Source organism: Mirounga leonina, unplaced genomic scaffold (assembly GCF_011800145.1).
Source record: "Mirounga leonina isolate KUSES-001 unplaced genomic scaffold, KU_Mleo_1.0 Mir_174, whole genome shotgun sequence".
Classification (NCBI taxonomy): Eukaryota; Metazoa; Chordata; class Mammalia; order Carnivora; family Phocidae; genus Mirounga; species Mirounga leonina.
The window spans coordinates 3,512,629-3,584,413 of NW_023270451.1; the positions used below are offsets into that span (position 1 = coordinate 3,512,629).

Below are 71,785 nucleotides of genomic sequence, written 5' to 3' on the forward strand. Positions count from 1 at the left end.
TCTCTCTCTCCTTCTCCCTCTGCCCCTCCCCCTCTAAAATAAATAAATAAATCTTTTTTAAAAAAAAAGTGAAATGACTGCCTTTGAGGAGGGGAAAATTGGTAAGACAGGGTTGGGGGTGCAGTCTTTGCTCTTTCATTGCAACTTATAAGATTTCTATCGAATTATTTGACTCTAAATCACAGACATGCATAACTCTGATAAAAATAAAAACATTAAAGGAAAAAAAAAGATTGCTCTAAACCCAAATTTTTGCTTCTGAAGAATTCACTTTCTGGTAAGGGAAATAGAAATGAAAATAAAAAATTTAAGATTGAAAGCAGTAGGTTCAACAACAGAAATGTTTGCAATGACTGAGGGAGCACAGAAAACAATTGACTACCATCTGGGGAGTGGAGAGAGGCAGTCTAAGATGGACAGAATACGAGGCAATAATAAGGATGAAACGAGATACATTATGTATGTTAGGCACTTAGCAATGCATAGTGCTGGTGTGGGTTAAAAGCAGGATCCCGAATATTATACCTAACATACATGTTAGGATGTAATTTGAAAGTCAAGGAGAGGGGCGCCTGGGTGGCTCAGTCATTAAGCTTCTGCCTTCGGCTCAGGTCATGATCCCAGGGTCCTGGGATCGAGCCCCGCATCAGGCTCCCTGCTCTGCAGGAAACCTGCTTCTCCCTCTCCCACTCCCCCTGCTTGTGTTCCCTCTCTCGCTGTCTCTCTCTCTGTCAAAAAATAAATAAAATCTTGGGGCGCCTGGGTGGCTCAGTCGTTAAGCGTCTGCCTTCGGCTCAGGTCATGGTCCCAGGGTCCTGGGATCGAGCCCCGCATCGGGCTCCCTGCTCCGCGGGAAGCCTGCTTCTCCCTCTCCCACTCCCCCTGCTTGTATCTCCTCTCTCGCTGTGTCTCTCTCTGTCAAATAAATAAATAAAATCTTAAAAAATAAATAAATAAATAAATAACATCTTAAAAAAAAAAAATTGAAAGCAAGGTCTCCAATAGCTATTGGAACACCCATGTTCATAGCAGCATTATTCACAATAACCAGAAGGTGGAAGCAATGCAAGTGATGAGAGGTGACAAAATGTGGTTATATAAATATGTAATGGGATATTATTCAGCCTTAAAAAGGAAGGAAATTCTGACACATGTTACAACATGGATGAACAGTAAGGAAATAAGGCAATCACAAAGGAACATATACTGTACGATTCCACTTACGTGAGTTACCTACATTGTAGAATTCACCCAGACAAAAAGTAGAATGGTGCTTGCCAGGGGTAGGAGGACGGGAGACTGGGGAGTTTGTTATTTACTGCGTAGAGAGTTTCAGCTTTGCAAGATGAAAGGAGATCTGGAGATGGATGGAGGTGATGGTTACACAACAGTGTGAATGTACTTAATGCCGCTGAACTTAAACTGAACATTGAATTGTAAACTTTTACCATGGTTAAAATGGTAAATTTTATGTTGTATTTTACCACAGTTAAAAAAAAAACCCCAGAAATCTAACAGAAATAGGACTTGAAATAACACAGCTTTTTCACTAAGGATTGAAATTTGGCAAAATATTAAATGCGCAAAAGCTATTAGAGGCCTGGATTTGGTTGCAAAACGTGTGCTACTTGAAGAGCGTGGAAGGAGTAATGGGTTTGATTTTGATTCACACAGAAGCACAAACTTGCTAATGATCAGTTTTCCTGAAGCAGATCCTATTGGGGAGCCGTCAAGCAGGAGGGGTAAATCGAAGAAGTGGGAAAATGGTTCTCTTGGATTCTCTGCACTTTGAAGGAATTGTATATAGAACAATATAGTCCCTAAAGTTATTCTTTTTTTTTTTTTTAAGATTTTATTTATTTGAGAGAGAGAGAATGAGAGAGAGCACATGAGAGGGAGGAGGGTCAGAGGGAGAAGCAGACTCCCTGCCGAGCAGGGAGCCCGATGCGGGACTCGATCCAGGGACTCCAGGATCATGACCTGAGCCGAAGGCAGTCGCTTAACCAACTGAGCCACCCAGGCGCCCTAAAGTTATTCTTTTAAGTTAGCTGCGTGTGGAGAGCAACACAAAAGGGCCTTACTATGTAGAAGAAACCTTTATTAAAATACAGCAAACATTTGTACGGCCATCGCCACTTTCGAAGTCCTAAAGATTGTCTAAAGGACTCTCTGATGCACGATGAAATCACTGTTTGCCCGGGTGAAGGCCCAGGCGAATGAGCCGCAGGGGTCTCCCCAACCCGCAGCGGACCACGCCGCAGGTTACCAGCGAAATTCCTCTCGGCGAGGCCGCTGGGACCCTGGGCGGCGGAGAGGGGCGGGGCCTCGCCGCTCGGGGCTGGCGCGGGGGCGGGGCCGTCGGCGGAGGCCGGGCTCCGCCCCGGGGGTGGGGCGGATCAGCGGCGGCGCGTCGCTGCGCGGCACGTGTGAGAGCTCGGCCGCCGGGAGTCCACCCGCGCGCCCCGTACCCCGGGGGCTGAAGGTGCTGACCGCGCTGCCTATGCCTGGGCGCCCTCGCAGCTGGCTCTTCCGAGTGGCCTTCGCCGCCGCCGCCCTCCTGCGCCCGGAGCAGCGCGTCCGCGCCCTCGCTGCCCGGCCCGTGCCGCGCCCGCGCTCTCAGGCCCCGGGTAAGTGCGCGGCCTCGCCGCACCCCGCGGGCTCCGCGGCCAGCCGGCGGCCCGGCCCCAGGGCCCCACCCCGAAGGGCAGTGCGGACGGGGAAGGCGTCCGGGCCGCGGCCTGAACCCGTGGCGCGCCCGCGGCGCCTCCATTACGGACCGTGCCCGCGGGAGCGCGGCTGGAGCCCGGCGGTCCTGCTCCCGCGGTGCCAGCCCCGCCCCCCCATCCGGGGCCTGTCGGCAGGGGGCGCCGCGCCCTCCCGCCTCCCCGCCTCCCCGCCTCCCCGCCTCCCCGCTCCCCGCGCCGCTGGCTGCCCGCCGATCCAGGCCCCCCTCCTCCCTTTCTTCGTCCCGGCGCTCCCTAAATTCTCGCTGGGGAGAAAACCGGCCTCTGTCCCGGACCCCTTATAGCTCCGGTGTTTCGCCGGGCTGGTCTTCTGCCCGGTAAAGCCCACGTGCTTTCTTCCTCGTTTTCATCCATCACTACTTAACTGCGAGCCTACTGCACGCCTGGGAGGCACTCCGCTGACTGCTTGTTTTGTACACTTTTCCCAGAGTAGGAGCGAACAGGTTGGGGCCGAGGAGTGTTTTTCTCTAGCCCTCCGCCGGGTCCGTGTTTAATGAGTGGATGTTGGAGGTGCTGCTGTCCTTTGAAAACTCATCCGCACTGAGTCCTTACCGCCAGCCCTGCACTGAGAGGTCTAGAAGGACATCCTTGTTGCCTGGGTTATTAGCGCCTGCCAGGAAGTAGGGTTTGGGGAATTTCGTTTGTCAAATATTTGATCGCGCTGTCAGACCACTTTTTTTTTTTCATTCCGACAATACAGAATTACGAAGGGCTTTTGTTTCAAGTCTCCAATCTGATCTGTGAAAACAGGCATGCCCCATTGGTTTGGGGATGCCTTGACAATTGAGGGATCTGTCAAAAAGCAACCAGTACACTCACACTGAAAGGGGACGGATAGGCAGTGATTTTGTTCAGTCATTAGGCAAGTAGCCAACAGTCTGTATATATTAATTTAACAACTTTTGTTTTTTGTGTGTTTTGTTCTTTAAATATTTTATTAATTTGACAGAGAGAGAGCACAAGCAGGGGGAGCAGCAGGCTGAGGGAGAAGAAGCAGGCTCCCCGCTGAGCAGGGAGCCCAATGCAGGGCTCCATCCCAGGACTCTGGGATCATGACCTGAGCGGAAGGCAGACGCTTAACTGACGGAGCCACCCAGGCACCCCTAACAACTCCTTTTGCACATAACTTTTGGTAGAAGCTGGGGTGATACAGGCATTAATAAAACATAGCTTTTGCCCCCAAGTAGGAGACAAATTACAGTCCAGCTGATCTGTTGACTAAGTTTGCTCCTGACTCGGGTCCTTTACCTGTGCTGGTCCCACTGCCTGGACTCTCCCCACACACATCTTTTCATGTCTAGTTCTTCCTTCAAGTCGTGGTTCACAGGACACCTCCTTAGAGATGCTTCACTAAAGAGCACCCCTCTTCCTCTTCTTCCCTTTACTCTGCTTTATTTGTAGCTCTTATGCATGCATGTTTCTGAGATTATTATTTTATTCACTGATATATCTTTAAATATATGTAAACTTAATGAGGGCAAGAAATTGTCCCTTTTTCCCCAGTGCCTAGAATAGTGCCAGACTCATAAGGGGTGCACAGATATTTGTGGAATTAATGAATCTAATGGACTTAATGATTTTGCATATTAGAGTGTAGTGTGTGCTCTGCCCTAAGGAAAGGGCTGTTTATTGTGAGCCAAAGGGATTATTGACAATTTGCAGAGGATGGATGCATTTAAAAAGTGGATGTTGTATTCTGAACATAGATAGGATTAAGACTGATAATGGCCTTTTTAAGATGTTCATTTTGCAAGAAATATGTTAAGGGACTATCAGTGTTGTATTACAGTTTTGAGAATGCTAAACATTTTTGTTGTGGGTATAAAGGGAAGCTTATTGGTGAATCTAATCTTAATGAAAAAGACTTTAAAATATTGTTAAAATTGTAATATTCCTTATCTCATTTGGGTCATTTGGAGTATAAAAGACACAAAACCCCATTTTTTAGTACTCCCTTCAAAAAATTGTGTAGGACTTTGAAGTTCATCGGAAAGTAGCAGTAGATTCTTTCTCTTCTTGGTTCCAGAATCAAGCTTTTGGTCTAGATTACTTGACTGTGATTACTATTCTGGATCGCGTATTTGTGCAGCATAACAGTTCTTTAAAAACATTTTTTTTTAAATACCATTTAAAAAACTCATGAAGCTGTACCGTCCACCCTTCCTCCCCTTTTTAAAAAGCCATTCATTTTTTACAGCTGTGAGGTACAGTGCTTGAATATGTATATTTGGATTTTCCTGAATGCAAAACTGATTTCCTTAGGAAAATCATACTTGGGCAGTCAGGGTGGTTTTATCTTTCTGATTGAATTCTTCCCAGCCTCTTCCGTGTTCACAAGATCTGCTCCCTCCCTCCCCCCATTTTAAAAATTATAGTGCATTTTATTCTTTTTTAACTTTTTTTTTTTTTAATTTTATTATGTTAGTCACCATACAATACATCATTGGTTTTTGATGTGGTGATGCACGACCCGTTGTTTTCATATAACACCCAGTGCTCCATGCAGTACGAGAGATGAACCATGAGAGACTATGGACTCCGAGAAATAAACAGGGTTTTAGGGGGGGGGGGGAGGGGGGATGGGTTAGCCCGGTGATGGGTATATTGCATTTTAGTCTTCCCTTCTATATAGTTCTTGTTCATGAAAACGATACTAATTTGAGTTCTCTCTCTCCTAGTCCAGAAGTTTGCACAGCTGTTCTAGTTAAATATGTTTTCGTCTTTGAGGCCCACTGAAAGAACTTGGCAAAATATATACTACCAGATTTATAGTCATTGGTGCTATGTATACTTTAATAATTAATGTCTGTGATAGGGCCATTGGCTAAACCAAATGAAAACTATAATTTAATTTGAAACACAAAAGTGAGATTAGTTAATGAGCTCATCTTTACAGTTAAATATAACAAGAAAAAGAGATTAGGCAAGTGTCCACAAGTATCAAGAAAAAGACTGCCAAAAAATATTAAAGGCCTGTTTATTTGGTGTGTTGGCAGTGCTGTGAGGGTCTCTTAAAATTAAATGGTATTTGAATGAGGAAACCATGCTTAATCATTAGCCCAGAGAACAAAAGAAGCATAAGAAGCTTTGTTTTTTCCCCAGACTCAGCAATACAGTTCTGCTGTGAAAACCATCCATAATAAATATTAATGACCAACAGTTGAATAGGAACAGCTATTACAGACCTCTGAGCAAGTCATCATTTTTCAGCTTTACAGAGAAAGAAACCTCAGCCTAGAGAGGGCAAGTAACCCACGGAGTGAACAGCAGAACCTAGATTGGGTTGAAACCAGTGGGTGTTACTATATATGCATGATCTGCCTATATTCTCATTCCAGGGATGGTAGGCATGACAGTGCTGTTCTAAACCTTCTAGAATTGTATTCATGAAATCACTGATGTGGGCAGAGGGGAGAGCAAGGAGTTGAGGTGATGACCATATTCTGACTTCAGTTAAGAAGTGTAATGTGAACACGCACAAAAGATGTGTGTTGATGGTGGGAAATGAGGAGATCAGTTTAGGACATGTTGAATTTGAGCATTTGCTTTAGCTCTTTGGAGCTGTGTAAGCTGGAGCCAGATGCGGAATCTCTGGGGATGCTCATGTCCCTCTCTGAGCCATAGGGCGGAGGAGAGGCTTGAATGAGCTCCCTGTGCACTTCTGCCGCTGCTTAGCTGCCATCGCTGGTTGCAGGACGTTGGAGATGGGTCTTGGCTGGGAAAATTGGATAGTGAGCAGGGAACAAGACTGGGGTAGGAAGCTAGAGATCCCTACATTTAAGTGGCCCCAGAGAAGGAAGGGAAGAGAGCAGCTTGAGAGGCAGGAGAAAGGCAAGGAGGAGAAGCAGAGTTTCAAGGAAGCGAAGCGATGAGCCATGTCTCGGGTAAAGGTGTCGGTTAAAGCCAGGATGGAGGGGCTGTGGTTTTGGCACAAGGAAGCCATCGCTGAACTTTAAAGAAACAATTTGAGGCAGAAGCCAGATCTTCCCCCGAATGTTAGCTCCATACCAGCGGGGCATGTGTTTGATTTGCCACAATGTCTTTTCGCAGTGCCTGGAAGAATGCCGGGTGCTGGGTGCACGGTGAATGTTTGTTGAGGGGGTCAAGTGCGGTGCTGAGGAGTGAGTGAGTTAAAGTGACTATGGATTCTTTTAAGAGGGCTGCCATATTTAGGGAAATGGTTATAGTAAGTGGTCTTGTGAAGATGCCGGAAAGAGGTGTGTCTGTCAGAGGATCCCCATTTTCTTTGTGGATGGCCAGCAGGACTGGGAGAAGCCTGCCCTGACCCGGGATGGCTGTTGTAAGAGAGGAATCTCCTGACCGGGTGTGATTTTCTCCAGCAGCAACCAGGAGCACAGACACAGACAGCAGGGTTGGTACTTGGTTGGAGGCTAGCAAGGATCATGGAGCCACACCAGTGAGCCAGAGTGTTGAGCGGTGGTGCACAGATGCTGAGGTTTGGGGCACTTGAAGAAGCAAGGGTGGGAGAGATGGTTTTTTGGGACATGTTTGAAGAACAGGTGACGGCAGAGGGAGGAACAGAAGAATGGAAAAAATCAGTGGTTTGATTGGAACAGAATAGTTTGCGTATCTCTTTATACTTTATAGGTTTGAAACTTTTTTTTTTTTAATATTTTATTTATTTGACAGAGAGAGACACAGCGAGAGAGGGAACACAAGCAGGGGGAGTGGGAGAGGGAGAAGCAGGCTTCCTGACGAGCAGGGAGCCCGATGTGGGGCTCGATCCCAGGACCCTGAGATCATGACCTGAGCCGAAGGCAGACGCTTAACGACTGAGCCACCCAGGCGCCCCTGAAATTTTTTATAATAAAAATAAAAGCTCAAAGAAGAAGGTGTGATGTTCCCATCACTCAGTTTCAGTAATTACCTACTTGGTTTTAAATCTATACCTGCTCCACTTCCATTCACCACTGGTAAATTATTCTGAAGCAAATTCCAGACTTCATAATTTTTCAACCATAAATATTTTAGTTTGTATCTCTAAAACATAAGGAGTCTATTTTTAACTGTAACCACAGTAACATAATCACACCTTCAAAAGTTGACAATACTGGGGCGCCTGGGTGGCTCAGTCGAAGTGTCCAACTCTTGTCCGACTCTTGATTTCGGCTCAGTCATGATTTTAGGGTCGTGGGTTAGAGCCCTATGTCGGGCTCCACTTGGGCGAGGAGCCTGCTTGAGAATCTCCCTCTCCCTCTGCACACTCTCGCACGCTCATGCTCTCACTCTTAAAAAAAAAAAAAATTGACAGTACTACCTTAATGTCATCAAATATCCCCAGTATTTCTGCATCCCTGATTGTCCCAGTTTTTTAAACAGTTGACTTGTTTAAAGAAAGATCCACTCATTACATTTCTTTATAAGTTTGTCTGTAAGCTCCCCTCCCTCTTTTTCCCCTTCTTGTTTATTAGTGAAGGAACTGTCTTTGTCCTTGTAGAGTTTCCCACATTCAGAATTTTGCTGGTTCCTTCCCTGTGGTGGTGTTTAAAACCTTCTGTCCCTGTATGGCATCTAACCTACCAATTAGACATCGAGTTCCAGTCAGTAAGAATACTTCACAGAGGGGCATCTGGGTGGTTCAGTCATTAAGCATCTGCCTTTGGCCCGGGGTCCTGGGATCGAGCCCCACGGTCTGGCTCCCTGCTCAGTGGGAAGCCTGCTTCTCCCTCTCCCACTCTCCCTGCTTGTGTTCCCTCTCTAGCTGTCTCTCTCTCTGTCAAATAAATAAGAATAAAAAAAAAAATACTTCACAGATAATAGCATGTGCTTTCAGGGGCATGCAGTGTGTCTGGTTGTCTGTTTGTTGTGATGTTAGTGGCCATTCATGGTGGTTGGTTGTCCAGGTCCACTGTTTCCTTAGTAGTTTGCTTTTTGGTGTGACTTTGATCTCTGTAGGTGGGGAACAGTTTCAGCACCTGTTCCAAGAAGTCTACAAAGTAGCTGGAGAGAGCTCATGAGCAGTCAGGCAGAAAACAGGCACCCATGGGGGCAGGGCCTGAGTTCTCCGAGGCCTGTGGGAGATCATGGTACCGATTGGATCTCTAGATGGTGGGCAGTGCCAACGCAGGATGGCGCAGACATTTCTGCAGAGGAAATCATTGGTGTTCCCACCAAGGCTTATGACTGTCAGTTGTGGAGAAGGAGCTCGATGAATCCTCTGCATTCTGGGAAGGAGGGAGACATCCTGCTGACTTAAAGTCCCTGAGCCAGGCTGCTGAAGTGGCTGTTACTGGTTGTGCTTCCTCCCTGCTGAGAGCTCAGGCCTGGGAAGGTATGGGGATCTCCTGGTGGAGCCTGGCATGCCAGCTAGAATAGAAGTATCGTCACTGGGAAGCCGTTGCAGGTTGGGGGTAGGAATATGGGTCCCACAGGGTAGTGCCTGGCTTCCGGATGTTCCGAGGTGCCTTCGACACCACAGTACCATGAGTACCATGACAGTACCATTGTCTTCTCCCACCACCTGCTTCTCTGCCCAGGGTTTCCGTGCCAGGAGGGGCTCCCCCTGTCCCCTCAGGTCCCCAAGGCAGCAAACCTGAGTCATCCTCGAGTGTTTCCTCTTGCTGCCCACATTTGTCATTCAGTCCTGTTCCCACCACCTCCTAAATGCCCCTGAATCCAAACTTCCTTTCTGTCGCCCTTGCCTCAGCTTTAGATCATGTTGTGCTCATTTCTTGGCTCAATTTCGGCCCTACCCTCTTTTTTTTTTTTTACGTTTATTTTTTTAGTAATGTCTACACCCAACGTGGGGCTCAAACGCACAAACCGGAGATCAAGAGTTGCACGCTTTTCTGACTGAGCCAGTCAGGTGTCCCTTGGCTGTAGCCTCCACCTAGTCTTCCAGCTAACCCCAGTTTCTCTTTAAAGAGGTGCCATGAAATCTTTCGAACTCACAGGTCCAGCGGTGGTTTGGTTTTCAAGATGGAATTCCCTGCATTCTGCCTGCTGTAGTATCTGCTCACCCCCTAGCTTTAGCTTCAGACTCTCATTGTGTGTTTCCCCCTCCATGGTGTGTGATGAGCTCCTTGGGCCTCTTCCAGTGCTCCTTGCTCTCCCATGCCTCCGTGCCTCTGCCCCTGCTACCACCCCTACCCCCCACCCCCGCAAACAGCCTCCTCCCCACTTTCTGTGACCTTACCTGGTCCTCAAGACTTGGCTCAGGTGTTCATTTCTGGTCTTCCATTAGGAAAGGGGTCTTCTCGGGCGCCTGGGTGGCTCAGTTGGTTGGGCGACTGCCTTCGGCTCAGGTCATGATCCTGGAGTCCCGGGATCGAGTCCCACATCGGGCTCCCTGCTCGGCAGGGAGTCTGCTTCTCCCTCTGACCCTCCTCCCTCTCATGCTCTCTGTCTCTCATTCTCTCTCTCGCAAATAAATAAAAAATAAATAAATAAAATCTTTAAAAAAAAAAAAAAAGGAAAAGGGTCTTCTCTGACAGCCTCACCACCAGCGCCCTCTGAAATCTTGTGTGTTCCCGTAGTCCCCAAGTGACCCCCTGTGCCCTTGGTGTCTCCCTCACTGGCCTGTAGGCCCTGTGAGGGCAGCTTTGGTGACAGAACTTGAGCATGAAATAGCATCAGCATTTCATGAGCCAATACTCTTTTTTTATTATACTTTGCTTAGAACAAATAAGGAGTAAATGCTTTCTTATTTGAAATAGAGGTAATTTTGTATAACTAGCTATGGTCAACGTCTGTTCCAGTTTCTTAGTTTCTTCCATTTTCTTTATTTAAATTTTTGTCTTTGAAAGGAAATTTATTTTATTGGCATCTTTCTGTACCTCTTCTCCCATTTTTTTTTTTGTAGTCACCATCATCCTTTTTTCTTTCATTTTGTGCATGTATTTGTCTTTTTCTTTACTTTTCTTTCCATTCTAGATTTTTGACAATGAGGCAAGATCAAATTTTTTAAAAAATATTTATTTATTTACATAATCTCTACACCCAACTTGGGGCTCAAACTCATGACTGTCAAGATCAAGAGTCGCACGCTCCTCCGAGTCAGCCAGGCGCCCCGCAAATGTGGATTCTTAAACTTTAGTTCATTGTTATTATTATTCTGCTGTAGATGCTTCTATAGTTAGGTTTCTTGTTAACTAGGCCTTGGAGAACCTTAGAATATTAATTTTCTGCTCATTTATGTTCTTTATGAGTTTGCTTACTAAGTTCATAGCATGTTAATTATATCATCTCCCTATAGAATTAGCATAGGAAAACTTTTATCCTTATTTCACCAAGAGCATCAAGTAAGATCAAATTAGATAAATGTATTTATTTTGATTGCCACATGTTACCCCTCCGGCAAGCTGCTCAGTACTGGGAAGTATGTATGGCTTCTTAGACTTGCCCTCATTACATTGTGTGTGGGCTGGTTAAATGATAATCTGTGTTGTTTAAACTGTGGCAAAATACACAGAACATGTAACATTATTCTTTTTTTTTGGTAAGACTTTTATTTTATTGAGAGAGAGCATGAGCGGGGGGAGGGGCAGAGGGAGAAGCAGACTCCGCCCTGAGCAGGGAGCCCTGAGCAGGGCTTGATCCCAGGATGTTGGGATCATGACCTGAGCCGAAGGCAGACGCTTAACCCAGGTGCCCCCATCTTACCCATTTTTAAGCATATAGTTCAGTAGTGTTGCGTGCATTTGCACTCTTGTGCAACCAGTATGCAGAACTCTTTCTAATCTTGCAAAACTGAAACTCTATACCCAATAAACAACGCTGCATCCCCCTTGCTTTTTTTTAATATGGTATGAGTATGCGTTCATGTAAGTGTATTTATGCACTCTTTTTTTTTTTTTAAGATTTTATTTATTTATCAGAGAGACAGAGGCAGGCAGAGGGAGAAGCAGGCCCCCTGCTGAGCAAGGAGCCCGATGCGGGACTCGATCCCAGGACCCTGGGATCATGACCCGAGCTGAAGGCAGACGCTCAACTGACTGAGCCACCCAGCACCCTGCACTATTTTTATTTAATCAGTTTTTCGAAAGGATAATAATCTTCGTGAAACAAAGTTCAAGTGACCTGTCTGCAGTATTCAGTAAAAATAGCAGGTCTCCCTGTTGTACCCAGCCACCCATACCCTGTCCTAGAAGTAACCACCTTGCCCAGTTTTCTGTCCACATGGTTTCTACGTATTGTTCAGTTTACGTACCCAGGCATCATTGTTCTTAGTTTTTTGCTAATATAAAAGCACTGAGATGAGTATCCTTACAGCTAGAACTTTAAGCACTTAACAAAAGTGCTTTAATTATTTTAATTATTTTAGGATACTCCCTGAAAGCAGTATTTCTGGATCAAAGGACATACATTTTGTTTAAGGTTTTTGATGCATACTCTCAAATTCTCTGCAGAAGTGTTGTGCCATTTTTCTGTGCCAGCATTAGGAAGAACTATTTTAATAAATGAGTTTTAGGACCCTAGGAACAAAGTTAATTGTGCCTCTGTTTGCTGAAACCCACCTCTTAACTGAAGTGATGGTTACTTCCTGCCCTCTCTTCCTTCCTAAAAGGTTCTCTTAAATGTTTTCTTGGAGCTTTAAAAATGGAGCTGACAGAAGTGACTGGTGTGTCGCTGAAACGTGGGTCTCATGCTGTCGAAGATAATGACAGTGTGGCCCCAGCTGAGGAGGCAAAAAGACAGAAGGTCTTGGACGGCTGTCTGACCACAGGTCAGGATGGGCTGGAGCATGTCTCTCCGCCCGGCAGTGTGCATGTGCCTGGGCCACCCGCAGCTGTAAGTGCCAGAGAGGGTAGAAAGAATTCTGATGTGCAGTTGGAAGAAGAGGAAGAGGAGGAAGAAGATGGCCTTTCGGAGGAGGGTGAGGAGGAGGAGGAAGCTGAGAGTTTTGCAGACATGATGAAGCACGGCCTCACTGAACTTGACGTTGGCATCACCAAGTTTGTAAGTTCTCATCAGGGATTCTCAGGCATCTTGAAAGAAAGGTATGTTTCATTTACATGTCAAGTTATTTTCATTCTATTTGTTCTTGAGAAAGAAATCAGCAATAGGTTCTTCTATTTAGCTTTCTATCCCCACACATTGTTTACTGATGGTCACAAAGGAATAGGATGGAGGAGAGCCGCCTAAATAGTCAGATGAAGCCATTTAAAGATGAAATGAGTAACTAAAAATGTTTGTGGCATGCCTTGCTCATATGTGAATGAGTGCTGTTCACTTCTTTATTTTTATTTTTATTTATTTTTAATTTTTTTTTTTTAAGATTTTATTTATTTGACAGACAGCGAGAGAGGGAATACAAGCAGGGGGAGTGGGAGAGGGAGAAGCGGGCTTCCTGCGGAGCAGGGAGCCCGATGCGGGGCTCGATCCCAGGACCCTGGGATCATGACCTGAGCCGAAGGAAGATGCTTAACGACTGAGCCACCCAGGTGCCCCTGTTCACTTCTTTAAAATACCTTATTTTAAATGGTTTTTGAGTTTTCTCTTGAATTGGTCTTTAAATCTTAAACTCAACTCTCTCACCTGAATGTGCCACATCTATGGTAGAAAGCAGGTAGTCTTTAGACCCAGATGGATCTGGGTGTGAATCTAGTCCAGTTACTGCATTTACTTAACTCAGAGCCTTGGTAGCTTGTCCAAAAAATGGGTCCCAATACCACCTTGGGGTTTTTGAGAGGATTTTAAATAATGTGTGTATTTAGCTGTAGCTTGGAATTCATTAAGAAACCAGAAGAAATAACTCCATATGAACTTTGTACTGAAGATTTTTTTTTTAAATCCCTGTTTTGTACAGCAGCAAAGCTTGATGTTGATAAACTTTCTCCTCAATTTAATAGGAAGTAAAATGTTAATGCTTTGAAAGTTTGTGTTCCCTTTTCATCAGATACTCCGACTTCGTTGTTCACGAAATAGGAAAAGATGGACAGATCAGCCATTTGGATGACTTGTCTGTCCCGGTGGATGAAGAGGTAAGAGCAGCTGTCCAGCAAAAGTCACTTTCTGTATAAAATAGCATTTCCTGGAGATCCTAGAAATATAGATCTCTAACAGCTTCGAATTCTGTGTGTGACTCACTGGGAGTTTCATCATTATTTTCAAGGATCCTTCAGAAGATATATTTACGGTTTTGACAGCTGAAGAAAAGCAGCGTTTAGAAGAGCTCCAGCTTTTTAAGAATAAGGAAACCAGTGTTGCCATCGAGGTAAATAGCACAAAAATGTATGGAAAAGTTTTTTTTAGGGTTTTGGTTGCTGCTTTTTTGGGTGAACATATCTAAGTGTCTGTTAGAAAAATTACAATAGTTAGCAAAAGGATGACCTTGCTCTGTTTGATCTAAAAGACCATTACACTAAAAATATTTTTATCGGGGCACCTGGGTGGCTCAGTCAGTTAAGCATCTGCCTTCGGCTCAGGTCATGATCCCGGGATCCTGGGATCGATCCCCAGGTCGGGCTCCCTGCTCAGTGGGGAGTCTGCTTCTCCCTCCGCTGTTCCCCTCCTTGTGCTCTTTGGCTCTGTCTCTCTGTTGAATTAATAAATAAAACCTTAAAAAAAAAAAAAATGTTTTTATCAGTGGCAGATAACCAGTATCCAGATAAACTGCAGCAAAAAAGTTACGTTTTTGTTTTAAGAAAATTTTATACATGACCACAAATCAAAGAAATGTGTTGTTTGGAACCAAGAGTAACCTTTCTGTCACATGGTGTCTGTAGCCAAAGTAGGACAGCCTGACAATCAGATGTGTGGCCTGATAGGGCGGTCGTGGCTCTCACTCTGCCTCCTGCAGCCTCTGGGTCTCAAGTGGGTCTTTGGAGGGAGAGGAGTTGGGGAAAGAGAAGGGAAATTTCTTTGCTCAACTTGAGTCTGCTTCTGCTGTTGAGGAAAAGGAGAGCTCAGCTACTAAATGGAATAGTGGATGCCTTTTCAGAACCTTTTGTTATGAAAATTTTATTTTCAATTAGTACTATCCAGTGGACTTCTAATGTGAGCCATGTTTTTAATTTTAAATCTCCTAAAAGCTTAAAAAGAGACAGGTGAAATTAATTTTAACAATATATTTTATTTACCCTAGTACATTTAAAATATCATTTTTGGGCACCTAGATGGCTTAGTCAGTTAAGCATCCGACTCATGATTTCCCCTCAGGTCATGGTCTCAGGGTCGTGAGATCCAGCCCCATGTTGGGCTCTGCACTCAGCTGGGAGTCTGCTTGACATTCTCCCTCTCCTGCCCTTCCCAACCCTTGCTGTCGCTCCCTCTCACATTTTTTCTCTCTAGAGTAAATAAATAAATCTTAAAAAAATAATATAAAATATCATTTCAATACGTAATCAATATATTTTTTTAATTACAAATGAGATGTTTTACATTCTTTTTTTTTTTTTTTCCTACTTAGTCGTCAGGATCCGGCGTTCTTTTATGCTGGTAACATAGCTCAGTTCAGACTAGCCACATGCTCAGTTACCATCTGTGTGGCTCGGGGCTGCCGTATGGGACAGAGCAGCTCTAGGTGATAAGATTTTTAGAATTTTAAGTTTATGTTAAATTGCTTTTGTACCATAGTTTAATGACCTTCTTGATTTGGGGTTGTCTAAAATTCCCCCTTCCGGGGTGCCTGGGTGGCTCAGTCGTTAAGCGCCTGCCTTCGGCTCAGGTCATGATCCCAGGGTCCTGGGATCGAGCCCCACATCGGGCTCCCTGCTCAGTGGGAAGCCTGCTTCTCCCTCTCCCACTCTCCCTGCTTGTGTTCCCTCTCTCACTGTGTCTCTCTCTGCCAAATAAATAAATAAAATCTTTAAAAAAAATAAAAATAAAAAATAAAATTCCCCCTTCCATCGCTCCCAGTTAACAAGAGCTTACCATAACTTTTCAGACTTCATTATTTGCCCCCAACCCATATCTCCTCTTCCCCTCCACCTAAATGTCCCAAAGGTATGTAACATTATAATTTTAGGGTTCATCAATTACTGAATTTACCTATGGACAAAATCTTCAGCAATGCCAAAGAGAAAACAAAGAATTATTTTTGAGAGCAGTCTAGAAGGATGGTCCAGGTTTCTCTTGGTTATGCAGCACCATGGCGGATCTCAGCCCCATAACGTGCATTTTCCTGCGTAGATGGCAAAATTTGCTGTCATCTGAAAAACTATAGTTATGCCATCTACTCAAAGTTTGTACCTTTAAAAATAAACCCTGGGCAAGTTTCCTTGTTTGTAAAATGAGGACAGACTTGCCGAATTTTTGAAGTCTAACTGTGTATTCAGTCATATGCACAAAGTTTGATTCCAACTCAGTGTTCTCAGTAAATACCAGATCTAGACTCATTTTTTTTTTTTAAGATTTTATTTATTTGACAGGGAGAGACACAGCGAGAGAGGGAACACAAGCAGGGGAAGTGGGAGAGGGAGAAGCAGGCTGCCCGCGGAGCAGGGAGCCTGATGTGGGGTTCGATCCCAGGACCCTGGGATCATGACCTGAGCCGAAGGCAGACGCTTAACGACTGAGCCACCCAGGCGCCCCTAGACTCATTTTTGTTATGAAAATGTCACATGTCTGTAATTATAATGTAGTTTGTTTTGTTTTACATTTTTAATTTTACTAAAATATTAAGTTTAACAAGTAGTTTAGTGTATCCTGGTGTTTTTCAACTTGCAGGTTGCAATCCTCAGTGGATCGTGGAATCAGTTTAGTAGATCTTAACCAACATTTGTGTAAATGCAATACGATAAAATAGGAAATAACAGTGCATTGTACACATTAAGGATAAATACTGTTTTCGTAATTTTTTTTAGGTCTTTAGTAAGGCATATATACATGCATATTTCTGGCTGTTGAATCCAGATGTGAAATGTATTTCTTAGTGTGAGACACATTCAGAAATTGAACAACAGTTTTGTTGTTGTTGTTGTTGTTTTAAGAGAGAGAGAGAACATGTGTGCAGCACTGGGTGGAGGGGAGGGGCAGAAGGAGAGAATCTTACGTAGACTCCATACCCAGTGCAGAGCTGGAGCCCGACGTGGGGCTCGGTCCCATGACCCTGAGATCATGATCTGAGCCGAAATCAAGAGTCAGACGCTTAACAGACTGAGCCACCCAGGCACCCTGAACAATAGTTCTATAGCTAATAAGTATCAGTTTTCTTGATGTTGATTTTATTTTTTATTGTGAACGAATGTGCTTAGAATGTCATTATAAAATAATTCAGTATAGGGGCGCCTGGGTGGCTCAGTCGTTGAGCGTCTGCCTTCGGCTCAGGTTATGATACCAGGGTCCTGGGTCGAGCCCTGCATCGGGCTCCCTGCTCAGCGGGGGGTCTGCTTCTCCCTCTCCCACTCCCCCTGCTTGTGTTCCCTCTCTCGCTCTGTCTCTCTCTGTCAAATAAATGAAATCTTTAAAAAAAAAAATTAAAATAAAAAAAAATAATTCAGTATAAAATAGGATTCCTTGTGGGGCAGTTGTAGATTGGACTGTTCAAGGGAGTTGAGTTTCTGACCTCCCAAATGGCCTAGCTTGCCGACATTGCCGTCTGTGAGCCCTGAGCGGGAGTGTCGGTGATGGGAGCCTCCCGAGTCACACAGCCGGATTTCACATCTGGCGCCACTGTCCTCCAGCTGTGTGACCCGGGACACATTCTTTCACTTCTCTCAAGCTTGTTTTCCTTCTCTCCAGGTAGGTGTAGGGGTGGCATGGTAAGGAGATGATGAGGATTAAATAAGCTGATGACTACAAAGTTCTTGGTACAGTGCCTGGCAGATGGTCATGCTCAGTAAACGGGCTCTTAAGACGTGCAGCATCACGAAGCTCTGAAAGATCCTGAAATCCTACCCATGGACTTCTGTTACTTTGCACAGTTGATAACATGACTCATGTTTTTACTGACTCATTAGTATTATCTCCCTATTTGATGTTTGTTAAATCAGTAGTTGCATTATGTCTGTCTTTAATAGGTTATTGAGGACACCAAAGAGAAAAGAACCGTCATCCATCAAGCGATTAAATCTCTGTTTCCAGGATTAGAGACAAAAACAGAGGACAGAGAGGGGAAGAAATATATTGTAGCCTACCATGCAGCTGGGAAAAAGGCTCTGGCAAGTAAGTGTGCGAGTGACCTGGCATTTCTTCTGTCCCGTGGCCACGGATGGCATCCCACTTCTGCTCTGGGCCTGTTCATGTTTCAGGGCTACTTGGCTGTTAGGCCCGAGAGGATAGTGATAGTGTCACTCCTTCAGAGAAGGTGGATAATAGCTTTCACATTCACATCAGTCCTGCAGACTGTGTGGTAGGAGCACTAGGGCTCCTGTGGGAGTCAAGATTTGCCCTAGTTACAGTGGTGCCTAAGAGACAGTCCTAGGAATTTGATATGTTCCCTGAGGAGCAGAATGGGCTCAGTGGTAATTCAAGAAGAAAATGGAAGGCTATTGCTCATTCTGTGTCTTAATGGAGGAAAGAACGCTTTCAGATGATCCCAAAATCCCGGTGGCATATTTTCTGCAAAGTCCCTATATTGGATGAGCTGCTGCTTTCCAACTGTGAGTTTTTCCACCACATGTAAAAAAAAAATATGGAATATACGGGAAAGCGCCCCTTCGCCCATGCTCCTGTTTCGTTGTAAATCATTCATCTGAAACAAGTGTGTTGTCAGTGAATCTCTTTGATATTTATGCTCTAATATGTTTTCTACAGCCATGAAAATTTCTACTTGCATATGACCTTAAGAAAAATTAGGTCATTTTTCTTCTTTTACCTGCCAAATCAGCAGACAAAACCGTAATGAAAATGACAGTGGGAAAAAGATATTTCCTCACCCTCGTTCCCTACCCTTGATGGCTTCTATTAGGGAACAGTTATTTCTAGATACATTTGTCAGAGCAAAACTCCAAGACTGTGTAACAAAAGACTATTCATGCTATTAGTACTTGAGTTAGTATTCTTGTAGGTTATCGCTGTGAATGGATGAAACCTTAATTGTAACTATGATTCTAGTGAAATGAGGGCAGTATAAGAAAATTGGGAGCAGAAATAAGGTTTAGCGGTGCCTGAAAAAAATAACGTCGTCCATTCAGTAAGTCTGGATAGTGACACAGAAATCCGAAATCTTGAGCAGGTAGGGAGAAGAAGGTGGACATTGGAGGCCACTTCTCAGTGGATACCACAAAGAAAAAGAGATGATGTGTTCTGGAACGGCTGAGGGCATGGGTTGTTAATCACTCCTCAAACCACACACTAATGGCTTGGTTGCTGTACATTTCTTTGATGTCTGAGTCACAGTATAAAATAGTACTCCAGCCAGGGCTGTTCATGAGCATTAATCCCAGTGGAAAGTGATTTGAGTGACTTTTTTTTTGCCTTCTCCCAAGATTGGCAGATGGCTGATAACTATCCTAGATGTAGAGAGGGTGCCGTGGTGCATTCAGTCTCAATTCTCTCAAGGAGCCCAGGCTGAGGATGGCTGCTAATGAGCTGTTCCTTGTAGAGAGGCAATCCACGTTGGTCAGCCGCCCTCCTTCCAAGGCAAGGTCTTAATTCTGCTGAGTGTGGTGATGAGGAAGCAGAGTGGCAAAACCTGTATTGTTTTTACTGACTGCTTCTTGGAAATGATCTTTCTTTCTTAGAGGATGCCTGCTTTTGTGATTGCAGGGAGGGGTGTTAGGGCATTCATTTGCACGCCACGGTGGCCCTTACAGTTCCCCCTTCCCCCTCAAGTGAGTGGTACCAGCTCTCTTACATTCTGTCTTTATCCACATTTTCTACGCTTAAGCCGTACCCACCTTCCTTTTTTTCCAAATAAAAAATTTCCTTACAATTTCTCAGGTGAGATGCTGAGCTCTGTAGGACATGAACCACCCTCTGTATTTCCTTTGCACATCTTCAGTAAAATAGGAATTCTCACTTTAGGAGGAAGCATGAAGGCAGGTCACATTGGATTATCACTTGCATAGAGTTCTAAACCTCTTGGGCTTGAGGTGTTTTGGCATTTGATCAAAGTGGACTAGAGGTCTGAGCTGTTCTCTCCCACCTCCTCATAGACCCAGACAGACACTGGAGGGCCTGTGTTCATCACTTGCAGATCCACCTACCCAGCACTGAGAGTGCCTTAGTTAAACACCATTGGAAAAGTTGGGAGAGCTGGGATCCAGAGACTACACTTCATGACCCGGCAAATAGAATCCAGTACCAACTATAGCTTATCCTTTTGGGCTACCTTGACTAGCATATGAATAAATTAGCTTCTAAAGCTTTATTGCAAAACTAAGTTTATAGTGTTTTTAGATCTCCTTTCCTACCATACCCTGGTACAGATTGTTACATGCATTATCTAGCAGATTGCAATATTCTCACCTAAACTTTTCTCAACTAGAGCCATGCATCCTAAAACATAGGCATGGTGGATTCTAAATCATGGTGCCCAAACACCACAAATTACCAGCTGTTTTGACGCCAATACTATGTTGTTTGTTAATCCTGTCTGATAGACGGCCCCTTGATTCACCTACCAAACCATGCTTATGGTATTTTTCTGAAAATATCGTGTAATTATTATGAGCCATGTAATCAGGTAAACTAATTCATATTTTCAGATAGTATATATTCCAGATGCCTCTAAGAACGTCCTTTTAAAAAGACTTAAGTAAAAAAAAAGAAAAGAAAAAAATTTGCCATGTGTTGTATAGAGGTTCCTCCATACTTTCTGAAATGAATGGGCCCCAGCAGGGAAACCCAGATCAAGCAATTCCACAGAGATGCCAGAGGAAGGGCCAGACAGATAAAAAGGAAACTCTCCAGGAGAGACTGGTGGTGTGGAATCCACAGGAAGAGGGAATGCCGATAAAGTGATTAGCAGTGGAAAATATACAGATGGGTCTAGTAAGATAAGAACTCTGAAATATATCCATCAGTTTTTAGCCACATGGATATCATTGGTGTGTTTGCCATAGAAGCTCTAGTAGAATAGGGTTGGAAACCAGTTTACACCGCAGGCTGAGATGGAAGGCACTAATTACGGAATGCTGTTCGAAGTAAAGGTGCCTCTGGCTGGCTCAGTTGGAGGAGCATGCGGCTCTTGATCTCAGGGTCATGAGTTTGAGCCCCACGTTGGGGGTAGAGATTACTTAAATAAATAAATAAACTTAAAAAAAATAAGCTGTAAAGAGAAGGAGAAAGGAAAGCACCATGGTTGAGAGGAAGGCATAAGTTTGACTTTTAAAATGGAAAAGTCCCGGGCGCCTGGGTGGCTCAGTCGTTAAGCGTCTGCCTTCGGCTCAGGTCCTGATCCCACGGTCCTGGGATCGAGTCCCACATCGGGCTCCCGGCTCGGCAGGAAGCCTGCTTCTCCCTCTCCCACTCCCCCTGCTTGTGTTCCTGCTCTCGCTCTCTCTCTCTGTCAAATAAATAAATAAAATCTTTATAAAAAAATAATAAATAAATGAAAAATAAAATAAAATGGAAGAGCCCCGGGCATATTGATATCTTAAAGGGAAAGAGCCAGTGGAGAGGGCGGGCAGAAATTCTGGGAGGAGAATGATAGTGGTTGGCTCAGGATCCTGAGGAAGCTGGAAGGTCGGTGTGCAGGGATGCAGTCCTGGAAATGGCCTTGAATAGGAAGGAAAGAATGTTCTGCATGCTACCCCATCCTGTCATCTTTCTCGAGCTACATTTTTCCTTCCTTATTCATGAGGATCTCTGCTCAATACCTGAACCTTCCTGAATTTGGTTTCTTTTTCTCTCTGGTTTCTATTTCTACTGGACTGGCACTGCCATATCAGACCATCAGAAGGTTGCTTCCTGTGATCTCAGCCTGAGAATTCTTTGCATTCGCATTTTAAATCAGTGTGTCTCAAAAAAGTCATTTTAAATTCTCTTAAATTATAAAGCTACATACACGCTACTTAGCATTCTAAGGATTTGGAGTTTTAGAAAGTCAAATTGCCCAGAATAAGTTGAGTCTCATTGATTTTTCCATTATTCAAAATATTCCCAGTTAACTAATGCATATGCTTACTATTTTGTATACTGAGTGCACTTAGAAAAAGAATCCTCGTATCTGTTATTGACAGAGGAGATAATTGTATGCATGCTCAGTGCTTGGATTTGCTAATAAAAGATGCATGCTTGTGAGCCAAAACTCATACTCAGTTGTCATGGTTTCTCTTAAGGTATAATAGCATTTAGTTTTTTAGCCTTGTGGCTTCATTTATTTCTCACCATTATAGTTGATTGGGAATGTTCCTGAGGGGGCCATGAAGGACAGATAGAGTTCTACTTCATCAATTCTGATCACAAGTTTTTTTTAACTTTTTATTACGGACATTTTCAAACAGGCACACAGAGTGTACTGTATTAACCACTGTGTAACCACCAACCACCTTCAAGATTATTAACATTTTGTTGTTTCTGTTTGATCTTTTCCTCCCACTTATTTTTCTTGTGGAGTGTTTTAAAGAGAATTCTACGCAGCTCTTCATTTCACTCATAAATACTTCAGTGTGTATTTAGCAGTAAGGACTAAAACCCAAACCATTATCACATCCTACATAACGAACAGTAATTTCTTAATATCTAATACCCAGTACATGTTCAGTTTTTCCCTTGTTGTCTCAAAAATGTCTTTTACAATAGATGACTTGTCAAACAATGATACAAATAAGGTCTGAACATTGCATTAAATAGATAAGTCTCTTTTTTTTATGTTATGTTAATCACCATACATTACATTGTTAGTTTTTGATGTAGCGTTCCATGATTCATTGTTTGCGTATAACACCCAGTGCTCCATGCAGTACGTGCCCTCTTTAATACCCATCACCAGGCTAACCCATCCCCCCACCCGCCTCCCCTCTAAAATGCTCAGTTTGTTTCTCAGAGTCCATCGTCTCTCATGGTTCATATCCTCCTCCGATTTCCCCCCCTTCATTCTTCCCCTCCTGCTATCATCTTTTTTTTAAAATATATAATGTATTATTTATTTCAGAGGTACAGATCTGTGATTCAACAGTCTTGCACAATTCACAGCGCTCACCATAGCACATACCCTCCCCAGTGTCTATCACCCAGCCACCCCATCCCTCCCACCCTCCACCACTCCAGCAACCCTCAGTTTGTTTCCTGAGATTAAGAATTCCTCATATCAGTGAGGTCATATGATACATGTCTTTCTCTGATTGACTTATTTCGCTCAGCATAAGACTCTCCAGTTGCATCCACGTCGTTGCAAATGGCAAGATTTCATTCCTTTTGATGGCTGCATAATATTCCATTGTATATATATACCACACCTTCTTTATCCATTCATCTGTCGATGGACATCTTGGCTCTTTCCACAGTTTGGCTATTGTGGACATTGCTGCTATAAACATCGGGGTGCACATACCCCTTTGGATCCCTACATTTGTATAAATAGATAAGTCTCTTAAATCATCTCAAATCCCTTTTAATTTATCAGTTCAAGTACTGTTTTCTGTAATGATTTTTCAAATTTTTATTAAATAAAAAAGTCTTTATAACTCAATGCAGGAAACTCATAAAACTCCAAAAAACACAAAGCAAAGCAATAATTACATGCAGTGTCACCACCAAAAGATAATAACAAGTAGCACTTTGTGAAAACAAATCTCTAGATGGGGAAGCATTTTGTATTAGGTCTTTTTTTTTTTTTTTAAGATTTTATTTAAATTCCAGCTGACATGCAGGGTAATATTAGTGTCAGGTAGACAACATATTGTATTCAGTTGTAAACCTTGTGCTGCGTCCTGTGGGTATGGACAGTGCAGCTTTGAGGATGAACTGACATGGCCTTGTGAGGAGACTGAGACAGGGAGGCTGGTACCTGTAGGTGAGTTATCTCCTCATTCATTGTTTGCCTCTGCAACATTCCATTGTTAATGTCTGAATGGCTGTTAACCCACCACATAACTACCAGGTGTTGTAGCAGTCCTTGGTAGAAACTTTCCATGCGATCATTTGCATGTTCACCTCTAAAGCACTTTAATATTATTATAAATTAAACATTGCTCTCTTGTGCTCTCTATGCTGTGCATTTGGACAGAGGTCAGAACTGCAGCAGGTAAGAGCGGTTGGTGTTTCATGTAGAGAAAATGAAATGCCAATGATTTTTCTCCCAAGTGCTAAGTAGAAGAAAATTTTGCTTAACTGGTGAGCTGGAAGGAAAGCCAAAAATAATACCCTTATTCATAATTTTCGGAGGATGAGTTATGAGGAATTCACATGAAGAGCCAAAGAAATACTTGTAATATTTTTGTTCTCCCAGACAGAAGAGACTCACATTCATATTTATTCCTTCAGAAAGGAAAAGCAGTTCACTGAGCATACATGCTATGGCAGTTTTCCAAGATGATTTATTGATTCGTTTGTTCTTTACGTTGTAGTGTAAATAACTGACCTATCAAGAGTGCTTTTTGCCTTGACAAAGCCAAGTGTACCAGCAACTTCAGTACCAGAAGTTTCTCATGTCTCTGAAGAGGACGGATTCATGAGTTCATGCTAAGGATTATTTTAGGGACAAAGACAAAGGAACATTTTTAGAAGAAGAAGATTCTAGGGATTCTATGAAGTATTTTTTCACAGTTTTTATTTCATGGAGTTACAGAAATAAGTGAATTTGATGTGTTCAGATAACAGTTGCAGCTCTGTGTCGCTCAAGACTCAGGAGTATTATTGTGCAGCATCTGGAAGTGGGGTTGTGGCTTACGTATTTTTCCCAAAATATGTTGATTTTTCAAAATTAAAGTTTAAATCCTAATTTTTTTTTAATATATCTCTAGATGATAGTACAATTAAAATGTCCATTTAAAAGAACACTTTTTTAAAGGTTCTCCAAAGCCCGGACATGTTGGTCAGTTTCAGAAAGTTGCAGAACCAAAGTAACTGTAGTTCAGAAGTTCACATTGAAAGTTGACATTTAACCTGGCTTAATTTTTAGAATCTCCTTTTCCCCAAGAATAATGACCATTCCGTTTTGAATGCTAGGCGTGCTCTCTGTCAGGTAAAAATTTGTAAACCACCCAGGATTAACTCAACTTTTGTGAAGGAAGCGGCCTTTGGGAAACTTGAACCTGTCACTTAGGCAACTCCTCACAAGCTTTATCCCCATCCTTGCTGAGGCATCCAGCCTGTATGTGTGAACTCCCGGCTTGGGATATGAGGCAAGGCTTACAGATTCCTACTGGAGTGCTCTTTTCCTCTGGACCACGTGTGTTCTAGAAAGCCAGTTACCCACCTACAAGATGCACGCTTGTGAAGTAAACGCACTGGGGGGGGGGTGGACCCCTCTGTGTGAGGATTGCCTGGTAGTCTTACTCATTTGTCACACTGCCTGCCTTTCAGCTTTTGATTGTGAATGTGGACAGATAATGTTGAGTCTCCAGTCGCAGGAAGTGTAATACCTGTAGTCCACACAGCTGTAACCACTTAACATGTATTTCTTGTCAGACTAGATTGGATTTCTCACTCAGAGGTTCTCTAGCAAAAAATGACCTTGTAGGTTTCATAAGCTAAAGCTTAGATCACTTTTGTTATGGTCTATATAACATTTAATTTTTTTGTTTTTAAGATCCAAGAAAACATTCTTGGCCAAAATCTAGAGGAAGTTACTGCCACTTTGTACTGTACAAGGAAAACAAAGACACCATGGATGCTATTAATGTGCTGTCCAAATATTTACGGTTAGTATCTTGTTCTTGTGCTGACACAAAATGACAACATGGGAATTATTATTCTCTTTCTGTGCTAATGAGAAAGGAGCAGGGGGCATCTGGGTGGCTTAGTCGTTAAGCATCTGCCTTCGGCTCAGGTCATGATCCCAGGGTCCTGGGATCGAGCCCCGCATCGGGTTCCCTGCCCAGTGGGGAGCCTGCTTCTCCCTCTCCCACTCTCCCTGCTTGTGTTCCTGCTCTCACTCACTCTCTCTCCGTCAAATAAATAAATAAGATCTTTAAAAAAAAAAAAAAGGCGGGAAAATAGGCAAACGGATAGTAAATGTGCCCCCCAGTTTCCTTAGACAATAGGTGAATTAATTTTTTTTTTTTTTTTTACCTCCATGCATATTGTGATTCAAGATGGAAATTCTACAAATGAATAGTTCACATGTTGGTCCATCCAGCTGAAAATAAAAAATTAACTTGCTTCCTAGAAAGCCTACACTTTGATGTGTTGGCAGGGATTTGTTTAACTAGATTGTAAACTAATTCTTGGAGACTGACTTGATTGAAAACTTGAAACCAGTAGGATTTCCTCCTGGGAATGCAGATAATGCAGTTTGAGTCTCTGAGGATGGGCCAGGTGCCGTAGAATTGTTTTTCAGTCATGGGTACAGGCACCGCAGCCAATCTGTGTGCACTGGAAGTTTACTTTCTGATATATATTTAACCCAGTTTAAACATGGTGGACAGTGTGTCAGTTTGCTGGGGCTGCCATAAGAAAATATCATAGACTGGGAGGTTTCGATAACAGACACCGATTTTCTCACAGCTCTGGAGACGAGGAGTCCCAGGATCAAGGTGTTGGCAGGTTTTGGTTTTTTTCTGAGGCTTCTCCGTGGCTTATAGATGGCCACCTTCTCTCTGTGTCCTCCCGTGGTCTTCCCTCCATGTGTGTCCCCGGCGTCTGTGTGTCCACATTTTCTCTTCTTACTGGAACAGATCGGATAAGGGCCCACCCAGCAGCCTCATTCTAACTGAACCATGTCTTTAAAGGCCCTCTCTAAGTGCAGCTACATTCTGAGGTACTGGGGGTTAGGGTCAGTAGGGCCATATTTCAGTCAGTAGGGTGCAGTACTCTATAAGGGACATTATATTTTACTCTAGTTGCTAGCTCTCTGGGAGAGAGTCGGGGTTTGTCTGTACCTGATCCTGGGAGGATAGACCACTGCGGAGGGACTTCCTCTGAGCTCTGCAGTTGGGGAGCGCTCAGAGTTCAAGAAATTTGTCCTGTCATTTTCCTTTTCATGTGGAGCAGTTTCTATAAAATACTTCTTTGTTAACTAGCTTACTTAGATCTTTATATCAGAACTATTCAGATCCCTATTTTAGTATTTGGGGTTTTTTATGCAAAGAAATAGCATGTATTTATGGAAAATTCACATTATTAACGTTTTAAAAACTGAAGATAATAAAATTTTCAGAGTGGTCCATTATATATCTAGAATGAGCCTCTCTTTACCTTCACTTTCGTGTCACCCAATGAATGGCCTGTGATCGATAGGAAGTACGTTGTTTCCTTTTGGTTACTGGCTACTGGCTAGCCAGGTCTTCCAATGGCAGGTTTTCACTCATAGCCACAAACATGCTAAGTCAAGCCCTGCTAAGAAGGTTGCTGTCGAGGCATCATTTACTTCCTTAGCTTGGCATATTATGTTTTCCTGGGTACATTTTTTTTTTTTTAAGATTTGTATTTTTTTTTTTTTTTTTAAGATTGTATTTATTTATTTGAGAGAGAGAGAATGAGAGACAGAGAGCATGAGAGGGAGGAGGGTCAGAGGGAGAAGCAGACTCCCTGCCAAGCAGGGAGCCCGATGCGGGACTCGATCCCGGGACTCCAGGATCATGACCTGAGCTGAAGGCAGTCGCCCAACCAACTGAGCCACCCAGGCGCCCCTTCCTGGGTACATTTTTTTTTTTTTAAAGATTTTTATTTATTTATTCATGAGAGACAGAGAGAGAGAGGCAGAGGGAGAAGCAGGCTCCCAAGGAGCAGAGAGCTCGATGCGGGACTCGATCCCAGGACCCTGGGATCATGACCTGAGCCGAAGGCAGTCGCTTAACCAACTGAGCCACCCAGGCGCCCCTGTTATGATTTTATTTACTTTGAACCTTAAAGCATGAGAAATACGATTTCCTAATGGTGTGCAACTTCATATGGTTTTGTTTTTGTCTTACCAGAGTCAAACCAAACATATTCTCCTACATGGGAACCAAAGATAAAAGGGCCATCACCGTTCAAGAGATTGCTGTTCTCAAGTAAGTACCACGTACATGTCGGGATTTGTTCACAGAAACCCTAGCACCACCTTCCACGGTTCTCAGATTTGCTGTGGGGTTTATCTCTTCCCTCTTTTTTTTTTTTTCTTTGAGATTTTTATTTATTTGAGAGAGAGAGAGTGTAGGGAGGGGGGAGCAGAGGGAGAGGCACAAGCAGACTCCACACTGAGCGCAAGCCTGATGCAAGGCTTTTGACCTCATGACCCTGAGATCATGACCTGAACTGAAATCAAGAGTCGGATGCTTAACCGAACCACCCAAGCGCCCCTGTCTCTTCTCTCTTTAAATGGTGCCTCTGCCTATTCAAAAAATAATTTTTTTTCTTCTTGCGTATCTGTATTTCCTAATGTTTTTTGGAGGAAACAGGTATCGTTTGTGTGATTTTTAAAGGATTTTTGTGGTAGAGCCAAGAGAATAAGTGCTTCCTTCTCTCCGTCCTTTTGTGTTCATTCATTATTAAATATAAGTTATTTAAAATTTAATTACAAAACAGTGAGCTCTTTTGTTACACACTGGGGATATACAGATGAAAAGATGGTCTGTGCATTTGAAGCAATTATAATTTAATGGAGCAGACAGACAAGTAAATCAGAGCTTATCACACAGTGAGATAAATGCTAAAATACAGGTATGCTGGGGGAATTAGGGCAGGCCAGGGAAGGGTTTCACATAAAATGGGATGCTGGAGTTTTAATCTAATCAACGCCTCTCCGCCTTCACCAACGGCAGTTTGGAGTGGATAATTCGTTGTTGTGGGGGCCATCCTGTGCCATCGTAGGGCATTTAGCAGCAGCCCTGGGCTCTACCCACTAGATGTCAGTAGCATCCCCCCCCTTAGCCCTCCACCTTCAGTTGTGACAACCAGAAATGTCTCCACACTTTGCCAGATGTCCCTTGAAGGGCAAAATCTCCTATGGTTGAGAACCACTGGTCTAGATTCTGGAAGGATGAGTAGGAATTTCCTAGGGCTATGGAGGGTCTAGGGTTGCTTGTTTGAACCAAGAAAATACCTCGTGAAAAGATGCTGGAAAGGAGTTGGGGAGCACAGCACATTTGGTACCTGGCAGGTACTTTAGTCTTGTGGGAGCTAGCAAGAAATCAGGATCCTCAGGCCCTGTAGGTCATGGTGAGTATCTTGGACTTGACCATGATCTAAAATAGACAGGGTTGTGTGGAGAGGCAGGAGTAGGGGTTGTGACTGGAGCAGGTGGGTGACCCTGGAGATCGGGGCTATTGCCGTTTCCTGGGGCCTCTGAACCTACACAGTCTATTGAAAGGAAGGGGAAGAGATGAATTTATAGCCTCGTGAAGTCAGACAAATTCAGGCTTTTGTCTTATGTGTGTGTGTACACACACACACACACACAACCCCCCACCCCCACCCCCTGTGGTAAGGAGTGGTGGGAGGGAGAAATAAAGGGGCTGGAGGAAACTTCTGAGGGTTATGCGTATGTTCGTTATCTTGAATATGGTGATGGTTTCATGGGCTTACTCACATGGTAAATCTTGTACATTTTTTTAAGATTTTATTTATTTGTCAGAGAGAACACAAACAGGGCAGACAGAGGGAGAGGGAGAAGCAGGCTCCCCGTGGAGCAGGGAGCCCGATGCGAGGCTTGATCCCAGGACTCTGGGATCATGACCTGAGCTGAAGGCAGTCGCTTAACTGACTGAGCCACCCAGGCGTCCCAAATCTTGTACATTTTGAATATGTACAGTTTACCGCACGTTAATTATACTGTAATGACAAATGAAGTCATCTGTGCTTGCTGTCCCCACTTAAATACATATATTTAAATACATATGCTTATCTTTTCATAAAGAATGTGAGGTGGCCTCTCCTCTTTACCCTACAATCCCCTATAGTCTGCTTCTTTCCCACGACTATTTTGATTCACTTGAAATGGTGTTGGGATTAAGCATCTGGTTGCATCCTAATGGATTTTCCAGCCCTTTTCCTCCTTGACCTTAGGGAGGTATGTTGTGTCATGAAAGCAAAGTAAGAACATCTCTCCGTGACTCCACTAACAGTGTGTATGAATGTGTTTGAAAGAGAGCGGCCGGAGATCCCTGAAGATGTTCCTACACGGTGGCCTGTTCTTTTTCTTCCTGTGATGCACAAAATGTGGAGTCATCTGCTGAGAGCAGGGGGGTGGGGCAGGAGTGGGGAAGGGAACTTGAAAAGAGTGTGAAGATTTGAAATCACCTCTGTGGGTAGTGGGGCCAGTGGGCTAGCCAGAAACTCTGAAGGGTTGGGGGAACAGCAGTGGCTCAAGGATTCAGGTGTTTCCATCCTCTGTATCTCAAATATCGTTGTAGTCAACTGTGCTTTCTGGCTGGTTCTGCAGTTTTTTTCACCCAAATTTAAAAATAAGTTAAAAAAAATAGTAAGTTCGGGAGCACCTGGCTGGCTAAGTCATGAGAGCATGTGACTCTTGATCTCCGGGTTGTGAGTTTGAGACCGGTGCTGGGTGTGGAGATTACATAAAAACATCTTTCTAAAATTAAATAAATAAGTTAGTTGTTTTATTTTCCTCACAGAAGGAATGAGGTGGAAAATGAAATTCTGCCATAATTGTACTCCTTCAGAGATTGCCTTGTTCACAGCTTGGTATATTTTTTGTGGGGGATTCTTTTTTCCTTGTGAGCCAAAATATTTATATAAAATGCAAAAGATATTTAAAATATGGTGAATCCTAATTTCTGGATTGTTACTGTATTTTTGGATATTGACATTGTTTCCCATTTCTTGCTATTATAAACAATTCCATGACAGACATATTGGTAGCTAAATCTTGGCACACATCTGTGAAAACTTCATTAAGATAAACTTAGCAGGAGCGCCTGGGTGGCTCAGTCGGTTAGGCGGCTGCCTTCAGCTCAGGTCATGATCCCAGGGTCCTTGGATCAAGCCCCACATCGGGCTCCCTGCTCAGCGGAGAGCCTGCTTCTCCCTCTCCCTCTGCCTGCTGCTCTGCCTACTTGTGCTCTCTCTCTCTGTGTCAAATAAATAAATAAAATCTTTAAAAAAAAAAAAAAGATAAACTTAGCAGAGAGGGGCGCCTGGGTGGCTCAGTCGTTAAGCATCTGCCTTCAGCTCAGGTCATGATCCCAGGGTCCTGGGATCGAGGCCCGCATCGGGCTCCCTACTCAATAGGGAGCCTGCTTGTCCCTCTCCCACTGCCTGCCGCTCCCCCGTTTGTGTGCTTTCTCTCTGTCAAATAAATAAATAAAATCTTAAAAAAAAAAAAAAAAAAGGGCACCTGGGTGGCTCAGTTGGTTAAGCAACTGCCTTCGGCTCAGGTCATGATCCTGGAGTCCCAGGTTCGAGTCCCGCATCGGGCTCCCTGCTCAGCGAGGAGCCTGCTTCTCCCTCTGACCCTCCCCCCTCTCATGTACTCTCTCATTCTCGCTCTCTCAAATAAATAAATACATCTTTTAAAAAATAAATAAATAAATAAGAAAAAAAAAGATAAACTTAGCACTGGAATTCTGATTTAAAGGGAATGTGAAATTCTAGGTTTTAGGCTTTTAATAGCAAAGCCTAGTTGTCCTATGGAAAGGTGGTACCAATTTGTCACCTTTATTCTACTTCCCCAGAATCCTCCCTACTTAACAGGTGTTACAGTTTTGTTTTGTTTTTTTAAATCCTTTGCTAATTTGAGGGTCCAGAAATGGCATCTCGTTATTTTATATTGCATTATATGATGTGAAATCTTTGAATATTTGGAGTGAAGGTATTTGTATTTCTCTTCTTGGTCAGCCACCAGGTGTCATACTTGATCACAGTGCTGCTCTGTCTTCATAGCCTTTGCTGCTTTTCTCATCTTCCTGTTGACTTCGTAAGAAACTATATTAGACCCCTAAGTGTCGGCCTTTGGAAAGCACATAGCACTTATCTCGCGGATGCAGGCGACACCCTTCGTTTGCTTAATGGATACACTGGGCCGGGCAGGTTGGCCTTTCCCGTGAGAACCGGTACACAGGATAAACCCACTCTGCCACACGGGAGTTTTAATTATTGCTGAATCGCTCATTCCTGGGGATAAGCAGCATTTCTTTCGGCTTCGTGTAACTCTCCAGCCACCTCGTAATTTTAACAGGATCTCCAGCAGGAACAGCCTCATTCAAAATGATTTGTTTCTTTTCCTGCCTCTTCCTGCCAGTCTCCTTTCTGAGCCGGGGCCAGTGTTTCACTGGCTTTGTTAATAAAGGCTTTTTGTGCAACGTGTTGCTTAGGTTGGCTCCTGATGTTTAAAAGTGAGATTTTTAGTAGTCCCAAGTTAGTCACAGAATTCGCTATGAATTTACAACTGTAGAGCTCTATCCAAGATGATCAGAATTAAAACTGTGAACAGTGTCATGGAGATACTGTCAACACCATTCCACCTCTGCTCAGGGAGTACCCATCCTATAAGAATGAGTGTACCTCTTGCTTTCTGCTGTGCCAGTGGGATTCAGAAATACGTGTCTGTTAGGTATTCAAGAAGAGGCAATAGAATATGCTTCAGCCATAAAAAGGAATGAAGTACTGATAGGTATTACAATATGGATGAATCTTTTTTTTTTAAGATTTATTTATTTGAGAGAGAGCAAGCATGAGTGGGGGGAGGGGCAGAGGGAGAAGCTGACTCCCTGCTGAGCAGGGAGCCCAAAGTGGGGCTCAATCCCAGGACCCTGGGATCATGACCTGAGCCGAAGGCAGACGCTTAACGACTGAGCCACCCAGGCGCCCCATAAATAAAATCTTTAAAAAAAAAAAAAATCAGGGCACCTGGGTGGCTCAGTTGGTTAAGCGACTGCCTTCGGCTCAGGTCATGATCCTGGAGTCCTGGGATCGAGTGCCGCATCGGGCTCCCTGCTTGGCAGGGAGTCTGCTTCTCCCTCTGACCCTCTTCCCTCTCGTGCTCTGTCTCTCATTCTCTCTCAAATAAATAAATAAAAATCTTTAAATAAAAAAAAATAAAATAATAAAATTAAAAAAATCAGAAAAAAGATGGTTGAGTCAATGAATGTTGTTGAGATAACTGAATAACCATCTGAAAAAAAATATTTGGCTCCTTACCTCAGTTCCCTATTCTAAATAAATTCCAGGTGAATCGAAAATTTAAACGTTAAAAAAAACAACACTGTATGAAAGAATCCGTGCTGACGTTTTTGTATGTCTCCCCTGAGTGGGTAAAGTGGCAGTGCTTTGCCAGATCCCCCCCCCCCCCCCCCCCGCACAAAGAGAACTTTACCTTGAAGCAAAGAGGATCACCGGGAGAGGCCTGCAGAGCTGGTCAAAGACCGGCACCAGCCGCAGGTGCCACTGCACACGGATACCGATGGGCAAATATTTATTTTTCTGTAGCCAGGTCCTTGGTGTAGTTTTTATAGTCCACAGTCTGCTTTTTCAAAAGGCCATAAAGCGGAAAGGTATGTGTGACCCCGTTGATCTAAAATGTGGAGCCCACGCCACTGAGTATAGCTGGCTGTGACACGGTTGCCAGTTTGTGTGTGAAAAACACTCTCCCACTTCTTTCCTTCACGTCCTTGTTGCTTAGGATGAGGAGACTCCATGATTTAAAGCCGGGGGCGAGAGCAGGAAGACCTTCCTGAGTCAACATGACCTGTCCCGTGTCCCCCTCCTTTGTAAGTGGCCCACGTTTGGCATCAGAGGGGGGCTGGGGAAGGAAAAACAGAAGCTCCCACTCAGAGCCCCTGGAGCAGCAGTGCCCTGAGGTCTTTTATTTTTCTCCACAACCGATGTAAACTTAGAAAGCCCCAGTAGTGAAGATTGGTGTGTTGGTGAACGCACAGAGGCTAGCACTGCTCTAAATGAGGTGTGATAAAAAATAATCACTACTGTAAGCCAAAAGGAAACAACAGAAAAGTGCCCCTTTTAACTGAAAACAAAACAAAACAATAAAACTGTAAAAGTGCTCTATTTACATTTGGGAAACTTTAAAAAAAAAAATCTCTGGCTAGGGATACCCTTTCTGAGTATATCTTAAACCTCAGAACTATTCTTTTTTTTTTTTTTTTCAAGATTTTATTTATTTGACAGAGCAAGCAGAGAGGGAGAAGCAGACTCCCCACTGAGCAGGGAGCCCGACGACATGGGGCTCGATCCCACGACCTGAATTGAAGGCAAATGCTTAACCAAGTGAGCCACTCAGGCAATCCTAAATCCCAGAACTGTTAAAAAAAAAAAAAAAAAAATTCATGAACATAACTAAAATTTTACTCTATAGTCCTTATTTATTTATTTATTTTTAGGATTTTTTTATTTATTTTGACAGAGACACACAGCGAGAGAGGGAACACAAGCAGGGGGAGTGGGAGTGGGAGAGGGAGAAGCAGGCTTCCTGCTGAGCAGGGAGCCCGATGCGGGGCTTGATCCCAGGACCCTGGGATTATGACCTGAGCGGAAGGCAGATGCTTAACAACTGAGCCACCCAGGCGCCCCTATAGTCCTTATTTACAGAAGAATGCCACCTAAGGCAGAAGGAATGGTAGATAGAGATAAACACTCTTTCACATTAACACACTAGTTTTGCTTGAAGTAGTAAGAATCCTAGGGTACCTGAACAGGCGGATGAAAGACTATGGGGAACAGGATAATCCATCTAAGAGGAAAGGTCCCTTTACAATAGAAAAGCCTAACACATACCATCCTAACCCAGTGATTAAATTTATCACCATGAGTGATGGACAAACTGAATATTATTGCCTTTTGCTGGGATACACTGAAAAGGCCATCACATCACCTAAGTAATGTGTTTATCTAAGTCTAATCACAAGGAAACAATCGTCAAATCCGAATGTAAAGGCACGGTGGGAAACAGCTGGCCTGGATTCTGCTAAAAGTCAGATACCAATAGAAAGCAGAGGCTGGGCCGAGCCAAGCAGCTTAGTGGACACTAACTGGATGTCACAACGGCAGTATGTGGTCCTTAGTTAGATCCTGAATTCAGGGAGCTTAAAATGTTGTTATCGGGTAATGGGGTGAATGTGGATGTGGACCGCCTGTCAGTAGTGTCAAATTCATGTTAGGCTTTCTGAGTGTGACCCGCTTGGGTAGGGGTCTAGGAGACACACACAGGGGCCACTAGGGGTAAGGTGTGATGTCTGCAACTAACTCAGAATTGTTCAGTGAAGTATTTAGATTTCACATTTATGTCTGTGTGTGTGCATGTGTGTGTAATGTGTGGGTGTTCATCGATTAGAAAGAGATATATAAAGTCGGGGGTGGGGGTGGGAGTTAACAATTGGTAAATCTCCTGGAAAGTATAAGGTACAGTGTTGCCATTTTTCTCCAGTTCTGAATTTTTTTAAATATAACTGGGGGGAAATTTTCTAACGTATAAACTACTATAAATAAACTAAACTCAGGACACCTGGGTGGCTCAGTCAGTTAAGTGTCTGCCTTTGGCTCAGGTCATGATCCCAGGGTCCTGGCATTGAGCCCTGCATCAGGCTCCCTGCTCAGCTCTCCCCCCAGCTCATGCTCTCTCTCTCTCAAATAAATAAAATCTTTAAAAAAATAAATAAATAAATGGGGCGCCTGGGTGGCTCAGTTGTTAAGCGTCTGCTTTCGGCTCAGGTCATGATCTCGGGGTCCTAGGATAAAGTCCCACATCGGGCTCCCTGCTCAGCGGGAAGCCTGCTTCTCCCTGCCCCACTCCCCCTGCTTGTGTTCCCTCTCTCGCTGTCTCTCTCTCTGTCAAATAAAATCTTTAATAAATAAATAATCTAAACTCACAAAATGGGAGATAATATTTGCAAACTGTGTGGTAAAGGACAGATTTCCTTACTCTGTTAAAACAGTAAGAAAAATAATAACAATCCAAAATAGGTAAAAAATAGGTAACCGGACAAACAGGCAGTTCACAGCCAACATGTGTAGAAATGTTTAACCTCACAATAGGAAGTGTGCAAATAAAAACCAAGGAAATAGCATTTTTAATGGTCTGGCAGACCTCAGAAAGGTTTATAATAGGCTATGGCAGGAGACACAGGGATGAGGCAGTAGGCATTTACAGGTTGATGGTGTGAGCATAAATTGATAAAACTTTTTTGAAGGGCAGTCGGCAGTAAAATTTAAAATCCACACCTCCCGCGTCTAGGAATTTATTCCAGGCATGCACCTGTATAGATGCACCAAGAAGTATGTGTAAGGATACTTGCTTTAGACTTGTTTGTAACAGCAAAATAGCAATTTAAATGTCCATCAAAGGGGGTCACAAAAAGGATTACATATGCAGGACAGCAGCCATCCCATGCGGCTGGACAAAGAATGCGGCAGCCTCCGAAGTCTGTGTGGAGGGGCGCCTGGGTGGCTCAGTTGTTGGGCGTCTGCCTTCGGCTCAGGTCATGGTCCCAGGGTCCTGGGATCGAGCCCCGCGTCAGGCTCCCTGCTCGGCGGGAGGCCTGCTTCTCCCTCTCCCTCTGCCTGCCGCTCTGCCTACTTGTGCTATCTCTCTGTCAAATAAATAAATAAATAAATAAATAAATAAATAAATAAATAAATAAGTCTGTGTGGATAATGCAAATCTCAGATATACATTTTTACGTGGAAAAAAAAGCAAGATGCTGGTGCTCCTGGGTGGCTCAATTAAGCATCTGACACTTGATTTCGGCTCAGGTCATGATCTCCTAGTCTGGAGATCGAGCCTGCACATCGGGCTCCCCACTGAGCGGGGAGTCTGCTTCCCCTCTCCCTCGGCCCCTTACTCTGCTCACGCACTCTCTCTCTCTCTAAAAATAAATAAATCTTATTTAAAAAAAAAGGCAAGATGCTGAACAATTTATAATGTAACAAAAGAGGGGGAGGATCTGGGTGCTAGTTACATGGTTGTGTTCACTTGGTGAAAATTCGTCAAGCAGAACACTTAGGAGTTGTGTATTTTTCCATATAAACAACATATAAAGAACTTACCAAAAAATTCCTGAAAGGGAGAAGACTGTAGGTACATATATGCTTCTATATACATAAATTGTTTCTGGAGGGATGCACAATAAACTGTTAACGTGAGTTGTAGGTGGAGAGAGGTGCCAAGGGATAGAGATCGGACATAGGTTTTTCAGTTCTGAATTTGTTTTTCTACATAAATTACTATTAAAGAAGTTAAGGAATTTTTCATGAAAATTTCCTTATACCTTTTAAAGGTTTTTTGGGTTTTTTGGGGTTTTTTTTGTTTTTGAGAGAGCAAGAGAGAGCAGGGGAAGGGGCAGAGGGAGAGGGAGAAGCTCCTTTTACGATGACGATCCCGGGGCTCCATCCCAGGACCCCAGGATCATGATCTGAGCTGAAGGCAGACGCTTAGGCGACTGAGCCACTCAGGTGCCCCATTCTTACACCTTTTAAATGATAGTAAGTTACACATTTGTGGTAGAATGCCATCTCTATCTATCTATCTATAAAACATGTTTAAAAAAAGAACAGGAGGAAATGCAAAGTTAGATATTAGCAGATTTTTTTTCCAGGTGATGAAACTGCATTGTTTTTCTTTTCTATGTTTTCAAGTTTCCTTAGTTAGATTACAGTATTTTTCTGATAGATGAAAATAGGACTAACTCTTCTTTAAAACGTTTAATAACAGTCTTTACGGTTGTATGGGATTGCTGTTATTATCCCCCTTCCCTCTCAGAAAAAGTAGATATGATTGTTCCATTAATCATTATAAATCACACGAGGCTTTATGAATATAAATGTGGCCCAGGTTAATCTATCCAGTAAGGTTGAACCAGTATCATTTTGCTGGAGGAACAATCCAGAGGGAAATGAAAAGTGTGCTCAGCCCAGCTGCCGTGGTGCCTGTGTTTCCACTCCTCATAGCTTGGTGTACAGTCTTGTTTTGAGCTGTCGTTTCTTGTAGTTGGGTGCCCGAGACTATTTCAGTCAGGCAGTATTTCATGATCCTCTTTGTGCTCCTTTTTTATTTTCTGTTTTTTAGAATAACCGCTCAAAGACTTGCCCACTTGAACAAGTGCTTGATGAACTTTAAACTGGGGAATTTCAGCTATCAGAAAAACCCTCTGAAACTGGGAGAGCTTCAAGGGAATCACTTCACTGTTGTCCTCAGGTAAAGACCTGCAGGGAGGAGTGCAGACCAGAGAGGGTCTGTTCGGATCAGTTTCTAATCCAGGTGAGCTGGTTCGAGCAGGTGTTGCAGCGAGGGAAGGCCAAGCGGAGCCTGAAAGGGCTGGGAGAGCAAATAGTGCTGGAGAATTGGTACCGACACCCCCTCACCTCTCGAAACTCGGCGCCTCTGCTGGAAAGGAGCCACGTGCTTCAAACACAGTGTTAAGAGACGAAGAGCCCATGCCTCCGCTTGTAGGCAGTAGCTGGGATGGGCAAATTCACAGACGCAGAAAGTAGAACAGGGTTACCTGGGGCAGGGGAGCCTAAGAGGGGGACAGGGAGCTGTTGTTGAATGGGTACAGGGTTTCCGTTTGGGAAGAGTGGAAAGTTCAGGAAGTAGCTAGTGGGCAATGTTGCGCAACGTTGTCGGTGTACTTAAAGCCACTAGGTTGTATACCTAAAAATGGCCAAAATGGTCAATTTAATGTTATGTATATTTTGCCACAATTTAAAAAAAAAAAAAAAAACATAGAGTCCTCAGCAGGTAGAGAGAAAGCTGCAGGGAATAAGGGAAAGACATGGAAGCCAAGCCATATCATTAATGATCTGCATCCCTGAATGTGTTTGACTCAGTTTCTTCTCTGGGTAACTTGGGCCCCTACAGAAATATAACAGGAACTGATGACCAAGTTCAGCAAGCTATGCACTCTCTCAAGGAGATCGGATTTATTAACTACTATGGAATGCAAAGATTTGGAACTACCGCTGTCCCCACATACCAGGTTGGAAGGTGCGTATTTAATTTTTAACTTTTGTCTGAAAGAGCTCACTTAAAAAAAGAAGAAAGACTTTTTGTTGCTGTTGTTTTTAATTATTCATGTCTGGGCCAAATGAACCAGTGTGTCTCATCAACTGATCCATAGCATTCTTCTAGTTTTTGTTGTGTATTAAGATAATACAAATTAATACAAAAATAATAATAATAAATTGGGGCACCTGGGTGGCTCAGTCGTTAAGCGTGTGCCTTCGGCTCGGGTCATGATCCCAGGGTCCTGGGATCGAGACCCCGCATTGCGCTCCCTACTTGACGGGAGGCCTGCTTCTCCCTCTCCCACTCCCCCTGCTTGTGTTCCCTCTGTCACTGTGTCTCTCTGTCAAATAAATAAGATCTTTAAAAATTTTTTTGAAAAGAAAAAAAATTAATTAATTTAGTGTTAAAAAAGATATAACCTGAAAGGTAAGTTTTTCTCTCATCCCTGATAACCCATCCAGGGATTCTGTTTTTAGTTCCTTCTTTACAGGTAACTCGTGGCTGAGTACAGTAAGCTGTTGCTTAGCCTGACAGGACGCAGTTTGTGATTTCTGTTAACAAACGCTTTCCAGTTTATTAAACTTTCATCTGCATTTTCCCCGCCCTTAAAGAAAGTGGTGTAGGATGGAAATAGCATGGTAAAATTTATTTTAAGAACTCTGATTCACTTTCATGGAATAGGGAATCCCTCTAGGGTAAGCTAGGGTGGGAATCCCATCAATAAATACTTGGACTCTTGATCTTGGGGTCATTGGAGCCCCACATTGGGTGTAGAGATTACTTAAATAAATTTAAAAAAAAAACCTTAAAAGGGACGCCTGGCTAGCTCAGTTGGAAGAGCGTGCAACTCTTGATCTCGGGGTCATGAGTTCAAGCCCCACATTGGGTGTAGAGATTACTTAAATAAATTTTTTTTTAATTTTATTTTATTTATTAGAGCATGAGCAGAGGGAGGGGCAGAGCGAGAAGCAGACTCCCCGCTGAACAGGGAGCCCGACGCAGGACTCAATCCCAGGGCTTCGGGATCATGACCTGAGCCGAAGGCAGATGCTTAACCGATTGAGCCACCCAAGCACCCAAATAAATGAACTTTAAATACATACATACATACTTATTGGATTTGGAAACCTAAGCCGTCATATGCTGTCCTGCTGTCCAGTAGATTGTTACATAAAATAATCATTCTCATGGGAGTTTGAATTATAGAAGTCATGAGTTAGAAGTGATCTGAGAGATTATGTAGTTCGTGTTCTTCCTTGTGTTTCAAACCCATGTTCTAGCAAAGGTGAAATTTAGGCTTGGGGGTCTGCTGGAGCTCACTAGTTGGTCCCCTATAGTCCTAGGAACAGAGGACTTTTCTTGACTTCCCGTGCATGGTTGCAGCAGCTGACTACATGAACTTGCATTTGTTCATGCATTTTTTAAAAGCACAGAATGATTGGGGTGCCTGGGTGGCTCAGTTGGTTAGGCATCTGATTCTTGGTTTTGGCTCATATCATGATTTCAGGGTTGTGGGATCGAGCCCTGCGTAGGGCTCCGCAATGAGTGCAGACTCTGCTTGAGATTTTCTCTCTCTGCACCCCTCCCCCTGCTCTCACACACTTTCTTTCTGTCTCTCAAATAAATAAATAAAATATTTTTAAAATAATAAAGTTTTAGAAAAGCACAAAATGATAAAAATCTGTCATATAGTATTTCCTCTATTTCTTTGAGGCAGTATTGAGAAGGTTAAAAGCTCAGGCAGTTCTGAGCCTCAGATTACTCATCTGTCAAATGGAGATCGTAATGCTGACTTCACAGGGTGGTGAAAATGAAGTGACGTGATATTTATGCAGCACCTGTTGCTATATCTAGGATATAGTAGGTACTCAATAAGCAGATAGTAGTATTTTAATACTAAAGCATACTAACCAGGGGGGCCTGGGAGGCTCAGTCGTTAAGCATCTGCCTTTGGCTCAGGTCAGGATCCCAGATCCTGGGATCGAGCCGGCATCGGGCTCCCTCCTCAGCGGGGAGTCTGCTTCTCCCTCTGCCACTCCCCCTGCTTGTGTTCCCTCTCTCGCTGTGTCTCTGTCAAATAAATAAAATCTTATAAATAGATAGATCGATAGATAGAGCATACTAACCAGAAAAAGAATTTTTGCTGAGAAGAAAACTAAAGTAACTAATAATCATTATTATTAGATAATAAATGATAATGTTTTCAATGTTTAAGGGAAGACTGTATCAACTTTTGGCTTTTTAAATTTTGTTTTGTTTTGTTTTAAATAGCATTTTATTTATTTTTTAAGTAGGCTCCATGCCCAGCTTGACCTTGAGATCAAGAGTTGCACGCTCCACTGATGAGCCAGACAGGCGCCCCAGACTGTATCTTTATATTTATTTTAGAGAGGAAGAGAGAGCGCAGGCGCGAGCGGAGTTGGGGGGTGGTGGGTGGAGGAGAGAATCTCAAGCAGACCCTGCCCTGAGCGCAGAGTCCTACACGGGGCTCAGTCTCATGACCCTGAGATCATGATGTGAGCCGAAACCAAGAGTCAGACCCTCAACCAACTGAGCCACCCAGGTGCCCCTGTATCAACTTTTGAATCTGTAGTTAATTTGGCAGAAGAACAGCCATGGGACCCTGCAAATTTTGTACTCCAAAGATAATATAAAATGGCTAATGAAAATGAGATCAGATTTATCAAAAACAAACAGAAAGGAACAAAAATTGCATTGTAGGCCCTAAGTATACAGTCAGTATGCAGTCCATTCAAGATTTCAAACCAACAGTTTCCATAACATAGGAATATTTCCTAGCTTCAGAGCAGCCCACTGTTACCATCATAGGACCTCCTAAGGAAAAAACAAAACAACCCTTAGTTTATAGATTAAAGATGGAAAAATGACTTATATCTAAAGTTTTTTGTTTTTTTTTAAAGTTGCTACTGCTCTCGAAATAAGTCAGAGAAAGACATGTATCATATGACCTCACTGATATGAGGAATTCTTAATCGCAGGAAACAAACTGAGGGTTGCTGGAGTGGGGGGTGGGGTGGGAGGGATGGGGTGGCTGGGTGATAGACACTGGGGAGGGTATGTGCTATGGTGAGCGCTGTGAATTGTGCAAGACTGTTGAATCTCAGATCTGTACCTCTGAAACAAACAATGCAATATATGTTAAAAAAAAAAGAAGAAGATAACAGGAGGGGAAGAATGAAGGGGGGGAATCGGAGGGGGAGATGAACCATGAGAGACTATGGACTCTGAAAAACAAACTGAGGGTTCTAGAGGGGAGGGGGGTGGGAGGATGGGTTAGCCTGGTGGTGGGTATTGAGGAGGGCACATTCTGCATGGAGCACTGGGTGTTATGCACAAACAATCATGGAACACTTCATCTAAAACTAATGATGTAATGTATGGGGATTAACATAAGAAAAAAAAAAGTTGCTGCTGCTCTCTCAGCTCCTCTTCTATTCTTTTTTTTAAAGATTTTTTATTTATTTATTTGACAGAGAGAGACACAGCGAGAGAGGGAACACAAGCAGGGGGAGTGGGACAGGGAGAAGCAGGCTTCCCGTGGAGCAGGGAGCCCGATGCGGGGCTCGATCCCAGGAACCCGGGATCATGACCTGAGCCGAAGGCAGACGCTTAACGACTGAGCCACCCAGGCGCCCCTCTAAAGTTTTTTTAAAGAACTCTTATAATTCAAAGACCAAAGAGACAACAGTCTAAAATAGGCAAGTGATCTGAGTAGACATTTCTCCAAAAAACATAGATTAATGGCCAGTAGGCACACAAAAAGATGCTCAACATCATCAGGGAATCACTAATCGTTAGGGAAAAGCAATTCAAAACCACAATGAACTATCACTTCAGATCCACTATGATAGCTAAAACAAAAAGACAGACAATAACAAGTGTTGGTGAGGATGTGGAGAAATTGGAACCCTCATGTGCTGCCGGTAGAAATACAAAATGGTATAGCCATTTTGGATAACAGCCTGGCTAGTCCCCAAAAGGTTCAGTGTAGAGTTATTATAGGACTCAGCTGTTACACTCCTAGGTAAATACTTAGGAATTGAAAACGTGTTTACACCAATTTTTTGAAAACAAGAATTTAGGGCGCCTGGGTGGCTCAGTCGTTAAGCGTCTGCCTTCGGCTCAGGTCATGATCCCAGGGTCCTGGGATTGAGCCCCGCATCGGGCTCCCTGCTCGTCAGGGAGCCTGCTTCTCCCTCTCCCACTCCCCCTGCTTGTGTTCCCTCTCTCGCTGTGTCTCTCTCTCTCTCTGTCAAATAAATAAATAAGTAAATCCAAAAAAAAAAGAAAACAATTTACACCGTTTATAGCAGCCAAAAAAAATGGAAACAACCCAAATGTCCCATCAACTGATAAATGGATAAACAAAATGTGATGTATCCGTACAATGGAATGTCATTCAACAATAAAAGAGAATGGAGTACTGATACCTGCTACAACATGGATGGACCTTGAAAACATGCTAAGTGAAAGAAGCTAGTCACAAAGGGCAAGATACTACAGGATTCATTTATATGAAATATCCAGAATAGGCAAATCCATAGAGACAAAGTTGATTAGTGGTTGCCTACATTTGGGGGAGGGGTAATGGAGAGTGACTGCTGCTGGGTGTAGTATTTCTTTTTGGGTGCTAAAGATGTTCCATAATGATTGCGTAATGTTACACAATTCTGTGAGTATACCAAAAGCCATTGAATTATGCACTTAAATGAAGATGAATTACATGGATATATGAATTATCCATATACATGGATATATGAATTATATATATATTTTTTAAGGGAATAAATCCTTGCATACGTGGTCAAATGATTTTCGACAAGGGTGACAAGACCATTCAATGAGGAGAGCACAGTTCTTTTATTTTTTTAAGATTTACTTATTTATTTATTTATTTGACAGAGAGAGAGACACAGAGAGAGAGGGAATCACAAGCAGGGGGAGTGGGAGAGGGAGAAGCAGGCTTCCCGCCGAGCAGGGAGCCCGATGCGGGTCTCGATTCCAAGACCCTGGGATCATGACCTGAGCCGAAGGCAGACGCTTAACGACTGAGCCACCCAGGCACCCCGAGGACAGTCTTTTTAACAAATTATGTTGGGGAAATTGGATATACACATAAAAAAATGCAGCTGGACCCTTCACACCATCACAAGTTGTCTCACATCATTTATAAGAATTAACTCAAAATAGATCCAAGCCCTGAACCTACTACAACTATATAATTAGGGGAAAACCTCATGACTTTTGATTGCGAATTTCTAGGATACAACAATAGGTTGGGCTCCATAAAATTAAAAATATTTGTGTACAAAGGACACTATCAACAACGAAAAAGCAGTCCACAGAATGGGAGAAAATATTTGCAAATTATATATCTGATGAGGGGTTAATATCCAAAACATACAGAGTTCCTTACAACTCAGCAGTAGCAAAACAACTTAATTAAAAGTGGACAAAGAACTTGAAGAGACCTTTCATCAAAAAAGAAATACAAATGACTAATAAACTAATTGAAAAGGTGCTCAATATTACTAATCATTAAGGAAATACAAATCAAAACCACAATGAGATAATTTTTTATACCCATTAGAAGGACCATTATTAAAAAAAGAAAAACAAGTGTTGGTGAAGATATGGAGACATGGGAACCCTTTTGCATTGCTGTATAAAATGGACCAGCCTCTGTGGAAAATGATACGGTAATTCTTCAAAACGTTAAATGTAGAATCACCATATGATCCATAAATTCCATTTTTTAGTATCTACCCAAAAGTGAAAGCGAACACTCAAATATTTACACACCCCTGTTTTTAAGAGTGTTAACTCATAGCAGCCAAAAGGTGGAAGCAACCAAGTGTCCATTAACAGATGAATGGATCCAAAACATGTTACACAGATACAATGGAGAATCCTTCAGCTTTGACAGGAAGGAGATTCTGAGACCTGCTACAACATGCATCGACCTCGAAGACTTTTATGCTGAATGAAATAAGCCAGGCACAAAAGGACAAATACTGTGTAAATCCTCTTACGTGAGGTACCTAGGGTAGTTAGATTCATACGTCAAGTAGAGTGGTGGTTGCCAGGAGATGGGAGTTACTTGATGTGTACAGCGTTTCAGTTGAGGAAGATTAAAAGTTCTGGGGGCAGGTTGTCCTGATGGTTACACACAGTATAAATGTACTTGGTGTCACACAACTGTACACTTTAAAAATGGCCCAAATTAAGAGTTTCATGTTAGGGGCACCTGGGTGGCTCAGTCGTTAAGCGTCTGCCTTCGGCTCAGGTCATGATCCCAGGGTCCTGGGATTGAGCCCCGCATTGGGCTCCCTGCTCCGTGGGAAGCCTGCTTCTCCCTCTCCCACTCCCCCTGCTTGTGTTCTGCTCTCGCTATCTCTCTGTCAAATAAATAAAAAAAAAAAAATCTTAAAAAAAAAGTTTCATGTTAGGCGTATTTTATACAATTAAAAAAAAAAGCTGGAAGAAAGAAAGATGATGTAAGAAAAGTGGAAAACATCTTAATGTGTAGAGGTCCAGGTAGAAAGGCCTCTTGTGACTGAAATCTGCACATGTTTAATATGGCAGTATGTACTGAACTTTCATGTATGTGGTAGCATCTTCAGAAACTATACCACGTGTTGGCAGACTTTTCCTGTGAAGGGCCAGACAGTAAATATCTTGGGCTTTGTGGGCCGTGGGCTGTTCATAGCAGGTGCTCAGCGCTGCCATTACAACAGTGTGAAAGTCATACGCACGCAGTGTGTCCGCAGATGAGCACGGGTGTTCTACAGGAAACCTAGTCACAAAACCAAGTGGCCAGCCAGGTAATAGGTTTTTGAACACCGACATCTTCTATGATACCTGACAGACCAGTGCCCAGTCCTGAACTAGTTCTCCACTCTCTAGAGGTGTTTCGGATAGCCTAGCCAGCTCCATAATGTGTCCCCCAGGAGAATATTGAAAGACTGATAGAGCGTGGCTTGTTCCAGGACTGCAAGGATGGCCAGCAGTAAGAAATCTGTTATGTAATTAATCGCACTAGTGGATAAAAAATCCACATGATCATATCATTGGATACCAAGCAGCATTTTATACAGTTTAATATGCAAAAAGATCCCATATAGGTTAACTTAAATATGAAAAATAAAAATCCCAGTTAACTAGAAGAAACAGAAAAATTAGTAGAAGGGATTTCTATATTCTTTTGGTGGGGAAGGCCTTCCTTTTTTTTAAAAGATTTATTTATTTATTTTAGAGAGGGACAGAGTGGGTGGGCGGGGGGTGGGGGAGGATGAGAGAGATAATCTCAAGCAGACTCCCCGCTGAGCATGGAGCCCGATTTGGGGCTCCCTGTGGAGCTCTATCCCACACATGACCTGAGCCAAAACCAAGATTTGGACACTTAACCAACTGAGCTACCCAGGTGCCCCTAGAGAAGGCCTTTCTAAGCATGACTCCAACACCAGAAATCTTAATTGGAAAAAAAAAATTCAGATATGATGCACAGAATAGAATTTTCGTACGGCAAAATATAATGTAATAAAAGTTAAAGGAAAAATTGGATATGCTTATAGATGTATCAAAAACGTCATGGTGGCACCTGGTTGGCTTAGGGGAGCTCGTGACTCTTAATCTTGGGGTTGTGAGTTCTAGCCTCACACTGGGTGTAGAGATTACTTAAAATCTTTAAGGGGTCCCCTGGGTGGCTTAGTTGATGAAGCGTCTGCCTTTGGCCCAGGTCATGATCCCTGAGTCCTGGGATCAAGTCCTGCTTTGGGCTCCCTGCTCAACGGGGAGTCTGCTTGTTCTTCTGCCCCTCCCCCCCCCACTCGTTCCCTCTCTCTTTCTGTTGCGCTCTCTCAAATAAATAAAATCTTAAAAAAAATAAAATCTTGGGGCACCTGGGTGGCTCAGTTGTTAAGTGTCTGCCTTCGGCTCAGGTCATGATCCCAGGGTCCTGGGATCGAGCCCCACATCAGGCTCCCTGCTCAGCAGGGAGTCTGCTTCTCCCTCTCCTACTCCCCCTGCTTGTGTTCCTTCTCTCGCTGTGTCTCTGTCAAATAAATAAATAAAATCTTTAAAAAAAAAAAAAATCTTTTTTTAAAAAGTCATGAAAAATACTCTCTGAAGTGTTAATTTAGGTAATATTAATTAGATAACAGGTAACCTTTCTTATATACTACGTAATTTTTAAGAAGCATATATTATAGGGGCGCCTGGGTGGCTCAGTCGTTAAGCATCTGCCTTCGGCTCAGGTCATGATCTCAGGGTCCTGGGATCGAGCCCCGCATCAGGCTCCCTGCTCCGCGGGAAGCCTGCTTCTCCCTCTCCCACTCCCCCTGCTTGTGTTCCCACTCTCGCTGTGTCTCTCTCTGTCAAATAAATAAATAAAATCTTAAAAAAAAAAAAAAAAGCATATATTATCAGCAAAAATAAAGATATTTTCATTTTGGCAAGAATAATAGGAAGGATAAAGTGTTATTTATTGTTTAAGCAAGAAGGTATTTAACAAGGGGGAGGGGTTTCTTGAGAAGTTCAAATAAGTTTTACTGCAGAAAGACTTAACTTTGATTTAAACAGATAATACCATGTATAACAGCTTAATGAGTTGGTAGGATTTATACTACTAGCATTTTAAAACTGACGTGATACTAAATGTTAATGAGTGAACATGCTCTTCATTTTGTTCTCTTTTTTAATTTCCTTTGGCATTTACATTTGAAACCTTTATCATTATATTAGTTTTTCAACTTACTTTTACATTTAATAAAATATATAAAGTTAACATGATTTGTTACTGCACAGATTTTGACATATAAAATTCATCATACTGCAAAATTAAGTAAAATAAATGATGTTTAATTTTAGAGCTATCCTACAGAATTCCTGGACTGAAGTCATGGATTTAATATTGAAACCCCGTTCTGGAGGTGAGAATAAAATCCATTAATTAAAAAAATAGAATATCTTGTTAGGTATTCATGGAATTGCTTTGAATAAAAAGTATGTGTGCATATTGGGGGTAGTTATTTCAGAATTTTAAAGATTGTTTTTACAGTAAAATAGAAAGGATAGTTCATTTTTTCATAAATTATATATTTGAGATTTATAATTTATATCCTGTTTTCATCTAATTTATTCTTTAATAAATTAATACGTTTATTTCCTTTTCCCCATGTACTACTAAATCTCTGAACATGCAGGAATCCAGACACGTTTCGCTTGTGGTTAATTTGTTAAAGCATAGTGTAATAGAATGTAAAAACTGGGCCAAAAAATGTTGAGGTATTTGAAGAGTTTGTAAAAAAAAAACTTCCCAGAAAGTACCTCTGCATTCGTACTGTATAAAAAAAAATTTAAATACTACTGTACAAGGGCACTGGGTGGCTCAGTCAGTTAAGTGTCCGACTCTTGATTTCAGCCCAGGTCTTGATCACAGGGCCGTGAGTTTAAGCCCCACATTGGGCTCCAAGCTGGGCATGGAGCCTCTCAAAAAAAAAAAAACCACACACACACAAATTATCAAAACAATTATGCCCTTTGGGTAGTTATTCATTTGCAAATTAAAAGAGATAAAGTTGTCTAATAAAGGAGAATGGCCTATTAAATTTGCCAACACAGTAGAAAAAGAGAAGGAAGAAAGGACTACCTGGGTTTTGTCTTGTGTTGAATCAGCCGTGATCATGGAACAGTAATGGTCTTTAAATCCTGGGGTGGGGGCACCTGGGTGGCTCAGTTGTTAAGCGTCTGCCTTCAGCTCAGGTCATGATCCCAGCGTCCTGGGATCAAGCCCCTCATCGGGCTTCTTGCTCAGCGGGAAGCCTGCTTCTCCCTCTCCCACTTCCCCTGCCTGTGTTCCCTCTCTTGCTGTGTCTCTGTCAAATAAATAAATAAAATCTAAAAGAAAGAAAAAAAAATCCTGGGGTGGCAGTAGGTGGACAAAGCCGGCTCGTTCAGTACACTCTGCCTGTCCCGCCTTTTCACATTCTGATGGGTATTTGCAGGTGAACAGAAGCTGTTCAGAGTACCTGTATTACAAAGAGCATTTTCTAATTTTGTGTTCTCTAGGAAGCCCATTAAGTTACGGGAATCTGTCTATTCGATAAATTGTTTCAATCACAGCTTTTTTTTTCCCCCAGCCGAAAAGGGCTACTTGGTTAAGTGCAGGGAAGAGTGGGCGAAGACCAAAGACCCAGCTGCTGCCCTCAGAAAACTTCCTGTCAAAAGGTGTGTGGAAGGGCAGCTGCTTCGAGGACTTTCCAAATATGGAATGAAGAATATAGTCTCTGCATTTGGCATAGTGAGTGCTATTTGTGAAGTCAGGCGAATGACTTGAGGTGGCTTAATGCTTTTTAAATTTTATCTTTAAGTATTTTACTAAATTTTGAAAGAGCAAAAGTGAAATAAGGATCCTTTGGTGATCTCTGAGTGCCGTGTTACCTGAGTGATCCTTGTTTGTACCCTGAATGGCGATGGGGGTGGTGGGAGGGTGGGGGAAATGTTGGCAATAATTATTAACGTTGATGGCATGAGAAAAGCATTAAAGTGGAAAATATTATCTGCAAAGAAATTTAAATTAAGCATCTTGGTACTTAGAAATTCACAATCCGTCTTAGAGGTTATTTCTTGATCATTCTCCAGCATCAGCACTGTAACCTACCGAAAAGTAAGAGGTTGCACTAGAAGTGGTTTAAGTGATCGCGTTTCTTTGGTTTCTTCATTGGTTCAACAGTGGGTCCCATCTTGGCACGTGCTATTATTCAGATATCTATACCCAGAATAGACTGAAGTTTAACTCTTCAACTTCAGTCTTACTTACGCTTCCCCAGGCAAACAAAAAAAGCAGAATTTTTGCTACGTGAAATTAGTTGTCCATTCAGTCATCTAGGTTTTCTTCTTCCATGGAATTATCAGGAAGAAAACACTGTTTGCTCTGTAAGTGATGTGTAAATTTCTACAGTTTGAGCACTGTGTTTTTGATTCAGGGTAGAGGTTCTCCCAGCGTTGCTTTATTTGCATGAATGCATGGCAACCGCTGCATTCGGAGCTGACTGAACACCCGTAGTCAGAGTCAGAGGGGTTCTGTCTCTCATACTGGGTGCTGCACGTCAGTCACTGTTTCTGTCAGCTATTAGAAAAATGACAAGGTATGAGCTGCTTATCCTGGGGTCACCACTAAACAAGTGAGATATCTTGGAAAGTACAGTACTTTTAATATTCAGAATATGTATTTTTTTCCTTCCCCATTTTTTTCTTCCTTCCAGATACCAAGAAATAATCGCTTAATGTATATTCATAGCTACCAAAGCTATGTATGGAATAACATGGTAAGCAAGAGAATAGAAGAGTACGGACTGAAGCCCGTTCCAGGTGACCTTGTTCTCAAAGGAGGTAAAAAGGCAGATATCCTCATTATTGACCCAACTAGAGTTGTTTGACACTGGTGCTTAAAATCCAGCCTGGCCACTACTTAAGAGAGAGGGAGAGATGTCTAGTAAGGTTGAAATGGAAAGACATTGTAAACTCAGATTGAACAGTTTGGATCTGTGTCTTTAATGAAGATATATATCCAGTTTGGGGCATCTGGGTGGCCCAATAGATTAAGCATCTGCCTTCAGCTCAGGTCATGATCCTGGAGTCCTGGGATCGAGTCCCCCATCGGGCTCCCTGCTCAGCAGGGAGTCTGCTTCTCCCTCTGACCCTTCTCCCTCTCATGCACTCTCTCTCTCATTCTCTCTCTCAAATAAATAAAATCTTTAAAAAAAAAAAAAACAAACATTCTAAAAAATTGAGGGTGCAGCTGAGAAATAAATTTTTTTTTTTTCTTTTTACTTTCCACTTGTTCTCAGTCCATGATTTTTATTTCTTGGGTAGAGCAGAAAAGACAAAAAGATCTCTAACTTCATTTCTTTAAGCTTTGTTGTAGGCCACTCAGCCATGTCAGCTTGCACTTCTGACTTCTTAGATGTGTATAATTTTAGAAGATCAGGCTCATGCAAATATTACCTATTTTCATAATTTTTCTTAATTTCTCTGTTTGTGACTTGGCAGCTACAGCTACCTACATTGATGAAGAAGATGTTAATAATTACTCCATCCATGATGTGGTAATGCCCTTGCCGGGTTTCGATGTTATCTACCCAAAGCATAAAAGTAAGTTCCCTGTCTGGGGAAAATAGTTAAAACGAAGTCTGACAGGGCACCTGGGTGGCTCAGTTGGTTAAGCAACTGCCTTCGGCTCAGGTCATGATTCCAAAGTCCTGGGATCGAGCCCCGCATTGGGCTCCCCCTTCTCTACGGGGAGCCTCCTTCTCCCTCTGCCTTCCGCTCCCTCTGCTTGTGCTCTCTCTGTCTCTGTCAAATAAATAAAATCTTAAAAAAAAAAAAAGTCTGACATATTTAAGCCACTGGCCGCCAAGGGTAGAGAGAGGGGGAAAAAAAATCAGTACTTGAAATATAATTTTAGAACTTTGATTTCCATCAGACTTGAAAATGTTTCAATTTCAAGCATTTATAAACCATGTTTACATATAAAGTCCCCCAGGAAGGGATGTATTCAGATGGATAATTAAAATTTATTTATTTTATTTTTTTTATTTTTAAGTAATCTCTACACCCAGCATGTGGCTCAAACTTATAACTCCAAGATCAGGAGTCACATGATCCACTGACTAAGCCAGCCAGGCGCCCCTGGATGAGTAAATTAAGAAACAAAATGGTATTTAAATTTCTGAAATCCACTAATTCTTATTAAAGATAGGAAGGCTTTGGAAAAAGTCATTGAGAAAGTGAATGGATAGTTCTACTTTAACATTGCTTCTTTTAGCCTTTTTTAAAGGTTAAAAAACTGTGTTTTAAAAGTCAACGAGCACAGAAGTTTATAGAGTGAAAAGTTAGAATTCACCACCCTTATTTCCCATTCCCCACAGGCTGTTATTAATTACTTCCGTTACCTTAATGGATTAGGGTTGGGAAGGTTGTGGATTGGAACTTTCATTGTTCAAGGATTCAAAAATTGGAAAAAAGAAAGCAGCTCTGAGCATGGGACCAGCTTGGTGGATCTGACCCTGGAAATTTACTCCTAGCCAGCACTGGTCTGTGGGAGGTTATTTCTTGTAAAAAAAATCTTTATTGTTGGAGCCCTTGGGTGGCTCATTCAGTTAAGCATCTGACTCTTGATCGCAGCTCAGGCCTTGATCTCAGGGTCGTGAGTTCAGGCCCAACGTTGGGCTCCACACTGGGCGTGGAGCCTACTTAAACCATCTTTTCTCTCAAGGGACCAGAATGAATTTTCCTTGTCAGTGTTATATTCCTTGAAATTGTACAAGTTATAGAATGATTAGGTATTAACACCCTTCTTTGATAATGCAAATACTTAAAAAAGTTAGTCATCTGCCACTTCCATGTTGATTAACACAATCAAAATGCTGTGCTCCTAATATTTATGTGAGGTTGACTCCACTGAGGGACAGGAGTAGAGACGAGGAGAAAATGACAAGGGAGATGAGGGAGGGGGCAGGGAAGTTCTTCCTACTCTGACACCGCAGTGAGGCCCCGAGGAGGCACTGATACCAGGAACTAGTGAGAAGGAAAGCACTTAAGATGCTCAGAGCTTCCAAGAAAGAGAAAGTAAACATTCTATTCTTCTTTCTTGTACCTCTCAGGATCAGAAATGTGGGCTAATACCAATTATCTATAAATTCAGCACAGCCTTTGGCCAAGCCGTCCATGAAAACCTTGTGACTAAGATAGGGGCTCACAGACTGGATGGGTGGTGGTTCGGGCCTGTGGGTTGGTAACATATGCACACTCGGTGTCCAGCAATGCTCAATTTGGGATCCCTGTTGTCTTATAGGTGTGTTGTGAGTCTTTCCTTCACCCTGGTCTACCCAGTATTTTTTATGAATAACTTGAATAAAGAAATCTGTTTATCATGTTTGCAAATTATGTTACCCAGAATGGTTAATACTAATTATATGAAAAATAGGTTTTTTAAAAGAACCACAGAAGGCATTGAATAGGGTTAAATGTAAATTGTTACTTTTGTAAAGGCCTAGTTTGACAGTCGACATAAAGTATCTGGAGTTCTTACAGAACTTCAGGCTGCTACCCTGAGACCGATGAAGTGTTTTGTGGGGAATACAGAAATGGCAGAGGGACAGTTGAAGGGACAGTTGGGTGGCCTAGAGAAGAGACGGCTTAAAGGGCCAGTGCTCGTGAGTGCACATGGAAGAGTGCAGTGAATCGGCCGTGTTCCAAAGCACTCAACAGAAGTTCTAGAAAGACAGATTTCAGCTTGGAATAAGGAACTTCTAACAGTTGTGTTTCTCACGAAGAAGTGGTTACCCGTAACTGGCCCCAGCAAGCAAAGGCTAGATGACAGTCTCTCTCGGGTGTTATAAAACAGAGTCCACGTCAGGTGCGAGGCTGAGCTCAGATGTTTTTCCCAGGTCTTTTATTTTTATGTATATATATTATTTATATTTTCCTTCCTCCAGAAAGAGTTTGAGGCCTCTGTACATGGTCTTTTCCAACTCTGAGCATGTATAAATTGTAGTTGAATAACTTCTGATGAAATGCTTTTTGTAGGGGCTCCTGGGTGGCTGAGTCGTTAAGCGTCTGCCTTCGGCTCAGGTCATGATCCCGGGGTCCTGGGATCGAGCCCCGAGTCGGGCTCCCTGCTCAGCGGGAAGCCTGCTTCTCCCTCTCCCACTCCCCCTGCTTGTGTTTCCTCTCTCGCAGTGTCTCTCTGTCAAATAAATAAACAAATAAAATCTTAAAAAAAAATTAAACGCTTTTTGTAGTTAGCTTAAGAACCTTACGCTCCAGATACTCTGGCTGCTTGCAAGAGGTAACTTACAAGTTGGTCCAGCCTCAGCTGGAGACACCTAGTCCTGGGAGTAAGTCCCTCAATTTTGATTACAGAGAACAGGATGGATTATAAATTAGAGGGACTGGTTTTGTTAGGACGATCTAACTGAATTTACATGTTACTCTCTTTGTAGTCTAGCTGAAGGTAGCTTGCTGGCATGCTGCATTCCGACTAACTTTTTGTATTTTATAGTCAGTGAAGCCTACAGGGAAATGCTCACAGCAGACAATCTGGATATTGATAACATGAGACACAAAATTCGAGATTATTCCTTATCAGGAGCCTACCGAAAGATCATTATTCGTCCTCAGAATGTCAGTTGGTGAGTGATAAAATAGAACTGAATTTTTATGTGAGATTGAAAGCTTTTGCATCACCTGTGTATTTTCCAGTATTTACAACCTGATGTAGAAGTGCTACTTGCTATTATTACTATTATTATTATTGCTACTACTTGGGTTTTTCAAATCATCAGGAAACAAATGAGTGAAAGTGGTTAGGTTTACATTTTATTGACCTTGCTAAATTATTGAAGAAATGTGCAGAGAATAGACTTTTTCCCTATTAAATACAAAATTGAGATTTGCTGGGGCACCTGGGTGGCTCAGTTAGTTAAGTGTCCAGCTTGGTTTTGGCTCAGGTCATGATCTCAGGGTGGTGAGATTGAGCCCCGCGTCTGGCTCCAGAGTCTGCTTGAGGGCCCCTCCTCCCCCCGCTCTCTCTTTCTCTCTCAAATAAATAAAAAGAGATCTTTTAAAATTCGAGATTTGCTTACAGAACTATCCCTGAGCAAGCTACCTTTATTCAAAATTAGCTGTGGGGGCGCCGGGTGGTTCAGTCATTGAGCATCTGCCTTTGGCTCGGGTCATGATCCCAGGGTCCTAGGATCGAGCCCTGCATTGGGCTCCCTGCTCGCCGGGGGGCCTGCTTCTCCCTCTCCCCCTGCTTGTGTTCCCTCTCTCGCTGTGTCAGATAAATAAATAAAATCTTTAAAAAAAAAAAAAAAAAAAGAATTAGCTATGAGTTCCAAACACAGATCTGTTTAATATCATGTTTCTAAAGAGAAAAATAAACGTGCATTAACTCATTTAAAATATTTCAGTACCTAATGTAAACTAAAGCTTTATTTGATAATTTTTATTTTTTTTTTTTTTAAGATTTTATTTATTTGAGACAGCGAGAATGAGAGAGAGAGAGAGCATGAGAGCGGGGAGGGTCAGAGGGAGAAGCAGACTCCCCGCCGAGCAGGGAGCCCGATGCAGGACTCGATCCCGGGACTCCAGGATCATGACCTGAGCCGAAGGCAGTCGCTTAACCGACTGAGCCACCCAGGCGCCCCTATTTGATAATTTTTAAAACGAAATCTTGAATTAGTTGTCCATTGCCAGGAAGTTCTCTCTCTTCTCTCTCTCCATCTCATTCTCCCTTTCTATCTTCCCTACTCTGGGTTGTGTGATGAGGTTGGCAGGGTTGGACTTGGTCCTCCCCACTCCAGAGAGCAGTTCCTTACGAGTAATGCAGTGTTGTTAGTAGTGAAAACCACTCTGGAGAAAACATAAATGCCATTATTAATTCATTCGCATCTGTGCAAAGTGTAGTACTTACCAAGTACGTATAAAGAGAATTTCTATCCTAAGGAAACATTTTACATTTTTTTTTATACAGACTGGCGTCCTTTGTCACCTTGCTGTGTACATTATCAAGGCAATACTCACATATCTGATCTGGCCCTATCCTGTTACCAAATGGTCCCACCCAGAATTAGTTCCAGCAGGCCTGTGTGTTCTCCTTTCTAAGCAAACAGCAGCAAGCAGCTTAGTAGTGTTTATGGTTGTTCACATTCACACTTTTCTTTCTGTATGTGTTTTGAAGGGAAGTCGTTGCATACGATGATCCTAAAATTCCACTCTTCAACACAGATGTGGACAACCTGGAAGGGAAACCGCCACCGGTGTTTGCTTCTGGTAAGTTTACTCAGCGCTCAGTTCTTTGTCAACTGTGAAATGTTTTCTCAATCAGAAACATAAATTACGGGCGCCTGGGTGGCTCGGTCAGTTAAGCATCTGCGTTCGGGTCGGGTCATGATCCCGGGGTCCTGGGATCGAGTCCCGCATCAGGCTCCCTGCTCATCGGGGAGTCTCCTTCTCCCTCTGCCTCCTCCCTCCTGCTCATGCTCTGTCTCTCTCTCTCTCTCAAATAAATGAATAAAGTCCTTTAAAAGAAAGAAACTCTTGCAGTCACCACTACCTTCCACCAGCTCGGTGATTTCTATTTTGTGTTTTGTCATCTTAGTTTCATGGTTATAGCCTGATAATTAAAATGGTAGATTTCGCTGAAAATGAAGAAACATTACAGAAGATTGTGGTGTTAGATGATCAAATATTTCCTCCACATCCCCACCCCCCGAGTTAACACAGGTGCCATGAACGGAGTCTAACGCGTGAAATTTGCATTGTTATTGTCAAATTCTTGGTGCCGTTCCATTGTGTTTTCACTCTGTTACTTTTGTGTCATGTTTGCCCTTTTTATGAAGGTTCCGGGTAGAATTACCATAGGGATTCAGCTGGATCGTATACTCCCAGGTCTCACTTCCACGGTTCGCTCTCTGCAGCCCCACGGGAAGTGGCGCCCGAGGGAAGGAGCGTGGTTATTTCCTTCCTGTATAGATGCTATGACTCGCCCCAGTCTGTCTGCTGCTGCCTGCCTTTTCTGACCGTTCTCTTCTCTCTTGCCTGGCAGAAGGCAAATACAGAGCTCTGAAGATGGATTTTTCTCTCCCTCCTTCTACCTACGCTACCATGGCCATTCGCGAAGTGCTAAAAGTGGATACCAGCATCAAGAACCAGACCCAGCTGAATACCACCTGGCTCCGCTGAGCCCTTTTCCCCAGATGATAAGATGCACCCAGTGTCCGCCCGCTTCCTGTTCAGACCCATAGGTGTACTTTAGATCCTTGTAGTTCAAGATTATTTGTATTTTTTCAGGTTTTTATTAGCTTAATTTGCAATATTTGTACACATATACAAATCCTGAGGATCCTAATTCTAGCTCAGAGGATATAAATTGATCAGAATATATTTCAGGTGCTTAAGTCATAGTAAAATGTCAGCTTTCCTGGCTTTATCATAATTTAAAAGGACTTTGGTTTAAAGTTGCAGTTTTAGGTTTTGCTACATTCTTAAAGGACAACATGAATTTTTAATGTATCCATGAATGGAGTATGCAAGGGTGCATTTTAAGAGAAAATGCAACAAAATAAATCTTGACTATGAATAAATAGAATACCCCACCCCTAGCTATTAATACAAGTACAGGACTCATGCTTACTTAAATGATGATAAAACATCTAAGGTTTATAAACACAAAAGTGATGTGTCATCATCTAACTCTTATACCAGGTTTAGGTAAGTGTTGATAGATCTTTTAGTTGCAATAGCTTTGCATTTATATTCTCATTGCCTTGCAGGACAGTTGCATTGATAGGACCTTTTTTTCTCGATGTAAACGCGTGCAGCTATTTTTATCAGTCAAGGTCTGATTTTTACTCTAGGTGCCTTTTATGTTCAGAACTCCTTCCACTGGACTGGTTATTTGCCCCGAGATGAATGACAGCAGAGAAGAAAACTTTAAACCTTTCCAAGGGCTCCTCCAATCAGCAGCATCAGCCTTCGTCACCTTCAGTGTAGGTGTTTCCGTTTCGGGCCCTTGTGTAAAACTTGTCTCTGGCGTGGAAGGTTAAATAGGCCTTTCCAAGTGTGTGTGTGACGTAAGTGCTCCGATTTTTATTTTCTACCATTTCTAAAACAAAATACAATAAATATTTTTTAAAACTCCTTTCTACTAGTTATGTTAATCAAATAAATTATCTAAAACTGAGCGCAAATGAGAACCTTGGCCCAGACTGAGGGCAAGGAACGAAGTGAATGAGGGATCCTCAGAGATGGTGTCGGCACAAAGATCTGTCCTGCTCGGGTGTGAGATGTCATGAGAATCATACAGTTGAGCGCCAGGCTCTACGGCTGTTGGACCATGTTGGACCATGTTGGACTGGATTCAGGCTTATTCTTCCAGTAGCACCCCTCCCTTGCTTCCCAGCATGCTTTCTGGAGAGAAGAATGGAGAAAAGCTTCCCTACCAGGAACGTTCCCACCATGGCGGTGTGGGTGACAAATGTCCCAGGTCTGGCAGTGGAAGACTGAGAACTGCTTTTCATCCCTGTATTTTAATGGCATCCATCACACTGCAGAGGTGAAAAAGATTAGAAATCTCGTGGGAAAGAACTCTTTCAGCTGGCTAGTTTCTAAAGATTCTTCTGGCCTACCAAAGCCAAATTTGTTAAATGTATATTGGACTGTTTGCACTTCCCACTGCTAGCGAGTTACTTTCCTTCATCAGACTGATGAGTGAAAAAAGTGCTCATGAAGGGGACTAACTGCCTAATGCAAGTGCATTCAGTAGCTCTGCATTTATAAATTTCCATTATTGGAAAAAAAAGTGAGGCTAAACTTAGAAATGTTGTCTTCATCTGGGAAATACTTACGGCCCTATGGGATGAGTCCATTTTCTCACTGCATTAGCCAACTGCCAGTTTGTGCATGTTTCTTCTTAAACACCGCTGGGGAAATAACGATTCAAGGCAGAGTCTTAGCGCCATTTTGAGACTTGGGGACCTCCCATCTAACATCAGGGACTTGTCAGCTTGGAATATATCATTGCCTTAGCATCAACGTCAGGACATTTTGTTGATCTTAACAAAGGGAAGACATTTCTCTGTGGCAAATTTATAAGCCTAAAGGCAGCCTCATTCTCAACATAAATATACCTTATGTTCTCAGTTTTTGCCTAAAAGAAATAATAAAAGACCATTATTTTTTATTACAATGTAAACCCAGCACTATTAACTAAGAAGCTAAATATTCACACTCTTATTATCAACTGTTTTTATTCATGGTTTCATGTTGCAGATAGTAACTAGACAGCCATTAGTTATACTAATAAAAAACATTTCCCAGGGCGCCTGGGTGGCTCAGTCGTTAAGCGTCTGCCTTCGGCTCAGGTCATGATCCCAGCGTCCTGGGATCGAGCCCCGCATCGGACTCCCTACTCAGTGGGGAGTCTGCTTCTCCCTGTCCCACTCCCCCTGCTTGTGTTCTCTCTCTCGCTGTCTCTCTCTGTCAAATAAATAAATAAAATCTTAAAAAGAATTAAAGCATAACTTTATTTAAAAAAACCCACATTGGGGCGCCTGGGTGGCTCAGTTGGTTGGGCGACTGCCTTCGGCTCGGGTCATGATCCTGGAGGCCTGGGATCGAGTCCTGCATCGGGCTCCCTGCTCGGCAGGGAGTCTGCTTCTCCCTCTGACCCTCCCCCACTCATGCTCTCTGTCTCTCATTCTCTCTCTCGCAAATAAATAAAATAAAAATTAAAAAACCCACATTTCCTGGATGAGTCCCACCAAAAACTTGGTAGCACCTGCAGAAGCACAAGGCTACTTAAAACCTGACCGGCTGTGCCACACGGTACACGTGAGCGCAAGCTGCCGTTGGTCCTGGAATGCTCTTGTGGGCCTGAGCTTCCATACTGGTGTGTGTATATGCGGTGTTCTGAAGCAGAAACGCACACCGTGTCGCTCCCACACGTGAAGAGGTGAAAGCACAGTGGAAGAACTCAGAGCTGTGAAGGGCCCGGCTCTGCCCTCCATGAATTGAAGAGTGTGGCTGCAGAACCAAGGGTCACTTCACGGTTCTCTCTGTTCAGTGAAATCTGCTTTCTGAATTTATAGGGCCCAGTCCTATGGGCTAAAACTTCTCAGTTTGGGATCATGAACTTGAAAAATCGGAGGAAAAAGTATGGATGTTGCCTCCAGAGGAAGGAAAGAGGGCAAGTGTGTATACACACACACCCATAGCTAGACATACATAGATATGCTAGCTTTTTATACAATTTCAAATAAGACCCTGTACTCTAAGGGCTTTCCAAACTTGAATGTGCATAGGAACCACCTGGCAATCTTGTACACTGTGGGATGTACTTCAGGAACTCCGGGTGGAGTCGGAAATACTTTGCATTTCTAGCAAATTCCCAGAGGGTCCTGCACTGCTAGTCTGCAATCACACTTGGGGAAGCAAGGCTCTAGACCTGGAGTGGCCAGTGCAACCCCCACCAGCCACAGACGGTTAATTTAAATTTAAGTTAACTTAAAAAAAATTTTTTTTTAAGATGTTATTTATTTGACAGAGACAGAGAGCGAGAGCACAAGCAGAGGGAGAGGGAGAAGCAGGCCCCCCGCTGAGCAGGAGCCTGATGCAGGACTCCCATTTCAGGACCCCGGGATCATGACCTGAGCCGAAGGCAGACGCTTAATCGACTGAGCCAGCCAGGCGCCCCCCAAAAAAATTTCTTTAAGTTACATAAAATTTACAATTGAGCTTTCAGTCATACTAGCCACAGTTCCACTGCTCCATTGCCGTGTTTGGGCGGCGGCTGCTGTACTGGGTCCATGACTCTAGATATCACCCATCAGTCACACATCAGTCACCGAGCTACACTGGAGTCTGTGTGGCTCAGGTGACACCCAGTGGTCCTACTGATTAAGGGCACATTGTACATGTTCAGCATGTGCAAGTGGGATGACATTGCAATTAGATCCGGGGCTCATATTGATGATTTAAGAGTTCCGCCTTGAGATAGATCACCTTAAGAGTATTCCTTAAACTTGCTTCCATTTTCTGGTCTTCTCCAGGACCACCTGTGATCCCGTTTTCCTACTCTTCTGCCCTTGCTTTGGTCTAGATGCCTTGTGCAAAGATTTAGTCAACCCTGTCTTGGGAAAATCATCCCCCCAAAAGTCTTAACTGCTGCAATTAAAAATGTTCCTTCTTGGGGCACCTGGGTGGCTCAGTCGGTTAAGCGTCTGCCTTCGGCTCGGGTCATGATCTTGGGGTCCTGGGATGGAGTTACGCATTGGGCTTCCTGCTCAGCGGGGAGCCTGCTTCTCCCTCTGCCTCTCTGTCTCTCATGAATAAATAAGATCTTAAAAAAAAATGTTCCTTCTTGGCTGGCATGCACTGTAGCTTCTAATGAAATCAACTGTAAAAAGCAAGGATGGTTAGAGTCCATGTGGTTTGATGTCCCACAGGCGTACAGTGATCACTTGGCGTGGCAGCTTTTCCACCTGTGCTGAAGACTCTGGGAAAGTGATCAGTATGTAAAAGAGAGAGCAACAGGGAACTGTAATGGGAGACATTATTCAAGACCCCTTATCTTCTAATGTATACTTCCTATCACGTCAAGAGCTCCAAATGTTGCTTTAGAACAATGCTAAGAAGAATATAATGTCCACTCATATGTAATTTAAAATGTTCTAATAGCCGTATTAAGATAGTAAAAAGATCCATTGATAGATAAAGGGATAAAGACACAATGGAATGTTGCTCAGCTATAAAAAAGGTTGAGATTGAGGTGCCTGGGTAGCTCAGTCGTTGGGTGTCTGCTCAGATTGTGACATACAGTATTAATTTCAAGTGTAAAATATAGTGATTCAACATTTATATATATGACAAAGTGATCACCTTGATACACCTAGCTCCCATCTGTCACCATACAAAGTGGTTGCATATTATTAATTATATTCCTTATGCAGTACATTTTACCCCCAGGTCTTACTTATTTTATTTAATAACTGGAAGTTTGTGCTTTTAATCCTCTTCCCTTATTTTGCCCATCCCCCACAAGATAAAGTTTACTTTAAATACAGCACAGCGTGGGCGCCTGGGTGGCTCAGTTGGTTAAGCGACTGCCTTCGGCTCAGGTCATGATCCTGGAGTCCCGGGATAGAGTCCCGCATCAGGCTCCCTGCTTGGCAGGGAGTCTGCTTCTCCCTCTGACCCTCCTCCCTCTCATGCTCTCTGTCTCTCATTCTCTCTCTCTCAAATAAATAAATAAAATCTTTAAAAAAATAAATAAATACAGCACAGCTTATTGGCATCCCTAGCCTTTTTGTAGGAAAAACATGCCACATTCATTCCATAAGTGTTTATTGCGTTCCTAGTATGTAGAAAGCACTGTGTTGCTATCTTTAAGTAGACCTTGCCTTGGAGGACCTGAAGTCAGTTTGTCCGGTACTTCCTTCCTATGCATATACCAACTGATGTAAGGGAAAAAAAACAGTCCAAAAGTATGGTGAGAAAGGGAAACCCAGCAGCATAATACAACTGTGGAAAGTAAGTCAGAAAATGGAAGCTTTGTTAAGTGGATAGTCGAGATAGTGGAAATGGTTGTTTTTCACAGAACTTTGAAGAGTTTGTAACATTTAAGACATTAAGGATATATTTGTTCTTAGATGTGTAATGTCCTAATTTTAAGCTCAGCAAAGACAGATAATTACAAAGACATAACTGATATTGTAATAGTGCCGTATGGTGACAGAGGGTAGCTAACCCTTGTTGTGAGCTCAGCATAACGTGCAGAGAAGTTGAAATCGCTGTGTTGTGTACCTGAACCTAACGTAACATTGTCAACTATACTCCAAGTTACAAAGTTAAGTAGACATAACTACACTGACCCAGCTATACTTCTAAAACCAGAGAGGGTCACCTGGCTGGCTCAATCAATAGAGCATGTTGGAGTCGTGAGTTCAAGCCCCACATTGGATATAGAGCTTACTTAAAAATAATAATAATAATAATAATAAATAAAACCAGAGAATATCCATTTATGGTCCAATAAAATATGAATGGCAAAACTAAATGTTAAAGCAAAAAACTAGATGATTTCCTCTTATAGCTCATGTTACTTTTAAGATTTTATTTATTTTTAATTTATTTTTTATTTATTAATTTTGAGAGAGAGCATGAGCAGGGGAGGGAGAGGGAGAAGCTGACTCCCTGCTGAGCAGGGAACCCAACAACCTGAGGACAAAGGCAGACACTTAATCAACTGAGCCATCCTGGCGCCCATCATATTACTTTCTTTTCTTTTTTTTTTTTAAGATTTTATTTATTTATTTGACAGAGAGGGACACAGTGAAAAAGGGAACACAAGCAGTGGGAGTGAGAGGGAGAAGCAGGCTTCCTGCAGAGCATAGAGCCCGATGCGGGGCTCGATCCCAGGACCCTAGATCATGACTTGAGCCGAAGGCAGATGCCCAACGACTTAGCCACCCAGGCTCCCCCCTCATATTACTTTCTAAAGGAGTTTTGATACGTCTTTGTAGTCAAAATCACCAAAGCTAATATTTAAGAATTTACAATGTGTTTTATCTTTTCAAAGAACCAACTTTTGATTTCATTGCTTTTTCTCAATTGTTTTCTTGTTTTCAATTTCACTGATTCCTGCTCTAATTATTTTTTTTCTTTGCTTGCTTTAGGCATAAATTGCTGTTCTTTCTCTAGTTGCCTAAGAGGGAAGCTTAGATCATTGACTTTAGGTCTTTATTCGTTTCTAGAATATGAATTTAATGTTATAAATGTCCTGATAAGCACTGATTTTACTTCATTGCCAAATTTTGATAAGTTGTATTTTCATTTTCATTTAGTTCAAAATATGTTTAAGTTTTTCTTGCAGCCTCTTTTTTGAGTAGTATGTTATTTAAAGAGTCTTGTGTAATTTCCAGATATTTGGGGTTTTCAAGCTTTCTGTAATTGGTTTCTAGTTTAAGTTCATGTGATCTGAGACACCTGGGTGGCTCAGTCGGTTAAACGTCTGCCTTTGGCTCAAGTCATGATCCCAGCATCCTGGGATTGAGCCCGGCATCAGGCTTCTTGCTCAGCGGGGAGTCTGCTTCTCCCTCTCCCTCTGCCCTTCCCTCCCCCCCTGCCCCCCGCTCATGCTTGCTCACTCTGTCATGTTCTCTTTCTCAAATAAATAAAATATTAAAAATTAAATAAATTCATGTAATCTGAGAATATTACTTTGTATGTATTTCTTTTTAAAAATTCCTTCATGTATGTTTTATGGTTTATCTTGGTAAGTGTTCCATGTGAGCTTGAGAAGAATGTGTATTCTGCTGTTGTTGGATGAAATATTCTTTTTTTTAAATATTTATTTGTCAGAGAGAGAGGGAGAGAGCGCAAGCAGGGGGAGCAGCAGGCAGAGAGAGAGGGAGAAGCAGACTCCCTGCCAAGCAAGGAGCCCGATGCGGGGCTCGATCCCAGGACCCCGGGATCACCTGAGCCAAAGGCAGGTGCCTAACCGACTGAGCCACCCAGGCACTCCTGGATGAAATACTCTATAAATGTCGAGCAGACCAAGTTGATTGATGTTTAGGTCACCTAGAGCCTTCCTGATTTTCTGCCTTCTGGATCTATTCATTACTGAAAGAAGAGTGTTGGAGTCTCTTGCAGCAGTAGTGGGTTTATCTATTTCTCCCTGCATTTCTCAATTTTTGCCTCACATATATTTTTTTAAAGATTTTATTTATTTATTTGAGAGAGAGAGAATGAGAGAGAGCACATGAGAGGGGGGAGGGCCAGAGGGAGAAGCAGACTCCCTGCCGAGCAGGGAGCCCGATGCGGGACTCGATCCCGGGACTCCAGGATCATGACCTGAGCCGAAGGCAGTTGCTTAACCAACTGAGCCACCCAGGCGCCCTGCCTCACATATTTTGATGCACTGTTGTTAGGTGCATAGATGTTTAAGACTGTTAAGTCTTCTTGAAGAACTGACCTCTTTATCTTTACATAATGCTCCTCTTTATCTCTGATCATTTTCCTTCTTCTGAAATCTGAAATTAATACAGCTACTCCAGGTTTCTTTTTATTAGTGTTTGCAGGGTATATCTTTCTCTATCACTTTACTTTTAACTTATATCTTTATATTTATAGTGGACTTCTTTTACTTATTTATTTATTTTTAAGATTTTATTTATTTATTTATTTGACAACGAGAGACACAGCGAGAGGGGGAACACAAGCAGGGGGAGTGGGAGAGGGAGAAGCAAGCCTCCCGCTGAGCAGGGAGCCCGATGCAGGGCTCGATCCCAGAACGCTGGGATCACGACCTGAGCCGAAGGCAGACGCTTAACGACTGAGCCACCCAGGCGCCCCTTCTTTTATTTTTGTTTTATTTTTTTTTAAAGATTTGATTTATTTATTTGAGAGAGATAGGCGCCCCTTCTTTTAGACAACATACAGTTGGGTCTTGTTTTTTTGATCCACTCTGAGCTAAAACCAAGAGTCAGATGCTTAACTGACTGTGCCACCCAGGCACCTCATGCCCCCTGTGGTTTTAAATGAGCATTGTGTATGATTCCATTTTCTCACCTCGCAGTGTATCAATTTTTTCCTTTTCAAAAAATTTTAGTGACTATCCTAAAATTTACAATATACATTTATAACTAATACAATCCACTCTCAACACTATACTGACTCATGGGTAATACAGGTATTTTGTGGATAGTACAGGTACCATATAATAGAGTACTCCCAATTACTTTGTGCTGTCCCGATGACATTGCTTTTATCCATTTCACTTTTCCAGATGCCATAATCACCCAATTCACTATTACTATTATTATTTTGAACAAAGAGTTTGCTTGATTAAGAATAAGAAATGTTGGGGCACCTGGGTGGCTCAGTCGTTAGGGTCCTGGGATCAAGCCCTGCATCGGGCTCCCTGCTCCATGGGAAGCCTGCTTCTCCCTCTCCCACTCCTCCTGCTTGTGTTCCCTCTCTCACTGTCTCTGTCTCTGTCAAATAAATAAAATCCTTGAAAGAAAACAAAACAAAAGAATAAGAAATGTAGGGGCACCTGGCTGGCTCAATCAGTAGAACATACAACTCTTGGTCTCAGAGTTGTGAGTTTGAGCCCCACGTTGGGTGTAAAGAGATTACTTAAAAATAAAAAATCATAAAAAAAAAAAAAAAAGAAGAATGAAGAGGTGCCTGGGTGGCTCAGTCAGTTAAGTGTCCAACTCTTGATTTCAGCTCAGGTCACAATCTCAGGGTCATGAGATTGAGCCCCATGTCAGGCTCAGCGAGGAGTCTGCTTAGGATTCTCTCTCTCTCTCTCTCTCTCTGCCCCTACTCCCACTTGTGCACACACACACTCTCTAAAAAAATAAAAATAATTTAAAATAATTTTAAGGGGCACCTGGGTGGCTCAGTCATTAAGCGTCTGCCTTTGGCTCAGGTCGTGATCCCAGGGTCCTGGGATCGAGCCCCGCATCAGGTTCCCTGTTCGGCGGGAAGCCTGCTTCTCCCTCTGCCACTCCCCCTGCTTGTGTTCCCTCTCTCGCTGTGTCTCTCTCTGTCAAATAAATAAATAAAATCTTGAAAAAAAAAAAAAGAGCTTATAAAAAAGAATAAGAAATGTAAAAGGTTATATTTTACATTAATTTATTCCATTTGCAGTGCTCTTTGTGTACATCCAAGTTCTTGACCTGTATCATTTTTCCTCTTCCTGTGTAACTTCTTTTTTTTAAGATTTTATCTATTTATTAGAGAGAGAGAGAGAGAGTGCACAGAGGGTGAGGGGCAGAGGGAAAAGCATATTCCCCACTGAGCGGGAAGCCGGATGTGGGGCTCAGTCCTGGGACTCTGGGATCATGACCTGAGCCCAAGGCAGACGCTTACCCGACTGAGCCACCCAGGCGCCCCCCTGTGTGAGTTCTTTTAACATTTTTGGGAAGATAAGTCTTCTAGTGAGGAATTCTCTCAGTTTTTATTTGTCTGAGAAAGTCTTTATTTCTGCTTCACTTTTCCAGGATGATTTCACTAGGTATAGAATTCTAAGTTGGTGGTTTTTTCTTTCAACACTTTAAATATTTCACTCCACTCTCTTCTTGCTTTCATGGATTCTGATGAGAAGGCCAAATAATTTCTATCCTTATTTCTCTACAGGTAAGGCATGGGATCATGGCCTGAGCTGAAGGCAGATGCTTAACAACTGAGCCGCCCAGGCGCCCCTGCCTTGTAAATTTTTGTTGAAAGCCAGACATCATGTATCAGGTAATAGGAGATAAGTAGGTGCTCAGTGTGTGGTTTAGTGTTAATCTGGCTAGGAGCTGGACTGTTTTTCATGTTTGCTGTAGCTGTAGGTGTCTGAGGCTTCCATTGCCTCTCATGTCCTTGTTTTTGCCTTCCCTGTTGTCTTTGTGATTCCCTGAAAACTCCTTCTTAAACAGAATCTGCACATTTGCAGCTCTTTCAGCTATAGTCCACTGTTATTATTCTGTAGCCTTGTAGACCTGGTAAGGGATATAATCCTATACTAAATCGTATACAAAACCTCAGTCTTTTAGGGGGTCTGTCTCCCTGGGTGTGACTTTCACAAGTGTCTCTCAGCATTTTCCCCCTTAGTTGTGACAGGAAGGCTAGAGGGGGCTAGATTTGGGTAATTTCCCTCCCCCAGAGTCAGATAAAGCTCTGTTAAAGTCTACTTACCCTGCTGAAGAGGCCTTTGTCATGGAGAACACTCTGTGCATATATCAAAATGGTCACTTTTCCCCTCCCCCTGCCAGAAACACGTTTCTTCTTGGTTCTTCATAATAAGAACCTAGTGGGGTTTCTAGAAGTACAATCTACTAGAATGTGGAGGCCTCTCTAAGACCACAGCCGGTAGGAGTTTCCTGCCCTAATGGTAGTGCACACCCTGCCCCTAGCAATTCATCAGTTACCATTATAGTCTTCTACCAGTTTATGGCTCCAGGAGCTTTTGGCCCAGGTTAGCTGATCTCATCTGTGATTCTCTGTTTTCCTGTCTCCAGATTCTGAGGTGACAGTTTGCTCTGCAGCCTGAATTCTCTCTGATGCCTCCAAGAAAACTCATTCAAGTCGTTGATTTTCAGTTTGTTCAGGTTTTTTCCTCTAAGGACATGAGTGACAACTTCCAAGTTCTTTATATATCAGAACTGAAACCGGAAGTCCCCCAGTATGTATTTTTTCAAATTAAACGTGTCCATAATTATATGTAAATAGTCTCTCTTGGGGCACCTGAGTGACTCAATCGGTTGAGCATCAGACTCTTGATTTTGGCTTAGGTCATGATCTCAGGGTCATGAGATCAAGCCCTGCATTGGCTCGGTGCTGGGCATGGAACCTGCTTGAGATTCTCTTGGCACCAGGGTGGCTCAGTCCTTTGAGCCTTCAACTTTTGATTTTGGCTCAGGTCATGGGATCCAGACCCATGGAGTCTGCTTATCCCTCTCCTCTCTCTCAAATAAATAAAAATAAAAAGCTAAAAAAAAAAAAGAAGAATTCTCCCTCCCTCTGCCCCTCCCCTCTGCTCCTGGCTCTCTTCTCTCTAATTAATTAATTAATTTAAAAATAAATAGTCCCCCTCACTTGGAATAAATGTCATGATTCTGGTGCTTCTCAATCACCATTGTATTAATTCTAAACATCCTAACATGACTGTTGTTAACAGTTTGCTTTTATTTCTAATTTCTTCTCTATGTTTATATGTGTGTATATATATCCATATCTGTATGTCTGTGTGTGTACACAAAGACACACACACACACACACATATGTGTATATACACACATTTTTAATCAGGGTGTGAATACTGCAACTTTTTTTCCATGTAACACTCTACTTTTTAAAAACTAAATTTATTTTGGGGCACCTGGGTGGCTCAGTTGGTTAAGCGACTGCCTTCAGCTCAGGTCATGATCCCAGGGTCCTGGGATCGAGTCCCACATCAGGCTCCTGGCTCAGCGGGGAGCCTGCTTCTCCCTCTGACCCTCTCCTCTCTCATGCTGTTTCTCGCTCGCTCGCTCGCTCTCTAATAAATAAATAAATAAAATCTAAAAAAAAAAAGCTAAATTTATTTCAAATGAGGTTTATATTCAACTGACAAAACTGTATTTTTCCCGAAATTTCATCTATTATTCATAATCACTCATTTTATCCAATAAAAATGTATTAAGGGACATCTGGCCAGCTCAGTTGGAGGAGCGTGCAACTCTTGATGTCGGGGTTGTGAGTTCAAGCCCCATGTGGGGTGTAAAGAGAGATTATTTAAATAATGAAACTTTTAAAAAATGTATTAAGTAGGTGGTATGTTAAAATTTGTAATTCTATTAAAAACATAGGCAAAAACTCATTTCCCACTAATTTTTGTGCAGGTACTCAATTAACTTATATTGTTCTTTTCCTAATTTCCAAATAAAATATCAACGTATAATAAATAGAAAAACCTCTACTCATTTTCTCCACTTTGCATCTTGGGAGGGTCCAACAGATGTTCCAAAATACAATTTTTTTGGTAGCTATACTTTCAGATATATTTCTGATTTAATATAGCAGACTGAACACAGGCATCTTACTTTCATTTGAGTATGAAATTTTAGGAGGATGAGCAGGTGGGATCACATTGGGAGAGAAAAAGAAGAGAAAATTGCACTTAGCCCGACACACTGTAGGTAATGAAGGAATCCTGGCAATTGGCAAGCTTGAGGTCAACAAATACAAAGAGCAGGGCTGGGCTGGGAAGCCATATTGAGAGTCATTCATCAAAGAAGCACGCTTGGAATTATGAGGACAGTTGGTTACCTCCCCTCTCTTTCCCATCATTTGTTTGTTCAACAAATATTTCTTGGGCACTTTGTAAAGGACTAGGCTCTGTTCCAAGTGCTGTTGCCCTTGGGTTGAAGCCCGTGAATAGTTGTGTAAAGAAAGTGGGCAGGTGGCCCAAGGAGGGCGAAGGAGAGCAGCGCCTGAGTGGACTTCAGAACACCGCCACGGGCGTGTGTGGGGAGGACGGAGAGGCAGGGCTGCCTAAGAGGAACACACACTTACCCCGTTCCATCTGAAGTACAACCCTTTTCAATTTGGTGATTGTGGGGTTCCCCGGCCAGCCTGCTGGCTCCTCACCCACACATCTTTTAGTGAGGCATGCTGGAAGGCGGGCTCTGCCCCTTGCTCAGAAGCAGCTCACTCTCCCTGGAGGGAGAGGCCAGCTGGGGCCAGAGAACATCATCCGAAAGAGGCTGCGCACCCCGGCCTAGGCTAACCCACCCAGGCCTTGGCGCCCACATCTGAGTGAATGTCTGAGCTTGCGAGACAGGAAGAAACATGGCAGCAGCATGGAAGGAAGGGCCAAGATGAGCAAACTGCATCACGGCCCCCACAGGAGACATAAATAACTCTAGAAACGGAAGAGATTGCAAACTGTCCTAATTAGTACCCTCAGACGGTGGTGCATCAACCCAACAAACAACCTTCAAGGAAAGGGGATTGACTGGACAACCGGCAGAGTGATTGCCAAAGTACCGTAATGGATTGGAAGAATGATAGAGTGGGCTGGTGCAAGGCTGCGTAGTTGGGAGGACAAAGTAGAGGAAGCCTCTCAGAACAGAAATCAGAAAGCAGATGAAGGTGACATCGCTGTAAAGAAGGAGAACAAAGACAGGCATGTGGAGAAATAAATCCTAGAAAACCTCTCACTGAAGAACATGCCACTCAGCAAGTGTCAAGCAGGACTAATTGGAAAGGCCCACACATTCTGATGAGATTTCAGAACCAAAAATCTTCCAAAGACGGGGGTGAAAAACCAGGGCACTTGCAGAATATCCAAATCAGACCGACTTCAGATTTCTCTTCCCCAAATGCTGGAGGATATGGAAGCAATGGCTTCAGAGATGCAAGAGAGGTGTTAGAACCTAAAATTCTATACCTAGCTGCAGCATCAACCAAATATGAAGGCAAAATGAAGATACCTTCGGACATAAAGAGATTCCCTGCGTGGGGAATTTTTTAAAGAGATTCTCCAACAAAATTTTAAAAATCCAGGAGCGCCTGCCTGGCTCAGTCAGTAGGGCATGCGACTCTTGATCTCGGGGTGGTGAGTTCAAGCCCCAGGTTGGATGTAGAGAAGAAGAATAATAATAGTAATCAAACAAAGGAAGATGATGTGGGAGTAGCAGTTAGAAACTCAAGTACAACACAGTTCATATTAGAAATAAAAGAGGAACTGTGGAAGATTCTTCTTTGATTGTCAAAATGTTAATGACCTAGGGTTACATTTTCCTTTTCTTATTGGTTCTAATACACTAGTTGGTTCGGCAATAATATTTACACATTCACAGCTTTTATGACACTCTTTCTTTGGTCTTTCAGGATTTATTCATTCAATAAATGTTTATTGAGGGGCACCTAGGTGGCTCAGTGGGTTAAGTGTCTGCCTTCAGCTTGCGTCATGATCCCTGGGCCCTGGGATCCAGCCCTGCATCGGGTTCCCTGCTCAGCGGGGAGTTTTCTTCTCTCTCTCTCTCTCTCTCTTCCTGCTCATTCTCTCTCAAATAAATAATAAAATCTTCAATGAATGAATGAATGAATGAATGAATGAATGTTTATTGAGCACCTGTTGGCCAGGAACAGTTCCTGGCACTAGGAACATTCAGCGAAAACAACAAAGCTCCCCGCATGGACTTACTCTCTTCCAAGTGGGGAGACTCACCTCTGGGGAGGTGGCCGAGATCTGAATCAAGTGAGGGAGTGAGCCATGAAGAGCAAATACAAAGCCTCCAAGGCAAAAACACATGGCTTGCTGTAGCCAAGAGGAAATTCAACTGTATATTTAAGTGGATAAACAGTGTATAAATATTCATCTTGACAAGATAATATTATAACTAGCAAAAATTGGGAGGAGATTAAAAGAACTATTTCAATTTGCTCATTTTCATAGAGGGAAATTAGTGGATACAATGTGACATTTATAATTAAGAAGTAGATGACTTCATATAAAATCTAAAGACAGAAAGATAGCCAGTAGGAGAAGTAGAAGTAAAAGCCAAAACTGGAACTGTTGGGAGTAAATGAGAAGAGTCAGTGTAATAAATCGCTTATCTACCAGGAAAGAGAAAATACAGCCTAAAGTCAGGATGCAAACAGGAAAGGATTTTATTTCATGTTATAAGGATAATGAACTAAAGAATGAAAACCAGAAACTATGAACAGTGGTTGTCTGTCTACGTGCACCTCGACTTTCGTTTTTCATTTCCTACCTTCTGTTCTACTTTAGTTCTTTCTGCCTTTTCTTTTTACTTTGACTGCATAGCTATATTTTTATTTTTATTTTTTTGCATAACTATATTTTTTAAACATCTTTAAAATAATATAGCACCTGTTTTGTTCCCAAAAGCATTTCAAGTAACAAAAATACAAACAATAATAATAGTAACAAGGAGATGAATTCGAGAAGGAGGGAAAATCATTACAGGAAGTTTGAAGCTTGGGCAATGTTAGTATTTAAAAATTATTTAAGATCTATGTGACAGATTTTTCATGGCTTAGCCATTCAAAAATTAATGCTCTGTTGAATATTTCTCGAAATTCTGCTAACTCCAACAGAAAATTCTCT

At 42.7% G+C, this 71,785-nt stretch overlaps 1 protein-coding gene across 1 annotated transcript; it reads left to right on the forward strand.

Moving 5' to 3' along the window:
* Window positions 1-2,396: 2,396 nt before the first annotated feature.
* Window positions 2,397-57,316, forward strand: PUS7 (pseudouridine synthase 7). The gene is made up of 16 exons (XM_035020388.1): window positions 2,397-2,627; window positions 12,271-12,703; window positions 13,603-13,687; window positions 13,819-13,920; window positions 17,666-17,810; window positions 25,285-25,396; window positions 27,611-27,688; window positions 37,651-37,779; window positions 38,443-38,568; window positions 47,479-47,540; window positions 48,750-48,910; window positions 49,875-50,001; window positions 50,662-50,763; window positions 53,675-53,804; window positions 55,355-55,446; window positions 56,222-57,316. The coding sequence occupies exons 1-16, from the start codon at window positions 2,501-2,503 to the stop codon at window positions 56,356-56,358; spliced, it is 2,148 nt and encodes a 715-aa protein (XP_034876279.1). The 5' UTR covers window positions 2,397-2,500; the 3' UTR covers window positions 56,359-57,316.
* Window positions 57,317-71,785: the final 14,469 nt, after the last annotated feature.

What these genes read in the sequence shown, in the direction of transcription:
- PUS7 (XM_035020388.1), top strand. Translation starts at nt 2,501, where the DNA reads ATGCCTGGGCGCCCTCGCAGCTGGCTCTTCCGAGTGGCCTTCGCCGCC. An exon ending in AAACCAGTGTTGCCATCGAG is followed by an intron (nt 13,921 to 17,665) that starts GTAAATAGCACA and finishes TGTCTTTAATAG; the next exon opens with GTTATTGAGGACACCAAAGA. An exon ending in CGTCCTCAGAATGTCAGTTG is followed by an intron (nt 53,805 to 55,354) that starts GTGAGTGATAAA and finishes TGTGTTTTGAAG; the next exon opens with GGAAGTCGTTGCATACGATG.